General features: G+C 31.3%; 1 protein-coding gene across 1 annotated transcript; it reads right to left on the minus strand.

Moving 5' to 3' along the window:
- Positions 1-2,305: 2,305 nt before the first annotated feature.
- LOC129220279 (spermatogenesis-associated serine-rich protein 2-like) lies at positions 2,306-35,033 on the minus strand. Its single transcript, XM_054854667.1, has 15 exons — positions 34,859-35,033; positions 32,161-32,234; positions 22,760-22,868; positions 19,788-19,843; positions 18,220-18,382; positions 15,900-16,221; positions 15,700-15,791; positions 15,441-15,570; positions 13,332-13,390; positions 12,404-12,513; positions 11,317-11,397; positions 11,186-11,207; positions 9,444-9,581; positions 6,152-6,204; positions 2,306-3,390 (listed from the first exon to the last, which is right to left on the minus strand). Exons 1-15 carry the CDS (start codon positions 34,881-34,883, stop codon positions 2,923-2,925), a joined length of 1,902 nt encoding a protein of 633 aa, XP_054710642.1. The 5' UTR covers positions 34,884-35,033; the 3' UTR covers positions 2,306-2,922.
- Positions 35,034-65,067: the final 30,034 nt, after the last annotated feature.

The following is a 65,067-nucleotide window of genomic DNA, read 5'->3' on the forward strand; positions in this document are numbered from 1 at the left end:
TAAGATATATTTGTTACACCAAAAATGACTGCTACTATTGCTGCACAAGTGTAATTCTAAGCAAGAAACACACACTGAAATGATACATCAAAATTCTACTAAAATGTGACCATACATTTTGACCAGGATGAAAAGCACTTTTGCATGTTTTGTAATTCACTCGAAAGAGTTAATGCATCTACAAATGCATAATTATGTTTGTCTTCAAGCAAACAGATTTTGAATGTTCAATATATTTGAATACATCTTGGTGGTACAGATGTATTCAAATATATTGAACAGATTTTGAGTGTTCAATATATTTGAATACATTTTGGAAAAATACATCTCACAGCAATTTAATTTGTTTAAAAAAAGACATTCAAATGAACTGCATAATTCCGAAACAGGATGCAGTTTTTTTTTTTTTTTTTTTTGAATTTTAGCTGTCTACTTAAGAAATTTCAAATATTTTATTGATAACAGTTAAGATTCATCTAAAAATTCTGGTCACCATTACTAGCAGTTCTAAAAAAAAAGTACGAAATTTCATCAAAACACAAAGCTCTATAGTGTTGTTTTGAACTACATTAATAACAGTAGTGAGGATGATAAAAAAAAAGGAATCAAAAATTGTGCACTAGTAGAAGTCATGCATAGTTAATAAGGCACATATTGAAACTGCTTATTACACAAGTTCCAAATCAAAGCCATCTTTTGGCCTTTGGCACTTTAACATGAAGGAACATTTAAAACCCATAATGTAAGATTTCCAAAACAATACTCAATTTTGTAGCAAATGAAATACATAGCGTTCCTTCGCTTTAAATTTTGTGCCTTGTTTACTTAAATGTTCATAGTTAGTAAATAGCTCAGAGAATAAAATTAAGAAAAATGAATTCCAGAAAACATTTTGAACAATGAATGCACAAAATAATTGAAAGAACAATGTGTGAAAAGACCCAACAGTATCCATAATGTCAACTGTGCAACTAAACACAATTTTACACATCACTGAAAAGGTAAATGCAATGAAATACAGGTTTTCAACCTATAGAGCTCCCAACATACTTTTAGTTTGAAAAGAGACTGAAATTTTGAAAAAAGGGGACCATATACAGGACCTCTTTCTAAATGTTTAAATTAAGGATGTACTGTTAATTGGCAGTAATTAGCCATTTCCCTAATTATTTAAAACTGCTAATTCAGTATTTATCTACTGATAAACTATTTCTTAACTAAGATTACTTTTGCTTAAAACAAGAAACTATGCAGAATGGGTTTACTGTCTAACAATAATCGCAATAGTCTCTAGCTGAGGTGCCCCCATTTGTCTAAAACTTACAAATGATCAGTGTCTACAAGCCATTCATGCTTTTTAGGAAAAAAAGGAGGGGAGGGGAATCAAATGGATAAAAGAAGCTATAAGGAAATACAATATGAAACAAATTTTTAAGGAAAAAACCATATTTTGAAAAAATAAGACAGTTAGGGGGGAAAGGGATCAGTAGTTGGGAGCCCTGAATTTAATCTTAATTTTGTGAATGTATTTGCACTTCAGCAAGGCCCACAGTAGAAATTAATTTTTCTTGATTAACATAAGCCAAGCAAACATACTTATGTTTATTAGTGACCCTTTATGACTTTCATTGGTATAGAAAGGATTACTTACTACATAATTTGATTTGTACAACGATTTCAAGTTAACCATTGAATTTGCTTGAATCACTTGAATATTCATGATGGCACTTATCCCTATGTTTTATGAATTAATTTGTATTTGAAAAAACTTAAAAACATCTGTAGATTTCAACTTTCTGATTAAAAAATAAGAAAAATTAAATAAATAACATAAAACAAGATTTAGTGTTCTATTTTTAGTTTTTAAACATGTTCAGTAACATATTGATTAAAAAAAAATACGAAAATGCTAAATTCAAACTTATTTTAAAATAATTTTAGTAACAATAATTATATTTTTACAGTATTTTATTTTGATTTGTAAAAAATATTTACAGCTAAAGGGAAACAACATGAAAATAGAGAATACTTGTAAATGTCTAGTCACTGTTGAGGTGCAAAGGATCTCAATACTTTCAACTGGGGGGGGGGGAGGAATCACATTTTCATTGGTTATTTTCAGAAAGTATAGAAATGCTTATTTTGTGCTGCCACATGAAAATAATTTTTATCTTTTTACACTTATGTTGATCTTTTTTTTCTCAATATTTAATAGGGATCACAAAACAAATTCAAAGAAAAGTTACCTAGCTAACTGCAGCTAATGAGTTCAATTTAATGAGCAGTAATTTGACTTCCCTCCCTAGTTTTTAAGAAAAAAATTTGTCTTGTCTCAACTAAGTACAATTTCAAACCACGACTTATTTTATTATTAAATTAATATTGGTACACATATTACTGTTTTCAAAATTTCTAAAGCAAGGGTTAGTGAATCATTACTCAAAAGGTGAAAGTATATTTCAATTCTAACAAATAAATATCAACAACATTTTTTTAAAAAAAATTAACGAATATAATAATATAGACTCAATGAAAAATAATGCAACCAAATCAAATAACTACTTAGGAAATTTTTGACAGAAGTTTACCAAAATATTGGAAATATATCACAAATACTATCAACTTATTATTTTAAACATAAGTTTAAGTCTTATAGTAGACATTAAAAGTACAATAAAATTTGAGAGAAAGAAAGAACAACAAACTGTTATAACAACATACATTTCAGCAAAATTAACTTTTAGCCACACGTGTTTCCCTCTTTTTATAGAGTTGGTCATCAGTTAACAAATCAGAAGTGTGAAATCTTGATTTACACATACACCAATCCAAAATGTGGCAATAGTTTTTAAATAAAATTCAGAAAACGGCACAAAAAAGATACCTACAAAATGTCATTTAGAGTGTGCAAACACTTTTCATTTAATTATTGACAAAACCATTAACAGCATTCGGCCTGTCGGCTTCAGCAGGGGTAGTTTCATTAGATGGAGCATCCACTTTGGGCAAGGAATCTGGATTGTGCCGATGTTGGCCAGAGTTAACACGATAGCCACGACCCCTGTAACTCATGTTTTGTGCTCTGCCTTGGTTCCTTTCATTTCTGTGATCTCTGTTCATGTTTCTGTGATTAGAATAATTAGAACTTTCATTGTTGCGTCCATCACGATCTACGTGCCTGTAATCATTTGAGTTATCATAATTATTGAAATTTCTATTGTAATTGTAGTTCCTATTGTAGTTTGGTCTTGGATACCCATTGCCTTGATAACCTCTATTGCCTTGATAGCCTCTGCCACGGTTTTGATTCGGAAACCTCCCAAAAAAATTTTTATTGCAGAAAATACGAGGTCTACTTGTACTTTGATTCTTGGAGACGGGCACTGTTTCCTGTAACAAAAGAGTAAGTGAAGTGTAAAATACTACTGTATGAATGATAAAAATTGCACAAGAGATACAGCACTGAAGTAAGAAAAAGTTTGATAACATAAATTATCACTCGCTGAGTGAACGTTTAATGGTAGATCTTTTTGGAAAGAACATAGAGCTAGCTTACCACATCCCCCGCTGGTAAACAAACGTTGCCGATCCTCAGAATCAGCAGGGGTATGTTTTGCCCAAATGTCAGCCTTTATATTTTTTGGATTATATCATTCACAATAGCTTCACAAGAGCCCACTCTAATCATTAACCGATGCATCAAATGAGATAAGATCCTAAATTTGGTATGGCAAGCTCTTATTTGGCCGATGAAGATATTTTACCAACCATAAAGGAAAACAGCGAAAACTATTCTGATGATGAAGAGATGAAAGGATTGGAGCCAGTGGTAAAATCGGTCTAATAAAAATGCAAGATGCAGCAGATGTATATTGCCCGTTTTTATAGAATCTCCTCTAAATGTTCTCGGCTCTTCCTTTATGACATATAAAAATATTTGAAGACTAATGAAAGGACAAATTTCTTCTTGGAAGCAATGTTTGATTACAGGATTTTTTAAAAAAGCATTTTTTTTTATTTTGGTCAGTTAAAATTGATAGTATAAAAATTGAATTTATTTTCAAACTTATACAAACTCTGAAAGTCACATCAATTAAATGATATGTAAATTATGCAAAGTATATATACAATTTCCTTGATTTATTTATTACTATTATTATTTTTTTGAGCAACATTAGTTGTGATCAGGGCTGGATTTAGTCTTAATGGGGTTCTAAACTATTTCACTTATAGGGTCTCTTTTGTTGTCTGAAAACCTTTTCTGTTGGTGGTGAAAAAGACCATTTTAAAATGCTCCCCCCTACTATGTTTTTTCGTTCTCCTGTGAAACATTAGGCAATGCTTTACTTTTTACTGTTGTTTTATTAATATGTTGCCTGCTGTTCTTTTCACCTTGATCTTAAGAGAGAGAATGGTATCAAAAGAAAGATGCAGGACTCCCTTTGAAGTACATTATAGAATACCCTCAATTTTAGGGGGATCAAGGGAAATTTTGTAAAATAGTTTCCTTATTGAAGCCTCATAAGGGACAATTAGATTGATAAAAATATCGGGAAAAAAATAAACACACAGTTAAAAAAAAAATTCCTCAGGTAGTAAAGTGATCTCACGAGAAACGCAAAAAATTTTTGTGCTGGAAATCTAACATCCTCACCTTTTCTTTTATTCAGATGTTTTCACTACAATGTATGATTTTGGAAAGTCGGAAATTAATTTTTGTACTGCTATTTTCTTCCCTAAAAAATCAACACGTCTTCTACAGTGCTTTTACTTTCTGTTTGTGCAATGGTTAAACTATTTTTCCGTTTTTTTGTTCAATTGTTACATAAATTTGTTGAGTATGGTGCAAACTATTAGATTTTACAATATGCTGCTATACAAAAACCTTTTAGCCCTGTACTTTGTTTGCAATAGCATTCATTTCAAATCAAACAGTTTTGTTTGAACAAATAAAACTGGCAGATACTTCAAGATCTTTGTCTATAACAAAACAAAATACAGTCAAACCTCCCAATAGCGGACACCGTCAGGACCAAAGTTTTTGTCTGTTAACGGGGAGTGTTCGCTATTGGGGAGTCGAATTTACGATGGCACTTTAATTTTGTACTTTAAACCTACACATACAGTGTATAGTTCTAAGTTAAATTAATGAGTATTGCTTATATAAGTGAACTTGACTAATAAGTAAATAATCCGCTGAACTTTTCGGGAAAATAAAATAGGAAGGCGTTTGTGTAAATTGTTTCCTCTAGCTGAACAAAACAAGTCAAGCACAATGGAATCAATGTCATTGATTTTCAGCACCTTTTTTGTTTTAGATTGTAGCAAAATGTAGCGCAATCGGCTACTTTTAACTTAATCTGTTAATATGGTGCCGATTCCTCATCAGCCTCTGGTGGGAAAGGACGGGGAGCTGGAGCTGACGCTCGTCTCCCAAAATCTAGTAGGAAGGAGGTTAGGGGGGTGCCGTTAAGTTGCACGAGAGTATTTTTTCTCTCACATGCAAACTGATAAAGCAAGGTACTGTGTAAAAAGATAAGCTTTTTTTCTTTTGCTTTTTGCTGGAATTTCATGTATGAAATGAAAACAAAACTTTCATAAGCTTCGACGAAAAAATTCAACTTGAATGGTTCCTGTTTTCGGAGAAAAAGAGGTGTTAACCCTTTTATAGGTACTGGTTAACCCCAGAACATAGTAAAGGAATAGAAAAAATGCGTGCCACAAAAGAAGTGCTGAGCAAAAGCTTACCAGATACAGAAAAATAAAACGAAACTCTGCTGATTTACTGTCCGCTAACGAGGAGTGAAATACATTATACGCCCATCTCGAGGGTCTGGGGATTCAGAAACTCTGCTAAAGGGGAGTTTCCGCTATCTGGGAATGTCCTTTAATGGAGGTTTGACTGTATCTCGCTTTTGAAATCACGCAAATTGAAAATAAACATTCTGAAAAGAAAGAAAACAAAACCACGACGAGAAGATCGTTCTGTTGACATAATCTGCAAACTTAAATTTTCTGTGAATGGCGTTTGCTTGTTTGTCTATCATCTGTTTCTGGGCATAAACAAACTAAAAATTGGGAACTGTTGTTCTCACACATTAAATATAATTATGCAAATTTTAAAAGATACATAGATTTTGAATATATTTACCTTTTCTATAGTTGGCGTTTCATCTTCCACAGTATCTGAAATGTTTCCCACATCTGAAAATAGAAATTTATATGTTAAAAAATAAATCACAATTAAAAAAATTATTCACATCTTTCAAGCAATGTTTAATAAATATTTCTAAGTAATCTAAATTTTTTTCGTTTGCACATCATTTACAAAATTATCAAGTTGAACAAAACATAACTTTTCCAATGCTTGCTTCTCTGTTCTATTATGCCATGAAACTAAACTTAATCTTGAAAGAACTTCAATGAAACATACAATAAGAAACTAGCATAACTCAATAAGTACAAAAGGTTTTCTAAAAAGAAGAGAAATCCTGTCTTAATATTAAAGAACTGAAATTACTATAGGAAAGAGATCAGACTAGGACAAATAAAGAAATGCAGGGAATCTATTAAAATAAAAATACATGAAATTTTTTACAATGTAATCGTTAACTGATAACTTGCTTACAATATTAGTCGGACATATTCAATCACTAGTATCCTTCCACGCTGAAAGGATTTCAGATATAGGTGGAAGTTGATCAACATAATGGGAAATTAAAATCTTTCGGTTTGCCGGATAATTGCAACAAAAAGAAAAGTAAATTTTCCTGCTCAATCACAAGCAAACCAAGAAGTTTAGAGAATCAATTGGTTAATAAAAGGAGAATGTGTATTCAGTATACCTGGCATTTTGTTGATCTGCAACATATTCTACAATTGGACAGTAGATAAATCTTGTCTTGTTGTGCATTGTGATCTTTTATGTGAAAGAAAAGATAGTTTGCATAGAGAATTACAGGGACTTGTAATGAATAATACTATCGATGCTGATTACATTTGTTGTGAAAATGTTTCAGGTTGACAGTATTTCCTCAAAAAGTAAATCATAGAAATAATTTAAAAATTATTCTCTTTAAGACTGAAAAAAAAGTTTTAGTCCAGTGACATAAAATTAATACGTGTTTGCTGTTAATATAGATTAATTGTTATAAATTTAGTTATATGCCAATGAAATGATAGACTCAGAAGCAATCGAAGTATTTGTGATTCATTTATGATTTTATTTTTGGTAAGTGATTTTAAATTCCCTTTAGAGAGACAAAATAATTTCTTTTTATTCATTGAAAAAACTACATTAAATTCTTTATGTTACTGTAAAATATTTTAATTATTTCAATCAATTAGGTTTATTCATGTGAGACTAAAGGTAGTATTGTCAATTAATATTTTAACAAATTGGAATTTTTTTATTAACACAGCCTTAGAAAAAAATTATAAGGACAAGGAAAAAAATCTGTCTAGGAAGATTGGGCGCCGCAGATTGTACACCAGGAACATTAGACGACGGGAACTTTGGCTGGAAAGCACATTGTGTCCAATGTTCCTGGGGCCCAAAATGCTCGGCGCCTAATTTTCTCACTTCGGGAAAAAATACGCCATTTCTAGGAGCTACTTGGCTGAAAAAGTATGACAATATTTAAAAAAAAAAAAAATACATGTGAAACAAAACATTTCCAAACAAACTAAAGTTTAAAATTTTGAAAATTGTTAAAATGCATGAATTTTTAAGGTTTTAATAGTTTGCCTGTATAAAACTATAATAAGAGTACACATTTCGTTTGAAATTGCAGACAAATTCAAATATTTAGTCATATAATTTGATATTTTACTTTATCTTGTTTTTCATCTACAAGAACAGCACACAACTATCTGAATATGAATAGTGACAAGTTGTTGCTTATAGAAAATGTGAAGTGCATAGCCAGGAAATTTCAAGGAAGAAATTCAGATCTAAAACAGTAATTTATAATTTTTTTTGGAGAATCCAAAAGAATACCGCAAGAAAAAAACATACTGGCAAGCTTCTCACTCTTACTAAGCGCCAGAAACAGACAATTGTCCATTGAGCTTGCTTAAAAAAGCAGAGTCCTACTCAAATTAAAAGAGACATGAATGTACCATGAATTGGCCAAACAGCACATAATGTTCTGCAAAAGAATTCCAATGTTACATATGCAAAACTACAGTCACATTCACCATTTACGAAACTGCAAAAAAATTTTAGATTGGAATTTGCTAAGAAACACTTTTCTTTTGGGTCTCGATGGAAAGATGTCCTATTTTCTGATGAAAAAAAATTATTTTGGTCAAACCAAATAGTTTTCACCATTACTGGTATGATTTGTGAAAAGAAACCCTCTTTTTTCAAACTACAATTCTGAAGCGGTTTAGCAGGAGCAACACCAATAGTGTCCATTTGAGATCCCTTGAACTCAGAATCCAACGTTGAAATAATAGCTAAAAATTTATCATCAGAACCCTTTGTAACAGGTGGTGATTATTTGTTTCAACGAAACAATGCAAGTTGCTAAGTGTTTTGTGGATCATGTCCATGGTTTGATGTCAATTCTAAAACTTTTGGACTGACTGGCAAGAATACATAAATTAACATTTTCCATTGAATTGGCATGTAAGAACATTTCGAAATAAACTTTTAACTGGACTTTCTGAGTCAATAACTGTGCAATTAATAAGGAATATTAGAAAAGAGGGGATTATGCTGAACGTTAATTTTTTTCGAGACATATTTGTTAATTTCCTTTTAACTTTTTCCATATTGTACATAATGTTAATATGTGGTTTAATAATTTTGTTGCAATTTCATACAAACAGGTTTCTAATGTTTCCTAATTACAAACAGTAAGTTGTGTTTGGTTTTGTTTGCAGTTGATGCCTACATTTATACATGACATTCATTTTTCAACATGTTCTTATAACTCTTTATATTGCTGCATTAATAAAATTTCATTAACATTATTTTTTTTTAGTTAACCATGTATTTTTAAATTAAATTGAATGATTTTTTTTAAATCTTTTTTTTACGCATACTGTATAGGATCAGGTAAGGGCCTACGGGAAAAAAGGTGAATCTCAAACTTTGCTGCAATCTTGCTGTGATGCAGGGTAACACTGCATTACCCTGCAGTGTCAAATACGATTCAGGGGCGAATAATATAAATTTTTAGGATGAAATATCAAGTGAAATTGTGAGTGAACACAAGATGTTCTTTATTTTGTAAAAGGAAGACAACAATAAACATTTAAAGGAACTGTGTGATCAAGAAAAAAAACTAGGCATTATAAAGAATGCACTCTGCTGTTTTGAGTTTATAAAATACAAAACTTTTAGAATAACTTTACTTTATAAGAAAACAAAGTGAAATGAAGCTTTGAATTGATTTCAAATTGTATTAGTAGCAATCAAAAAATTACAATCTTACCATTTTTGTCAGCTGTTGAATTGGTATCTTCGTTAGCTACAGATGATGATGGACTAGGCTCAGCATTTACATGTGAAGCAACTGCATGGTCAAGGGCTGAATGAGAGCGTTGACTGTACACATTCTTCACAGGTTGGACTAAAATTGAAACATTGGTTTGAAATGATGCCAATATGCAGTACATCATAATAACCCTACAACAACTCTTACATGTTTATAGTCAACAATTCATGTCTTCTTAGGCAAGTTTAATTGAAACAAAATAGCTATAGTACTGGCAGCTAATGAGTTTGTATGATCAAGTTGAACCATTAGCATAAGCATCTCCTTAGTAGCTTTGAGGAGGGGACGGCACATAAAATTTTAATCTGAAGTTCACTAGAGCACAAAATAATATGACCATTTTGTTCAACAACTGTCTATTAGTATTTAATTCGCCCAATGACTGTCTGTAATAAAATTCAATCAGTGCAAATTGGTGAACACAGCCAAGAATTACCAACTTTGGTCAATACTAAGTTAATAATTACTTTAAAAATTGTATTACAATTCTAGTCATTTCCAAGAAGAAGAACTAACCTTAAAGCACTCCACGAGTCCTTGAATTAAAAATAAATTTAAGGCATTTTCACTAATGACCAGAATTGATGACATATCATTTTTATAAAATAAACTAGTCGTCCCTCACCACTTCCTGCTTCGACTTTCGCAGCTTCATCCTTTCGAGTTTTTGTTTTTCAAACACAGTAATTAACCTCATTCTTTAATTCAAAAGAGAGAGAAAAAAAACCTGAAAAACATGGTTCTAAAACAAAGCAAGTTCTTTCAGGGGACTCTAGGGAGACTTATAAAAGTGCTGAAGCGAGTGTAGCGAATTATTATCTGTGCCCAACTGTTAAACATTGAAACTGAGTAGTGTGTATAATGTATTATTGCAAGGGGATAAATGCAGTTTTAAATTATATTCAGCTAGTACTTGCTTCTATAACAGAAAGCATTATCTTCAATGGTGAAAGAATGTAAAGGCAAAGTGGGGAGATATGGTTACTTACTAGTTTTTATTTCATCATCGAACAAGTTGCATTATTTTCATAGGTTGGTAGTGCATAAGAATTGTGTATAGTAGTTGAATGCACAATAACAATGTGGTATTTTATCATAACTAATTTGGCTTATTTTCTTCTTGAGGATCTAATAATAATTTTAAAAAAGCATTCAAACGGTTTTAAACAAGTGTTCTACCCTCTAACTAGGAAAACCTACAATTTATAAAAGAATCTTAAATTGTGGAAATTCATTAATAGCAGTCAAGTCTAGTACAGATTTAGTGCCATTAACGAGGGTTGCCAGTAAGGAATAAGCATTTTTGTTGTGTATTTATTCACAATATATCTATCATCATTTTTCAACTCAAGACTGCACAGTCCTATTGATAGAAAATAAATTGATAAAACTATAATGTTGCATTTTGCCTAAACCAAGAGCTCTTTACAGTTCAATAAAAATGCAACACGTTAATTTCAACTTCTTTGCTTTGATGAGTAAAAATACTGAAATGAATTTCATTTAAGGAGGAGACATTTACTTCTCAATATTCAAACAGGAAAGTTAAAAAAATTCATATTTTAAATTTAATCAAGAAAATTAATAACAATTTTAAAATCAAAAGTTTTCAATACTTAGTATTTGTGGATTAAGCAAGAAAGAAATAGTTAACAGGAAAGAAGAAAGTACAATCTTACCTTCTCCAAAAGAATTGACAAGCTGTAAAAGAAAGAGTATGCTTTACTAACAATATTGATTATGACACTACTTTTAAGCACCAAGCACATTTTTAAATTCGAAGCCAAGACTCGAAAAAGTAAATACTTACATCAGTAATACTATCCATTGACCACTGATACCATATTGTTTTTCCTAGCTCGTCGTCATATTTTCTTTCAGTTACAAATTGCTGCAAAATAAAAATGAGACACAATTAAGTTAACTGTGAAGGGAAGGAAATTATGAGACATGGTTCTCTAAAGATCTTGTACAGGTTTTATGAATAATTTTATACCTTTGCAAATTTTATCACGGTTCAAGACAAGTTTGGTTACTTTTGAACACCACAAATTTTGATTAATCAGCATTTTGTTATGAGTTAAGATTTTTACATTTGAGAAATCTGCTATCCTAAGCGAGAAAGGGCTATGGATTTTTTTTTTTAATTTTGGCATATTTCTAACTACAATCAAACTTCATGAAAAGGTTATAAACAGGAGTTATACATAAATGACGTTATAAGTGATAACATACTAGTCAATTCCTTAAATTTATTTTGAGATATGCTGTCTTATGTTTTTATTATTATAGCTATGGTTACTTAAATTAACTGATATGATCGCCAGAATTTTATGGCTCAAATAATGAAAAGAATAAAGAATTTAATTAATTCGTAACATTTCTAGACTTATGCAAAATTTTATCACAAAATTTACTCAATTTTCATATTCTATCACTCCCCTATATGTCATTTATCCACTTTTAAAACCAAGTTTATTATCTAAAATCTTAATAAAACTAAAATAAATACTGGTGAAAAATAAATGATCAACTTCAAGAGTGGTGCTGGAAAGACTCATCTCGGATGCAACTGAATTCAAATTTTTGAGTAGGCGTGGCAAAACAATAAGCGTGATGGTTGCTACTATATCATGTAAAATTTAAGGTTTAAAATAATTGTAAAAACAAAATTCCTAATTTTCAAATGTCAGAATCATAGAAAACAAAACTAAATTAATTTTTAAAAAGTGGATTTCCAAATATACAAAAAATTGAGGCAGGCACCATAAAAAAAAGAAAAAGAAAATGTTACAACCTATTCGTAAAAGCTGGCAATTATGTTTATTTAATTTAGATTTCACTTTTGTTGCCTTCACAGAAAGTGAAAGCAATGCAAGGGAACAAAAAACTTTTACCTTAATATCTGAACGTAGCTCTGACCATTCAGTTTCAGTAAGTGAAGGAGTTCGATCTACTCTCCTTTTTAATTCAACAGCAAGATCTTGCCTGCTCTTCAAGAGATTTACTAGATGAAAGATTAACAGCTATTCAGTTTTTCAAACAATTTCTAGTTAATTAAATACATAAAAAGAGTTTCTAGTACCAAAAATTAAATATTAACAATCATTAATTGTATGGTTATTTGATTTTTAAAGGTAAATCTTACTAAGATTTAAAGTTACAGGAGTTTTTTCAAAATCCTCAGGCTTTGGAGTTTAAAATTTAACAATAGTATCCTGTTGGTGCTTTTCTTTCAGAAGGAAGCGATGCTGCTACACTTAATAGGAAAACACTTCAATACAAATATTGAACAGAATTATTCGACTCAAATCTTCCAACTTTTCAAACTTGAAAGCAAGGTCGAAGCTCTAATAAACAAAAGATAGTGAAACAGATGTATTTCCCAGTGCAATGAGTCTATAAATTCAGCAAAATGAGCCTGTCAATGTTAGGGATTTAAATGCAACAATCTCGCAAGTTTGGGTTGAATGCAGTGAATTTTGAGTCAAATTATGTACACACATTAAATGTATGCACCTATTAAATTTCAACAGAAAACATAGCTGATAAGGTTTGACAACACCAAAAATATTGGAGAGTTTATTTTGAGCCATTGTTTAATTTAAAGAAATTCCGTCTTTTTTATCATGTATTGTCAAAAAATTTTCACTTTGTAATAAACTCAATCCATGAATAAGTGAAACATCAACAGAACATTTCAAGCTCATGATAGCTTAAAATAATTAAGCTGTCTCAAATAATTTTGCTACATAAAAAAATCTCCCAAAAAAAATAAGAATGTAATTAGTTTAAATTAATGTTAAAACATTTTGAAGAACTTACAAGCTTCTTCTTTTGTTTTTTCTAGCTCTTTTTCAACCAACTCCTGTCGTTTATCTAATCTATAAATAAAATATTTTGATATTTAATATAAAAATAAGCGTAACATAAGAGTGGTGCATTATAAACATTCACTCATTACATCAGTAAAGAGATACTTAACATTGGCTTGCTTAAAATGGATCATATTATGCAATATACATTTTAAGAATCTTTTCATAATAAATTATATCCAGATTTGTTGAATCTGCATTTTTAAAAACCAAAAGGTTTAAAAATTTGTTCTTTTATTTCACTAGATTAAAACAAATATAGCAAAACCTAATACAGTGAAGCACATTTTTAGGTTTACCTTTTGTACCTCTTTTTAAAAATTGAGTTCAGCCATCGTCCATAACATATTAGCATATTCAGTAGACCCTCGTTTTACGCGGGGATTACGCTCCACGGAAATGCCGCATAAATTGAGGCCTAATAGTAGTGTTTAAATAGGGGTTAGGTTCCGTAGATAAAAGAATACTTTATTCTAGTGATGACTAATTGTATAAGTTTAACTATATCGTTGCTTACTTATATCGATTTTTATGTACAACATGCATAAAGAAAACATTAATTAATTTTGTGTTCTGTTTATAATGAGGAGCTGGCTATGATAGTCTTTTGGCAGTCATTAAGAAATTTTCTCTGTAATTCTTTACAGATCATTAACTCATCCATGATCACTTGCGTCATTTCCATGATAGAATTTTCCTTCACTAACAAATCAGAAAGATTATTTCTAACGTCTAGGAATGGCTCAAAATTTTCAATGTGAACGTTTTTGGTTGTGCGTCACCGACGTTGGTATCCTCGTAGGTTTTGTCCTCCTTTGTCACTCCTAAAAGCTCTTCTTTCCAGTGAGTTTTGAACTGTCTGAGTTTAATAACTTTACTTCTGGAAAGAGCTTTGAAACCAATGGCATAAAAGTGGCTCATGCCCGATAATTAGCAAGCCAAAATGCAGTTTATTACGTATAATCTGCAATATTTAGGAGTTTGGATTTTGAAAGAGGGAAAATGTTATCTGTTTGCATTGCCACATCCGCATAAAATAAAATAAAGGTGTCAAATACAATCCTCAGCTGAAATTGACTGAGCTAGCAGTGTATTTCATGTACTTTTGCCTTAGCCCTGGCTATAGGGCGATCTTAAACTGTGTATAACTGAAACCGCGTAAAATAAACCCGCTTAAAACAAGGGTCTACATATATTTTAGCCAATACAGTCCCTTCAAAAATGTGTAAATGATGCTTCACTGTAGCTGTTTTTAATGCTAATGAAGTATAACGGAAACAGTCATAAAAGCTTCGTATTTGAGGTTGATGAAATTTCAGAAGAAAAAAAAAGATCCTTAGAAAAATTAACATGATGGAATTGGAAGATGGATGAAGAAAGTTATAAGACAAAAAAACTGTTTTTGTAACGTTTTTGCCAATTACTTTCTATGAACAAAAGCACCTAAAATATTTGTTAAAATGTTGAAAAACATTAATCCACACTTAATTCCTAATTAAAACTGGAAGAGCAAAGTCTAAGTTCTGTAAAGGATATAAAAAGATTGCACAGTTCATAAGTGCTTGTAAACAGAAAAAGAGTTAAAGGGAGAAAAAAAAAATCATGAAAATATTTCCATTTGAGGATATATATAATTAATTAATGATAACAATATCTACTCAACTACATACCAGAAAAATACTTTTATGGAAATCAATCCTTAATACAGAATACCGTTATGCAGTCAACTTATAATACACATTATTGCTCAAAGGTGTTTTTCTGTGACGATGCAATAACTTGTTCTATACTTTATTAAACTTCATAAGCAAGGTATCATTTTAAAGATTTTTTTTTTTTTGCTTTCATCAGAAAAAAGAGAGAGAGAAAGAGAGAATTCACCATTTTGGTTGTTTTATGTGTCTATTACTAGGGAAGGAATCTGAGAATTTCTTAACATCCCATCCAAACTCAAGTCCCTGATAAATTTAGTGTGCATTTAAATTGTTCAGTTTTTGCAGCTCTTTTAAATTCACACATCTATATTTTTTCCCCAGATAATCAATAAAAATGGACTTACAATTTTCTCACATCATTGAAGGAATTTTTTAACTTTTTTCCAGATTCCTCTAAGCCTTTCTCTAACTGTAAATGAATCCTTTGAAGAGATATAGTCTGTCTATTTAGATCTTTTTTGCACTTTTCATAACCTATAAACAGTTTCAAAAATAACATTTACAAAATTGCTACAATTAAGAAAATTGAAGTTAAATCATAAAAGTAACTAAAGGAATAGTACTTCACGAGGAAGATATTCAAAAGATGAAACACATAACTACCTCGTTTTGTGGGAGCAGCAATAGCTTGAGGATTGTGCTGACTAGATTCTTCTGATATTGATGAAGTTTTAGACCTACGAAAACTGCTAGTTCTGAAATGTAACGCAAAAAGTCTTAAGCAAATTCATAATTTCAAGATTTCATATTTAATGCACTCTTTATGTTCACAATATGTTTACTAAGCAAGTTAAGTATTTTACCTTTGCCTAGACTGATATTTTGAGTGACCTTCATCTTTAATGGATCTGTATTTTTCTCTCTTCACTTCATCTAGTTTTTCGGAAGAGTCTGATACAGGTGAGCTGCGAGTGTTTTCACTGTCTTTCGAGGGAATCTTGCTCGGTGTTTGATCGATGGAGCTGTCATCTTCAGGGGTTTGTTCTCTGGAGTTTGGATTCCGGTCTACGGATGCACATTTGATGGAATTATCAAACGGAGGGTCATCTTCTAAACTTTTTAGTCTCTCGTGATTTAAAATAGAAGAGTCCGAATTTTTTTCGTCTTCAGCGTCATGAAAATTGCCTAAAAAATAACAAAGTTACTGTACACTATGTTCCTTCATCAAATGTTTAAAGAGTTATTTATATTTTACTAGCAGTTATCAAGAAAAACACAAAGTGAGAAACACAAATGAAAAAACTGAAAAGAACCATTTTATATACTGTTTTACAAAAACAAAGTATATACAGTCAAATCCAGTTACCCAAGTGCAACAAACATCAATACCAGGGTGGCGACAGGAACTGTGAAAAAAAGTTCCCTGACTTTTCCCTGATTAAGTTCACCAAATTTCCCTGATTTACGTTACCAATGATAATGGTTTTCTTTCTTTGCTCTACTTGAAATCCATTGTATGTTTGTATTAAATGCAGTATTTTAAACGTTTTAAGTTGTGTAAAGTTGTTGAATTAAAGATATATTTTAAAAGGGTGCTACTTTTTTTAATAAAATGGTTTTTAAAAAAAAAGACAATTTTTTTTTTTTTTGGAAGGAAAAAATAACTTACAAAACAGTATATTAAATTTTTATACAATGGAAAAATTATAGAAAAAAAAAATTACTTTACTTCTAGAAACCACTTAGCATAAGAATTTTAAGAAACTATTAAAATTACTCTTGTAACAAACAACTTTGAATGCAAGGGAAAAAAAGCAATTAGTTAATAACAAAATGTATAAAAGAATACAACTTGGTTATAAAACTTCAAAAATACTTAAGTCTGAAGAAAAGAAAACCTTTATAATCAGCGGTGACAATAACGGCAAAAAAAAAAAGTTTTTTTTTTATTGAAAGTTCAATTTTAGCAATTAAACTAAAAACCCAAAGAAGTAATAACTTTTAAGTTTTTATAGTATTAATTCAAAAACCAAAGATTTCTTCTTGAAATCGTGATTACAGAACTTAATTACTTCGAGACAATGGAATAAAGGGAACGGAGCTAAGACATTAATGAAGGCTTCCTCTTTGCCTGTATGGTTGTTTATTTTACGTAGCATAGAAAGCGTAAAAGGAAATTTCAAGCTAAGGTAAAATAAACAACCTAACAGACACAGAAGCAATCTTAGGAAGTTCATCCCGTGGTTAATAAGCAAGATTCAATACTTTGACGTTGAGGAAAAAAGATGCACAAATATGCGGCAGTGTATAATCGCACCTCATTAATTTTACTTTTTTTGAACAGATAATTGGCGGAAAATGCGTAGGGAATTGGAGTACTTAATTTAAAAAAAATTTTTTTCTTCATAAAATCGATTTTCCCTGATTTTTTGTTATTTTTTCAAATTTCCCTGATATTTCCCTGACTTTTCCCTGATCTCCCTGATCTGTCGCCACCCTGAATACAATGGAATACATTTTTGGTCACGATTGTATTTCCATAACATTGCTTGAATTCCACTACAGTAAACAAACTTGCAGTATTTGAATTTTGTTGTAACAGGATTTCACTGTATCCTCAACTAGCAAAAGATTTCTAGGTTCAGTTAAGCAGAATATTTAAGATGCTGTCAATTTTCACTTTTGATAGTCAAGAACAATTGTGAAACATTTTACAGGAGACAAAATCTTACAGCAGGTTTATTTATGAAACTGCACAAATGGTTCAAATCATGAAATAATAAAATTATCCAGGAAAACTAATCCATTCTATTGTGAACATGGGTGACATTTGTTTGAAGGATGACACAGAAATAAAAGGGAAAGTTGCTTAAAAATATGTTTCCTTAATCAGTTAGCTTTGAGTTTATAAAAATGTTTAAACTATAAATTAATACAGTTTCATTACATGAGACTTTTCTCATTTTTAAAAATTATTTAAAAAAAAAAAAATACTTTCATGCCAAATAAATTTTCTTTCATATTCAAATGGCTGGTAAGGGACAATAAAATATTTTTGGAAAAGAAGTTCAACTTGAATTTGCCGTCCAACCAAAGAGCAGTAAACTGCATTTAACCAAAATTTTAATTAGAAGAAATACAGAAGTTATTCTATTTATGAAATAAAAAATATATTATTTTTACCATTGCTATTTTCAGTTCTGGGATATTCCCTTTCTACTTCTGTATCGACATTTCCACTGCTATGTATGCTGGAACTATCATCAGCATCAAACGATGCTGCTGCATTTGAACCAGAAATCAGATCTTTTTTTCCTTTCTTCTTCTTCTTTTTATTCTTATTATTCTAAAAAAATAACAAAACTAGGTTTAATTAAGCATCACAAGTTATTTTTTAAAAATTCTTTTGAAAGCTGAACTCATAAATAATAAAAATTAACTGAAGAAACTTGCTCTTTTTATTTGCAAATGTAAGTTGTAACAGCTTTTCATTGGAGATTTAGATATGAGTAAAATATTACAACATGAATAAAAATACAAGTAACCTCAATAAATAAAGCAAACACAGTTTAAGGGAACCTCAGTTCAATTAAATGTTTGGGCACCCAGAGTTTGGATCTTCATGAAACTATCTTTCAGGCACTGATAAAGATCCATGCTTCAATAGCCTCGAAGCAGCTGTTTGCAGAGTATTCAACTATTTTTACTGTTTTTATTTGCATTTTTACTTTTTTTCATATTGCAAATTTTTTATGTGCTACTTTTTTTAATTTTGCTAAATTTGATAATTATTGCATTAATTACAACTTACACTTATGGGTTTGGCAAGAAATTTAAGAGAGATCCCCAAGTTTGCTTCATTTTTAACACTCAATTTGGTGAGAAATCGTCAGATGTCCCTGTCATTTTGAATCTAAAGTATAACTATAATATTTCCAACTAAACAGATACATACTAGAAACCTCAAGAATTTAGAAGATTTGGGTTTTATCGTATTCGGAATTGATAGGTGCTTAAAGTTGTGTTTACAGTGATTATGTCATTTACATAATTTCTGTGGATATTTTAGCAATAGTTAACGATTTTCTCGCACACATTTGTAAATAAATTTTCTGTGTCCATATCTCAGTACAAAGTTTAGAATCTTTTTACAAACAGGTATAGATGCCTAAAAATTTGAATTATCCAAATCAAGGCTTGAAAAGACAAAATAGTATAAAAGTATGATGCGTTAGGAGTTTATTTTATTTATTTTTATTTTTATTAATTCTTTCTTTAATTAAGGGAAACAAACTTAGATTTCAGCTGATCATGGATGGCACTTCGATGTTCTGGATTCTGGAATTATTATTATTAATTATTACTTTTTAAATTCTATCGAGGTAGTACTTCTCAGATAATAGTAGACCTATATGCTAATACCATACTGAATGGATGTAAAATGCAACATAACGTTAACTTTTCATACAATGTCACAGTCAAAATTTTATGACTTTTCAAATTTTAATTAAGTCTCTCATAATAAATATGACATAGAGGTTCAAATTAGACAATTTTAAAACCTTGTAACAGCAGTTTGGAATACCTATAAGTAATCTCAGCATTCATTCATTTATTAAGTGGGGGGGGGGGGGTGAGACTGTTGAAGACTAACATACTTAGGTCTTGATTAAATAGAAGTGTATGAAAAGTAGAGAAAATCAAAAATTAAAATAAATAAAAAATCTTTTAACTTAGGCTGAAATACTTACTTTACTTTTCAGACTGCCAGAATCCACCCAACTACTCAAAGCTTCTTTACCACCATCTGTAATTTAAAAAACATCTTAACTAAAAAATAATATATTAATTTTAAAAAGCTGCTTGCAAAATAAGAAGTAAGACATACACAAAGGTTGAGTTACTTAATACAGATTTCATACTGTTTCCAATTTACCTCACACAACATTATTAACAGTTAACGTAACATTAACAGTCAACATAAAATATTTTTTAGAGGAACAAAACAATTTTTTTTACAAGCAACAGGTTTCTACTCAGGTACAAGTTTGTATCCTGAAAACTAATGTTTTGATTTATTCATGTTTAATGTACTATAAATTATTTTCCATCAAGTCATAGGCAATGATCTGCAGGTACTGCAAGCTATTATACAGGGTGTTCCGTTTTAACCTGCAAAGACCTTAATTTTCACAACCGTTAGTCTAAGATGCATACTTCCAATTGCAAAAATGTTCAAAATCAGATGCAGAGTTAAGATATTGAAAGCTTGAAGCAAAAATAAAAATGGGTCAAAAAATAACAAAATTTAACTTTTTATACAGGCCCTAGGTCCCCTAACTTATGTTTAGGGAAATAATCTCCATTGAAAAATAATTCCAACACAAAAAGTTTGAAATTAGTACACCAATATTCACCGAGATATGAAACTCAGCGTTTTGCGACTTACACCACTTCTCACTCGCCATCAATAACACCTTTTGGGGGAAAATATAGAGGTTAACAAGTGTTTAAAATTATATGTGTGAATAGAGTGGTTATTCAAATTGTTCAAGGTTTTGTAATGTATTTTTGCGTATCACGGCCAGGGTTGTTTGGTTTAAACCACGTTGGTTTAAACCATGGTTTAAACTAATTGGTTTAAAAAAAAAAAAAAAAGCAGTTTTTTTTTAAATGGTTTCTTTTTAAAAAAAAGCTAAAAAAAATCCATTTTACAGGCTTACATTGATTTCCCCACAAATATTCAAAAATGTAAAATTCCATTTATGCTAAGTTCCTTCTTCAAAATGTATTACAGGCTTTAATCGAAAAAAATATTAATATATTTTTTATTTCATATATGTGCCATAAAGCATATTTCAGTCAACTTCCATCATTATGCTTAATTTGCATGATTAGTTAAGATTTACTAAGGATTGAATCTTTTATTGTAGATGCAATCCATTATATTGCTCACTCCTGTTGCAGGGGTGTGACATTTTTGCCCATTTATTTGCACTTTCCTGGAATTTTAACTTTGACTTGTAAGGTAATCAACAGTCTAACTTAATTGTTTGCACCTAAAAATTAATATTTGTTCTGCAGGTGAACACAAATAATATTTTTTGAATCAAATTTTAAAAAAAAGTTTATACTTCATATTATGATACATAACAGTTCCTTATATTATAATGTAGGAAGATTAAAAGACAAATTTTTAAATTCCCAGAACAAAATGCAAATGTATGTGTAAAAATTGATTGAGAAATATATAAATCTTCACATATAAACTACACTCTCCATTGGTGTTTTTTTTTTTTGGATTCTGTGTACTCAAAAGATTTTGATTGGCTATACACCTATGCTGCTTTATGACTATTGGGTGCAGATAATTCTTCGTTTTTTCCCCCCTTTTGTTCATTGGAATTTTGGTATTTGCTTTGCCTTAGCTAACCTGTGCAGTTTACAAAAGTTACTTACTCATATTGTTTTAAAAAGAATGTCTAATTCTGGTAGAAAAAAAGACCTAATCTGGCTTTCATTTGATGAAATCAAAAATGAAGAAAGTATTTTGTATCATAAAGGGTCTATATATACATGCATACTAATATGTTAATCAAGTCAAACATTTCAATCAATATTTCCCCGCAGAAAGCTATTTTAATTATTTAATTCAATTACAAGATTTTGTTCTAATCTCTTTAATTAATCAAGAAATTAGGTATAATGTGACTATTGAATAACTGTTAATTGCATGGAACCTTAATTACCTTCCGAAAATTGTTTTTCTCGCAAGTAGTATTTAAACCAAAAAAAAAAAAAAAAACACACCCGGTTTAAACCAAAAAAACCTGGTTTAAACCAAAAAACCCAGTTTTTTTTACCAACCCTGATCACGGCATAGCATTTGCAATTATTTTTGAATAGCAATGAAAAATATAAATACTTTGTTTTTCTTACTTTGACGACCTGTCATTCTTCTGAAAGAACGATAAGTTCCAATCTCATCTTCTGTATGGTCCCTTAAAAATTTAAACTAGAATATCTCTTTAGGTTTAGGAGCACAAATGTCTTTTTTTGCGTCAGTAATAGGTTTTAATGGAAATTTTTTCTCTAAATATTAGTTACAGGACCTAGATCCTGTACAAAAAATTAAATTTTGTATTTTTTGACGCATTTTTGCAATTGGAAATATATATTTAAGACTAACAGTTGCGAAAATAAAAGTCTTGCAGGTTAAAACAGAACACCCTGTATATGAGAGATAAACAAATTGGTGAATGGCAATTCAAATATTATTAAATTGAATACGATATTATGAAATTCAAAACCACTCCTAATTATTTATACAACATATACCCAAGGGGTACTGGTTAAAACTTTCTAGTTATTGGTCATCAAGTTATGAGAAGTTCTCACAGCATTCATAAGAGTTTAAGAGTTTGAGACCCAATAAAAACTTTGAGACCAAGGAATATTCAAGTTATAAGGCTTTGAGTTATCGTGAGATGACTAGTAGTTGCTCTAGATGCATAGAGCAAAAATCCCACAAACTAGTAAGTCATTAAATACAACATACAGTACGTGTTAAGAATTTTGTAATAGAAGGCTAGGTTTTCTGCATTAAAAACAACTTTCAGCTTTTTTGGCAGTATATAACCATTTTATTTAAAGTAAAACAGAATAAACATAAAAATTTAATTATGAATAAACCTAACCTCATAATAGAAAAAAAAATACAAACCTCGAGTAAGAGCATCTATTGCTTTATTTTCATCATCCTCATAATACAGTAAAATCTTTGATAGATGATCCTTAGTTGCACCAGGAAACATATCATGGATTTTAGCAACCTAAAAATTAGTTAAAGAATAAATATAACAATTAATGAAAGTAACGGTTAAGGCCGAATGAATCAAATGGAACATTGCTGGAAAGAAGGGCTTTGTTTTCTTCATCAACTATCCAAGTTGATTTTCTAAAGAGGGGGGGGGGGGGGGGGCTAGGGAGAATTGAAAATTAAGATTATTTGGAAAGGTACAGTGTAGAACCCTGTAAAGGATTGTTGCACCCAGTGAGGTTCCAACTGGCCCAAACTGTCAAACACATCAAGATAAGCTTGTCAATCGAAACCATGTGGCCAGCACCTCCTTTTTAACAAAGAGATCTGAAAGTCTGAGCAACTACATCGCCATATTTGTCCAATGTATAAAATAACCTGTTTTGGCGATCCCTAAATATCGATAAATGCCAATACATGGTAGAAGGATTGATTGACACGGAGGTAGGAATACAGGTGGGAACATGGCGTTATCTACTCCTTTGTCGCATCAGAAGTACACTGTGAGTGAGTGGCGGCCATGTTGGGTGCTGAGAAAGGTCGAAAAGACTCTTATTACTGTGGCGAAAATTTCGCGTATTTTACTTTTCTTGCACAAATTGATAATGAAAGTATTTATTACCAACCTAGGAAATAAAAAAAATTCACAACACAATTATATTTTAAGTTTTAAATTTCCAAATAATAATAAACTAATTGCATAATTAATGTCTTAAGTGAATTAAAATTATTTTAGTGAAAAATGAATGATCAACTGGTTATAAATACTATTTTATTTTTAATAAAACACAATGATTTTTCCATAGAGAAAGTTACAAAATTATCGAAATTATCAAAACTTTGCAGCCTGTGTACAGATTATAAAATTAGAGTACAGCACAATGAAAAAAAGCAGCTAGAAATCAACAAGGATAAATAAAGGAAAATCATAAATGAAAAACTTATTTTGATAATGTTGCCAGAATGAGGATAAAAATAAAATACAAATGTAACAAACTTTACATAAGTTTTTAAAAAAGCAATCCCGTATTCTTTCTTTATTATTTTTTTTAGAGATGGCACGGAATACTTGGTATTCATGTACTGTATATCGGCAGACAAACCAATTATTTGTTTTGGCAGAGTAGGGGAATGTGGGGCAAAGTGAAATAGTTAAGCTGACTGAGCTTTTTCAAAATGAACGAATTGGAAATTTGTTTTGAAAATTACAGTACATGAAAGAACATTGTATTTCATAATAAAACTTGCATTGTAATGGTATTTTTCATTTTCGGCGGCGAATTTTCGCTTTCAAGAACAAAATGGAAAATTCGCTTTATTTTTTCATGAGCAAAGTGAAAAATGAAATACTTTTGAAATGAAATGTTTTCTATTCGATAATAAAAAAATATTTTTGATCAAAGGAATCAGTAAATAAAAGATTGAATGGAATAAATGAAAAGGTGCTAAAGGAAATAAACGAATAATTAATGTATGAGGACAAATAAACCAGTGATGAATAAACAGTAGATGAATAAGAAAATAATTATGAATGAAAAATAAGTGAATTACTAAATTAAGGTATGTTAATAACGTAATTAATAAAAAATACGTAAAAGATTCAATGAATGATTCAATAATTAAACGAAATTAACTTTTCACTTTCCCCGCAAGTACTTGTCTAACTGTACAAAATAATTAAACTACTAATAGCCTTAATATTAACTAAATGAATGTTGCACTGAATATTAGTTCTCAATTAATATTTCAAATGTTAATTACAAGAAATTTATCCATTAATAATGCCAAAAATAATTTTCGATTTACAATAAAATATTACAATATGAGAATCATTTTTTGAAAATTGCTTGTGTTATCATATTCTATGATTTTCAGAGTTAATTTTTTTCTTAGCTGGAATAGGCTACATTTTTTTAACTACATAGTTAAAATATTACTAGGAAGGTGGTGTTAAAAGCAGAGTCAATATTTCATCATTTCACTTAGCCCACTTATTCACTTTTTGTCCCACATTCCCCTACTTCAACATTCGACAACCGCATTAGTAAACAAATTTAAAATTTCGAAAATTCCCAAAGAAACATTTTTTATGCAATGAATGAAAGTATCAGTATAATACCATGTCACAATATTAATTAAAATTCTTACTTATTATTTTTTCTCATTTACATTAGTTTAAATATTTTTATAAATGCATAGACCATAAATTTAAATCTTGTTGCTTTTAAATGTTTATTAAATCTTCTGACACATTACATTAGTTTTACTATTATAAACAAATATGACACTATAACCAGAAAAAAATCCATAATTTAAATTAGTAATAAATGTAAAACCTTAATTTATTGCGAGTTTACATTAACTGCTAATTTTTTACTTAAAATCACTGATGTAGTAACATACCTCCATGAATAAAATGTCCAGCTAAAGTTTTTTTGTTTTTTTTTTAAAGAAAAGCAATTGCATTTTAAATTTTGTAGCACTTTAATTTCTAATTTTTTCCCCTATTGAAATATTAAATATTGATTATAAAAACAACCTATTAAAAATTAGTCTTTGAAATCAAAGTTTAATTTACACTTATAACAAAACATGAAAGCATCTGACAATGTTTCAAATTTCATTTCACAATTTTATAGAATTGTTTATAAGTTACCAATGAGTAGCAGCAAATCACATCAATAAATTTTAATTCGTAATGCTATTTTAAGCAACTAGGGTTTGTATTTGTGAGTAAGATAAATGCAGGATTATTTATGATACAATATGTTACCTTTACGTTTTGCGTACGACTTGCTCCAGACGTTCATGTACCATGTACCCTGCCTCTCCCCACAATATAGTGCCCTATTTTTGTTAAAATTTTATAGATGAAGTATAATTTAAGGTTTACAGGGGTCTGGCCAGAGGATATTTGGGTCCGTTAACGGACCCTTCACAAAAAACCGATCAAATAAAACGGACCCTTCACAAAAATCCGATCAACCAAAACGGACCTTTCACAAAATCCCGATCAAACAAAACGGACCCTTCACAAAATTCTGATAAACAAGATCGGATCTTTCACAAATTGTTTATTGAAAGAGCAAATCTGAAAGTAAAATAACGCATATTTCTGTGTATAAACTGATAATTTTTTGAACCTTTTTTCAAGTCAAATTAGAGGATTATACAAAATCGGCTAATTTTGAAAAAAAAAAAAAAAAATCCGCACTCTTGCGATGCTCCTTCAAGCGATAAATAATTGCTACTGCCAAATAAATATAATGGTTGTTTGTTTTATCACAGCTAATTAGCAGCGGTCCTGTTGTAAGCTTTTCTGAAAAGGCATTGGTAAGCACTTTTCTCCCCTCTCATGATTTAATAAACAATAATAATATATATCTGCGAAATGAACTTAGAACTGCAAAGGGATAATAAGGGTGGGGGAAAAAATATGATCGCTTCAGATAGGGTTACCAACTTCAAAATTATGACCACTTAGCGTCTGGCGTTGAACCTTTATAATGACTTGATTAGAAAATATTCTCATCATTTTACCAGTTTGTCAATATTTGCGTTTTTACGGTGATTGCGGTGCGATGTTTAATTGTTATTTTGGGAGAAAATTATATGAGTTTTGATTTTTCGATGCTAACAAGGATGATTAACTTTAAATAAACTCTTAATTACCGTTTCTTTTTTTTTAGAAGTCTACATTTTGAAAAATGCAATCTTTTAACATCCGATATGAGAATCATATTTTGTTCTTTTTTCAAGCTGACTTCGCTTTATTAGGATGCAAATAAATGAAAAGTCTTTTTATTTCTGTTAGAACTTTCATTTCAAGTTTTTAAAGCAAAATTCCATTTGCTGTTATTAAGTCAAAATTAAAATGCTGAATAGATGGTTTATTTTATTTATTTATTTATTTATTTATTTATTATTATTATTATTTTTTTTTTTTTGCTTCAACTGTTTCCACAGATATTAATGAAATGTTTATCATAGGACTCTAAAATGCAATTTTAAAATAATTTTATCAAAAATATTTCTTCCACAAGCCGTTTTTATACTTTTGATGCCTTCACTTTGAAAATTGCGATCTCTTTGTATCTGCTACGGGAATCCGATTTTTAGAATTTTTGATGATTGTTACGCTTTGTTAAGAGGTAAACAATTAAAATATCTTTTTATTTTTGTTAAAATCACGGAATTTATAAGTTTTAAACGAAATTCTGTGCTTTTTAAGAGTGTCTTGGGTTAAAAAGTTAAATGCTGAACCCTATTCTGAATTTTATTTTTTAAATTTATTTTTACAATTATTTTAAATACTGTACCAAAATATTCCTAGTATAATTTAACATAATGTAGAATGGTAGATAAATATTGATACTTGAGAGAGCGATGCCCCCCCCCCCCCCCGCCGAATATCAGACCACTCCAGAATGATTTTCTCGACATAGAAGAGGGAAACACTCAACTTTAAGTTTAATTGATGCAGTTTGTGCCATCATTCTAAAATTTCGTTTTAACAAAAAAAAAAATTTTTTTTTTTGCGAAATTATTTGATTTTTCACAAAATTAATTCATTTTTCACAAAATTATTTGATTTTTCACAAAAAACGGACCCTGTGAAAAATCCTGGACAGACCCCTGGTTTATGGGGGAAATTTTTCAGAAAAAAAGTATTTATTGTTTTTATGAACTCTGAAATGAATGAACTAATTAAAATGAATGAAAAAAAATTTTCAATCACTGAAAAACCTGTTGAAAAGTTTTATTGCAAAATGATTTTTCAAAATAAAAGAAGCTCCAGACATGCAGCAATCATGACTGGTGAACAGCGGAGCATTTAAGCTTGATTTTTATTTATTCTTTCTTTTTTTTAAATAAATATTTTATTTTTGAACAAGTAATAAATAAAAAACTTATTATTTTTTATGAAGCTAGTAATTCACTAAAAAAATTGACCAGCAGTTTAGCGATTGCCAAAATTAAGCTTACAATAAATAAAATAAATAATTCATTACAAAAAAAAAAAAAATATTAAATTAAAGTATTTAATAATTAACTTAGCAGACATTACCGCAAAAGTTTTAGGATAGGTTACAAATATTGAAAAAAAAAAAAAAAATTTTTAAATATTTTATCTGTCAAAACCTCCTGATTTTTATATTTTATCGCTTTCCTAAATGTCTTTATTTAATTCTTTAGACCAATTTTACTTTCTAAAATCTTTATTAACTTAAGACACTGCTGAATGTTAATGATAATTTTATGAGTCTCATGAATCAAAAAGATCCAAATGACTAACAATTTTCAAGTGAAATAAGAGCAGCAATATTATAAGTCAATAAGCCCTCAACTACACAATTAGACATGTAAGGAGAGTTAAATATAATATGGTCAGAGAGCAAAAAAGAGGAAATCCAAAAAAATTTCGTAAAAGGGATGATAACTAAAACTGCATCAAAATGGAACTTGGAAGCCATAACATTCAAAAATTCAACACAAAATGGCTAATTTACCAGTTTTAAAGGTAATACATATCTTATTACCTATAAGTAACAATTTTGTACAATTTGCTGCCTTGCATCATTTCTTGCAAGAGTGTTGATTCCTAAATAAATCTAAATTTTTAAAAAGAGGCAATTTTTTCTAACCCCCGAGTCCTTGAACAAAGAAAGGGTTGATGGAGTAAGAAGTTAATCTTGGCTGCATCACACAATAGTGTTTGTAACGTGAAAATTTACAACAGAGAGTAAAATCTAAATTTTCTTTATCAACATACTTTTCATTGTAATAATTAAAAATAAATAAATAATGTATATAAATGATTGGTTAACTTTTTCCTTGCATTGGAACCCAAAATTTGTTTTTAAAAACTTCCTAATATGATTTCGGGATCAAAAGAAAACCTTGCAGCTGCCTCATTTTATCATTATCTCAAAACTTTTAACAGGCTGTAAAGTAGGGTGGAGTGAAAAAAAAAATAAATTTTCGAATTTCGAAACGTCTGGGGTCTCAAAAATTACTTTTTAGCATCAATACGGTACCCTTAAAATATTAGGCCTCCTAGGATAATATCTTAAAATTCCAAAATCGCCCAAAAAAGTCCAAAATTGCAAAAAATTGATCTTTTTTGAATTTTTAAAAGAAATTTAAAATATATAATTTTGAAAATGCTTAGAGGTGAAAATTTTAACTTAACGTAAGGTTAATTTCTCCTAAAAGTTTTAGTTCGATAGAGTAATTTCTTCAAATTTTCTAAAAACCACAAAATAAACCAAAAACTTTTTTTCTTCCATTTTCGCCTGACCTTGAAAACAAAAATGAGTCAAGTGCACACAATATAAGTATTTTTTAACACAGATTCTAAACTCATTTATCAGTTAAAAAATTTATTTTATTATTCAGATAATTTATTGCATTACATTTAAGGGTAATTTTACAGTAAAAACTTTAAGGAACAATTCATTTAACAATGATTTTTAATTTCATCAAAAATATATCTATTTAAACCTGCCAACAATTTTTTAATAACAATTTTTATTTTAGCATATTTTTGGTTCATAACATGCGAGTTCTCACCTCTGTGGCATGTCACACTCCTTGTGTGACTGTTTATGTTGCTTAATAACTGTTTAATTAAAAGTATATACTTATTTATTGGTTATTCCTTTCACAAGTGTCTCAAATACTAATTGTTTAAGCATATTTAATTTTTTAGTATTGTGTTTTAGTTTGTTTTAGTAGGACAAGAAGTCATGTCATACAATAACTGCTCACCTCCGTTACCCAAACACAAAATGCCATTTCTGATTAACATATGGCAGTAATGACATCAAATTTTATTTTCCATGATACTAGGGAGCCCCCTTGTTTATTTTTGGCCATATTTGAAGTTGTGAGATTTTTGTCGAAAAAGAAAAAGATAGATTTTGCTTCAAAAACTTAGTATGGTTATTCCGACTTCTCACCTCCGTGAACTTAAATTTCAAGGATGTAAATTAATGTAAAAAAAGAAGTGAACATGTTTTCATATGCTTAACATGTGCAGATTGTAACAACGAAGAAAAAAGAAATTCCCTGAAAAATGTATCTATTAGGCCTATATTAATGGAAAATTCCTCACCTCCATGAATCTCACTTCTGTGACAGATCTTTTTTAACATACATTCGAAACTACTAACAACGCTGTACTTTAATTAAGAGAGCTTATTATATTCCTACTAGTCATTAAAATAGCTGATTGTTTGCACAATTAACAAAATTACTACTTTGATATTAAATTGGCCTTGATTTTTAAAATATTAAAAGTTTTTTATAAATGTTCAAATGGTAGAATCACATAGCAAAGAAAAACGAGTTAGAAGCAGATGCAATCGAATTTCAAAATGTGTGAAAAATTGAGACTGAGGCATAAAAGCATAAGAAAAGGCTAAGATGCGTAAATTTGTCACCTAATATGCAAAATTCAATAAATATGCATATTCTTAAACTCAAAATCCATGGACAGTTGTCAGTTTCTATGATTTTTGATCATTGTTTGCTGTAAATCATGACTTTCCATGACCATTCTCGATCACAATTGAAATCCATGACTTCCCAGGTGCGCAAACACCCTGCATTGTTCAAGGAAAGATAACTTGTTAAACAACTACAGAGTTAAATAGCACTTCAAATGAAAATAATTACGTAGAAATACAGTCGAACCTCCATATATCGAACTTCCACATATCAAAATTTTCTATATATCGAAATCCCAGCAAATTTCTATGTTCATTACATAGAAAAACTTTCTATATATCGAAAAAATCTCTATATATCGAATTTTTTTCGAGACATTCGTAGACTTTTTTTCCTCTTTAGACTTTGTCTCATGAAAAATAAAGGTTAGGGGAGAAAATTATAATCACTAATGCTCCCTACGAAACTCAAAAGGAATCTGGGGTTGAGGGGTGTGTAGATAGGTCGTTGTTTCGTTCTGGAATTCTTAAATTTCCTCATGTTTCATTCAAATATCTTAGTTGTAACCAGTAACATTGTAAAATCAGTTTCAAGTCATCCCTTTTGTCTGTTGATGATTGTCCCTAGTTGTTTTAACTGTTAAGTAGATAAATTTTTTACTTTTCTCTCCATTTGTCAAAACGAAAATCTCCTAATGTTGCGGATTAAGTTGAATTGGCAAAAAATTAAGATGTATGGATACATAAAAATGTAATTTCTGTTATTTTGTTAACTATTAACTTTCATTTAATCCGATGCTTGTATAAATTAGAAATTAGGTTTCATACACAAAAATCAGCTTAAATTTTAATGTTTTAGGCGATTTTTAGGATAAAATAAAATAGTTTCTATATATCGAATTTTTTTCCTGGCAGTTTGCTACTTCGATATATGGAGGTCTGACTGTATTTTCAAGTATTTCAATTCTATTTGTGAAGAAATTCATTAGCAAAATATTCAGTTTTAAAAAACAAATTTACAGCATAAATATGTAACAGAAGTTTAAAATTTGACACAACATTTAGTGAAGTATTAGCTTTTGTTTCTTACTTGCAGGTGTTCCTACCGGGAGGGGGGGGGGGTCAGGGCACAAACTCGTACCTTGAAATTTTCAGGGTGGTGCAGTGTCTTCAAGGGAAGGAAGGGGGGGGGGGGGAGCTCGATCTATGGGAATTCTTCATGGCATTGAGGGGGGTCTCTGCCTACTTTAATGCAATTGAATATTGATATCTGGAGCAGTGAGGAAACAATCGGTATCACATCTCAGATTCAAAATGTATGAAACGTGTTACAATATCATAAGTCAAATTGAAAATTTTGCGATGCTAACTTTTGTGATGCGACTGAATATTTCTTAAAATGTGAATGGCAAAACTGGATGTCCATGCAGTATACTTGCTGAAAATTAAATTTAGCAAATGTTGTAAAACTGCTCCTCAATTTTAAGAAACAACTTGTTACTATTAGAATTTGAGGAACAGTACGACTCCTCCCACCCCTTACCCAGAAAAAAAATAATAACTTCCCACACTAATCTGGAATACATTAACAACCAATGATAGTTTGGCACACACATATTTTTCAAACACCCAGATTATTTTATATGCAACTACTTCAAAATTGATTTCAAAATGGCACTACATATTTAAATCTAAATAAATTAAAATGAATCTACTTTTTACAAAGGATGCACAAGAAACTAATGGAGGACACACCTTCCTCATCTCTGCTGTAGTTTATAAATTTCTTTTCAAAAAAAAACTAAGATATTTATCTATTCAATGAACAATATCAAAAAGAAAATTAAAACTTACTTTTTGCTTACTGGATTCACTTATTGGCTTTTGTTCGGAAGGCATACTCATTGAAGAATCGCGAACAAATCCCTCTGTAAGAAGACAAATCAAATCAGCATTTATTGCAGCAAAACATATTTGTTTAGATACTTTAAAATCATCCAACGAAACATTTTCCCACACTGCAAGGAATCTTGAGAAAAAGATGCAATGGAATTACTGCAATGTCACAAGGCTTAAGTAATCTCAGCCCTGTGACCCTGTTGAGACAGCTGTGCTGTTAGTACACACAGGTGACAGCTAACTAAAGATAAATAAGGATATGTTCCTAGTCAATTGACTTGATATTTTTATGAGTAGGAAGTTCAGAATCTTTTGAGATTATTTTTAAAAAAATAAAAAATACATAAAGAATTTTCTGCAATGAATGCATAAATGAAAAATAAATTACATTCTTACACAATACAGATTTAAAAAAAAAAATCTTTCGGATGACTTATTTATATAATAAAACTGAACCAAAGTGAATGAAAATAAAAAATTCTTAAAAAACATAAATAATAATATGACATGATGTTGCTACAAGGAGAAAAGAAAATTAAAAAAAAAAAAAAAATACCAGCATGGAAACAAACAAAGGATTAAATGTTATTATTTAAAAAATAGTTTGCATTGTTAATTGAAGCAACTATGTCTAAATCATAAAAAAGTTTAGCCCAGGTGTCGTTTGATATCTAGCTTCCGGATTTAGATTTCCTTTACTTAGTATTTATTTTGATTCTCCAGAATAACCAGGAAAGGTAGTACATTTGATTCTTTATTTAAACTTTCCAACAGAAATGAAATACCCATTTTTCTCACCTTTTTCAAGAACAAGACTATTTATCATCATGTAGAGTAGTGTAGTTTTCTTATTAATATGATTGTATAAAATTAAATTGCATAAGCAACAAATAAAAAACAAGTTTTCCTAGAATTTTCTCAGATTTCACTCATTTACTGATTGGTAATTTTTAAGTGTTATTTTGCTCAGTCTTATTTTTATTAAACATAAACCTGTCAAAAGATACTTTTAAAAATAAATTCCCTTTTATTTTCAAACTATGGAAAATTTATTTTAAGATTTCATTTTATAAGTATCTGTTAGAACGATTGGATTTTTCATATAAATGCAATATAATGCATAACTAACGGTTGAAATAAAATCTATTCAGACAAAAGTCTTATCCATCAGAAACAAAGCTAGAGTGGAGAAAAGGGAAATCCCCTCACTCCTGCAAACACTGTGTAGCCATTATCAAACCTTGATCAAGAAACAACTTTGCAGTAGAAAAGAATTATTTGCAGAACTGCCACTGAAACAGTGATTTCCTCCTTTATAAAATGCCTTTATTTATTTATTAATTTTTATAATCAAAGCAATTTATACATTTTTAGATTAAAATAAAAAAAAAATATTCCTTCAAGCAAAACAAGTTATGAATATTATGCATATGCAAACAAAAAAGGAATGTCGATAACTTAATTAAATAATCATTATAAGAGACTGAAGCAAAAATTTGTTCTTTGAATTAGTATTAAAATTTTTGGAATTCCTGCATTGACAAAAATGATACATGTAATAGAATAAAAATATAATGTTACAAACACATGCAGAAGATATCTATGATGCTTTCATGTAATTTCATTTTTACATTAAATTATTAAGATAAGTTTGTCTAAATGTTTAAAAAAAAAAGATTCTATAGTTTCACAGCCAACATTTGGAAGAGAAAAATAATGATGCAAAGATGAAAAGGCCTTCTATTTAACAAAGGGTGAGCACACATAATTGAATCAAAACTAAGATAAAACTAATCTGAAATGAAACAATCTTTCTACAGCACAATGCACTCCTTGGCTTTTTTTTATTCAGATAAACTTTTAAAATGAGATGCACAAGTTCAAAGGTATTTTGCAGACACCAGTTTCAAATGCACAGAACACCTTTCCTCATTGCAACAGTTTCAAATAGCACTGATACTACTCACAGATCAAGACTTAGAATTGCTAGTGGTAATATAATGCAGAAGCTATCAAATAAATCTACATTAAGGTACATGAAAACTATACGGGGGATGGATAAAATGACTAGATCTGACTAGCTGGGCCCAAAATGTATTGCTGGTTGTTACTTTTGTTTGCATTTAAAAACATACAGATTATGGGAATCCACTGCAGAACAAAGGAAAAACAGAACGTTTGTATTGTAAAAGGCAGAGCAATAATTTAACTTTTTTTGAGAGATTCAAAAAGAAGAGCACAGAGTGAATGCGATAACAATGAACATAATTACCAATAAAAGTTGGAATGTCAGAAGAAAAAAATCCCAATAATAATGCACGTTTTTTTTTGAAAATTTTCTTGGAATCTGAGCACATTTGTAAAAGATTGAATTTATGAGAAAATATTTTATTTTAAGAAGAATTTGATTGCATTCCCGAAAGTAGAAATACTGGAAGCAACAGATAGGGAGTAAGTATAGTCGTAAGACAGGGAGAATGGAGAATAGCCGGCTATCGATTTTAAAATGCAAAAAGAAGAAGAATTTGCAAATATTCTTTCCTACAACATTTTTTAAAAGACTTATAGTTCAATTAAGCCTAAGTTTTTGCAAGTACAATACATTGGCGTAATTGCAAAGAGAAAGATGTTCATGAGCACTATTTACACTTACCCTTACTTCCACCCTTCTTCGCCATGTTTAAATCGCAAGCAGATTCAATGATTATTATTTTGTGAGCTTGCAAAACGTTTTTTGTTAAATATGCTAAACTTTTTTGATACCGTGGATATAACGTTGCAAAAATACAGAAGATTACAGAACAGTCGCGAAACTGCAGCTAAAGAGATTTTGCTCTTTCATCTGTCAGTTGCCATATACTTATATCAATGATAAACGGGGTATTGACCCTGAGTTCTGTTTTGAAATATCCAGATGAAAACCAAAGCAAGCATTTATTGTTAACTTAAAGAACTTAATCAATTAATATTAAAATCTTAGAATCTTTTCATATAGATCAAACGGTCTTAGTTTTCGATTTTGTTCTAAAACGACTTGTTCTTCATATTTGTAGATTATTTATATTTGTCATACAGTTTTATCACTGTTTTTTCTGAATTAAACTACAAAAATCTCTTAAATAACGGTAAAAAAACATTGCAACATAATAAAATAAGTTTGCAAAAGTTTCACGGAATTTGATATAACATGAATGGCAACATAAAGAACACTAAGAACTGCGTGGGCGTGGCCAATGGTTACGTAATTTTACACGTCGGTCAATGCAGGAACGATCCTGGGTCCATGGTTACCATATTGGCGACTTCATCTATTTCAAGGCGAGTTCTTATCAACATGACGAACATGATGCCAAAAAAAAGTGCGATACCATAAGAATACAGTTGCAGTTTATTTTTCCTTTTTGGAAACACTTCCTGAAGGAGTATGTTCTTTCCGATTTTAAGTGTACTTTTTTTCATGTATTTGGTATTTTCAAGAATGGTAAACATCATCAAATGCAAATTAGTTTAAGAAAATAAACTGTTTCGTTCTGTATTTTGAATTTTAATAAAACAAACTAAGTGACGTTACAGTTTTTTCGCATTTTTTATGAAATTCCATTTGCACCAAAAAAATCTTTCCAAAATCAGAGATGCTCCTCTTCTCCCTCAAGAACAATGACGTCCCCTATCCTCAAATGCAAGAGTGGTCCGAAGTTTATAAGGAATCTCAAACTGAACCATATCCTAAAATGCATCCCCAAAATGAGATCCCCTAAACACGACAAAGACAACTTTTAGCAAACCCTCCTCTCCCTAAAAATTTCAATCATGCTGTCTGCTCTGAAGTCCCACTCGTTGCACTTTATTTATCCATTTATTTAGAAGCTAGACAGCTTCACATAGATAGAGGACTGCGTGCCAAGCGCCTTGCCTCCGGACACACACACAGGAAAGATTTGCAACACTAGTAGAAAAGGAAATAACACTCAAGGCACAAGCGGGAATCGAACCCACGATCTTCGGCTTGGAAGCAGAAGCTTCTACCACAGAGCTACGGAGGCCCCCTCGTTGTACTAACTACCTTAATTTTGATAACATATTAATTGACCCCCTTGAGTGCCCACTCAAGGGGGATCGTGGCACGAACCGTATCATAGAAATTTTAAGTGGTATCCTGGGTGCTGCTCCCGATTGGGGGGAGGAGACAACTACAAAACACATAGATGCAGAGGGGTACCCACCTTGGGGAGATCATGGCGCACTGCACCATCGAAATTGCTATGGGGGGGGATTTCGAGTGGTATTTTCCCTGTTATGGGGTCTTATTTTGGAGGGGGTGCACCCTTGCTCTTAAGGGGAGGGGGGAACCCCTAGATGCAGTGATTTTGCAAACTTTTTCTGCAAAATAATAGTTGTAACATTTTTCATTAGAAATGGTTCATTAAAAATTTTAATATTTTCTCTCTTTTCCTTTTTGGAACATAGATACAGCATACGCAACTTTCAAGAGAAACAATATTAACTTTTGTGTCAAAATGAACTGTATATCGCTTTTTCAACCCCATGCCGTTATGCATAAGCTTTGGAAAAAGCAGCAATAAATAGTTGGATACTGTGGCAATAAATATTGAGAGTTCAGCGATTGGTAATAAAATGATATGTATGACTTATTAAGAACGTGAGTAAATAGCAAAAGTAGTATGTACTTCCTTGCAAATGAAAAAATTCACAGGACATCAGTGGACGCCCAAAAACAGAAGCACAACCTTAGATATTGGGCTTTGGGGGGGGGGGAGCACCTTCATTGAGTCTCAAGCAATTCTCACTAATCCTTGAGTGCTTATGAAAACACGAAGATTGCTAATGAGCCACAAGTAAGTCCGTCGTCATTTAGGGGGTTCGGGGCATGGGCGCGCATAAGCAAAATTTTAAGGGGGGAGGGGGGTCAGATTTTTTTCCCATGGTTTAGTAAGATACTTTCCGCATAGATACTGATTTCAGTACAGATTAGAGTTATTAAATTTTGACATTTTCAATAATTTATTCATTAATGGCTGGAGAAATGTTTTTACTTTCTTGCTAGAAAAAAGTACTAAAAGCAAGGAAGTTCTAATTTCTAAGGTGGGCTAGAGTCCCCACTTGCCCCCCCCCCTCCATGTGGACGAAAGGGAGGAAGGTCGAAAGTCCCCCTTACTTTGGAAAAATAATGCTTTTTATTAGTTATAGTGGATAGCGGGCGTGTTTTTCGTTGTTTTCCCTAGAGTCCCTATATGAAAACGTAGTTTTCAGAGTTGCGACAACAGCTACGCTCGGAAAACACAGCCGGTTACAGGGGGAAGATAGGGTTGCCGCCGAGCTGCAAGATTGGCTCCTTGTTCGCTTTCGAGTTTCGTTACAAAAAATAGTCACAAGCGGGAGCGGGAAGAGTGGCTGAAACGGGTTCTGAAGGATGTAAAGGGCCGCCATTCACGGGCGCTCCATTCATCCGAATGGCGCGGCACCACTCCAAAATCCGGTCGTGAATGCCGAACGCCTCATCCATTTGGATGGCGTGGCGCGGCTCGCTGGATATCCAGCCGAGCTGAAATCCATCGCACCGCGCCGATTTTCGACCGTTCCATCGCATCGTGAATGTGAAAACCCGCTTGGAGTGGGAAGTCGAGATCGTATGTACTTGAAGCGACTAATTGATATCAACCAATGAGATTTGAGCTCCCTGGGTTTGAGAGAGGTAGCAGAGGGGTGAAAATCGTGATGCAATATTTGTTTTTGTTGATGAAATCATGTTCTCTCATGTAATGGATATATTTTTTTCAACTTTTAGCTCTGCAATTGGAAAAGAAAGCAAATTCAATATAAAAATGTTGCCGTTTAAGAAATGCGTCATATGTTCTACATGCATATTGTATTTGTTTTGAATGAAACGCATGAGAATGAATCTGACAAGGGTCAAAGATTTTTCAATAATTTTCTCACAACTGAATAATACTTAGGGAATTTTGTATTTAAATTGCAAAATAAAAGCAGTATTATTTAACCCAATTACTGTTTGTGAAAATGCGTTTCGTAAACAGAGGTAGGAGAACAAGAAATTGGAAATGAAAAAGATTAACTCGTATGATCTCACTACTTTCAAAAATTAGAGCCTATAAAAGTAACAATATGAAATAAATAGGTTTTATTAACAGTTGTTAGGTTCAATAGATTGTACTCAAGGTGAGGTTTTTTTTATATGGCTAAGACCAACTGGTGCAGCACATTATTCATACTTGTCAAAAAAAAAAAAAAGCTAAAAATTTTATACGTATCTGTTCATCAACTTTAGTTAGTAACCACTAAAGCTGACTTTTTTTTACAGCATACTTTAAATATCTTTTTCATAACTGTAATGTAAGCATTTTTTAGTGCTACATAATGCTGCACTAAAAACTGCATATTCTGATATGTTTCAATTTCATCAATTGAAAAAAAAAAAAAAAAAGAAAATCCTACATGCCTAAATTCTTGAATTCAAAGAAAAAAAAAGAAAGTCATTCTAATATTTTGCACACAAACAAAACAATATGAATTCTCGTAATAACAAAATAAGTTTATTCATACAGCATTTATATACATTAATCTTTTAAAGTGAACATTTATTGCCAGGTGGTGTAAAGTTGCACACATCAAATAAAAGACTATGTTACTAAAATATAAATAGTCGAAAGAATGTTAAAAATATATATATATATTTAGATTTTATCAATAAGGAATTAAATTTCAATTTCCAAATTTTACTGCAGACAATTCTTTACTTAGAAAAAGCAATGGTGTTATTTACTTATACAACATTTTAAAATCGGAACATTCTCATTTTCGCTCAAATTTTGTAGAATTTTCATGACATTGGCTGCGTAGAAAGCTTCATTTTTTAAAAAAGTTTCATGTACTGTGAACAAAGGCAATCAATGCCAACTTGTATCCAAAAGCGTGAATCAGTATGCCTTGTGTACCAGGCTAACCTAGGGTAAACCTTGTGTACTAGGGAAATCGGAATCCTTTTTTTTTTTGAAAATTCGTAATTCCAAGTGGATAAAAAGACGCCCCTTTTGTCCCCACATGTACCATAAAATCATTAATCTCAGAGGCATCTCGTACAAAGCCAAAATTTATAATTTTTCTTCAAAACCATTGATTATTTCTTCCTTTTTTAAAAAAATCAAACATAAGTCTAAAGAAAATATCAAGCTGAAAAATATATTAGCTAACAAACTTTCGAATCAACATTTGCAAATGAATAATAAAAAAAATAACGTATTCAAAACGAAAAAAAACAACTGAAACTTACAGAAATCAATATTTTTAAGCACTATGCGGGAGATTTTAGTGATGCATGAGAGCAAAAACTATTTCATATTAATTACCTAACTACAAATAATCAAGATAATCAGTTACTACTTACTATTTTTCTATCTAGCGAATGCTTCCACACTTTCAAAAGTAAAGACGCATTGGTCTCCACTTTTCTAAGTTCACAATTATTAACTAATCGTAAAATAAAAGTACAGATCGACTATTGTGTTTACAGAAAAAAACAGACTTAAATATGTTTTACATTTTTCTCATGTAATTTTATACAAACTGAAATGGAAGGAGGGAGTCTCTACTGTGGCCATCCACCTCGATTTTTGAGATTATGTCCCAAATGTATTTGAGAAGGTCATTTAATTAATAATCACGTTAAAATCCAACATAGTCAAATTTTCATTAAAAGTTGATGATGAAGAGTTTACCCTAATCATCTCTTCCTGCATCTTTTTTGGTGCATCAGCCATCTATAAATCTTTAATGAGCCAACTTATGACTACAGGGCATTAAAAATGTATATAATTTAATTAAATCAAGCCGATTTCTTTCAAAGAACTAGCTGTGTCGAGCGTTTTAACTTTTATGGTTCTTTTAAAATAGTCGTATATCTGTTGTTTAATTATGACCACCTTGCCCCATGTACCACTCCTTTTACCTCACCACATGGGGTAAAGCAGTCATAACTACATATGAAAAAGAAAGTGAATAAAATATATTTTTTTTTCTTCTGAAAACTTAATGCAATGTGTTCTCTTAATGTAATGTTTCAAAACATATGTGAAGTTTTTACAGGAAGTCTTAAATATTTATTACGTACATAAGTTGAAAAGCAGGATTTTATGACAATTCCCCACCCTTTCCTGACCGTAATAAATGAAACAATATCATAGAGAAAAATAATAAAGTACATACACCAAATCTAATTTTTCTTTTTAAATTAAAACTAAAAATTGCATTGCATAAAAATAGTTTTCATAAATGTCCTATTTTCAATCACAAGTGATCATAGCCCCTACCACAAACTAAAGGAAACATAAAATTATAAGATAATTTTTTGTGCAGAAATCATTAAACGAAGAAAAACTGTTTTCCTAGAAATTAAAATTGCATAACTTCAACATTTCAAAACAGTAAATATAAAAGTAGTATGAAAGTCAGTGGCGCACACAAGGGGGTCCAGGGGGGTATGGGTGGGGTCCGGACCCCTCCCATAGCTCGTTTTTTTTTTCCTGATTAAATTCCCCGCATGTGAAATAATTTCAAACACAGGTAACAATTGTTTCAGTTCCAATGAGTGAAAAACTAAAATCCTCGTGTTAAAACATTTTTTAAAATATTATGCACTTTTCACATAATGCATTGCTTTTTAGAAGTGCAACGGTGATTATAAATGAATACACTGTAATAACCCTGTTTTTAGTTTTGACATTATAGAAAGAGAATTGAAAAGAGATTCTATGAACTTGAATCTATTTTTTAATTATGAGAAATGTAAAAGTGTAAATTATTTTGCTCTCTGGTTATTTTGTGTATTTCATTCAATGATGCTAATTACTTATTCAAGTTTATTTTTTACTGTTTTCCATTTTCGGGCACTGATAAAATCAAGTCGATATGTTTGACGGCATATTGGTGTATGAGATAGGAATTGCGCTTTCGACCTTGGACCCTCCCCCTTGCAAAATTCCTGTGTGCGCCACTGATGAAAGTGCATGATAAAGCAAAGTCATTATTGCAAAACAAAAATTATACAAACCTTTCTTTTTTTTACTTCCACTACTGAGGGATACATCCTAAAAGCCAACAAAAGCGAAAGCCAAATTTAAATTAACAGGCAATCACCATCGTATGACCATTGGGACGAATTCTCTTTATCCCTTTATGTCACTTACCATAAACATGTTATGCGTCCTTTTCAGTTGCATGCATAGTGAACAAAATTGCCATTAAAATATAATACTGCTGCGGACGAGAAGGTAAAATAATTACTTATTGAAATGAAAAATTTTAATTTAGGGGAGTAACTCAATATTAACAAACTTATATTTTACAGCATTAAAGCAAATGCGACAAGCTGTTTGCTTTTTTTTTGAGTAATTGTAAATATATATGTACACATGTGTCAGGTTTTTCAAATAGATCATAAAAGAAAGAGACGACTTTTTTTATGAAGTTAAGAGTACACGATAAGGACTTAGAAAATGCTTCTCAGTTAATGGCTCTCTCCTTGTTGGTTGCTATAAAACTAAGAAATAAATTATCTTAAAATGGGCAATGTAAGTTTTTTTACCTTCAAATGTCTGTTAAACAAGGTAGTTTTGCATAGCACATTTCGAGAAACGTCAATCGTTGTGGCGAACGATTAGCGAATTTCAGTAAAAATAATCTGATCTATGTTTGCAACGAAAAATCTTGTGAATACAAACATGTGAATACAAATGCTTAACCTCATCTTAGTAAAAAATCAAGACACGTTTACACAAATAAATGAAGAAATTTGGCTGATGAAGCCAGGAGATAAACGTATACAAAGCTATTTGAGGACTAGCTATCATTAAATTGACGTTATTTGACCAAGGACATCCAAATAATTTCAAATAAATGCAGGAATAGCGATTTTCTATTTCAAAACAAACATTGGCGCGGTGCGGTGTGGATGCGGTCGTGAATGCGGTTACAATTTTATCCCATTCCAAATGGAACGACTCCGAATGGCTCGGCTCTATTCGGCTCGCTCGTGAATGGCGGCACTAAAAGCACGCGGATTCGAAAATGCATGCAGTCAATAAATGAAACGCTCGATTTTGATTCAAACATTAAAAAAAGACAAAATGGCCCTATGTTAGCAAAATTAAGAGCAGATTTTTTTTTCTTAAACCTTATTCTCTTAATACGATCAATTTTAAATTAATCAAAAGATTCCGAGACAACGAAAATTATATTATAATTTTAATTGATTCAAAATGAATGAAAGAATAAAGACTGATTAAGAAAATTAAAATAAATAAATAAGCAACAAATAATGAACATAAAAAATTGCTTGTTTTTGCTACATTAAATTAAGCTTTATAAAGATTTTTGAACATAGAAATATTTCTTGTATTGATATCAAAAGCATTACTTATTTTTTTTCTATAAAAGGAAAAATATACACTTTTCTGATTTAAATGGAACAAAGTTTAGCATCAGCTTAAAAATTCCGAAAGGAAATATATGCCTATAGGATGCCCACCTACGGGGGGGGGGGGGGGGCGATGGGTGCTGTTAGGGGTGTGGCACCCATGTATATGCAAGGGAAAGTTTGAAAGAGTAATAAAAGAAATATGTAGAAGCTTAAAACAAGGTATCCTACCCAGGCCAGGATCTATACATTTTAGGCCTCCCTGCAACAAAATCTGTATAGCCCCTCCCCAGAGGCCATCAGTGTATATTTGTAACGTTAAATAAGTCTTAGTGCTAGGTTTTTTAAATTTTTTTCTTTAATTTCAGAGGCCGTTGGACCCCTTAAGACGTGGGGCACCCCACACTGCGGGGATCCTATCTTGCCCCAACCCACTCCAAAAAAAAAAAAAAAAAAGAGATGAAGAACCTCTGAATATTTTAATGGTTTAGTGGGCACACCTAGTTAATAGATTAATTTGTATAAAGTTGAAAACTGAAATTATATTAATCAGAGGTCATTTTTATTTGAAACTAGATGCATATAGAAATATTCAGAAATAAATTGGGAAGTTAAGGAGGGGGGGGGGGGTGTATTTTGACATATTTTTTCAACATTCTTATATGCATAAAAAACAGATGTCTCCATTATTTTATATTTATTTCTTGAAAGTACACTATCTATTATTTAAAATTTTCAACAATATTTTTATACCAAAACAATACTAGAATGAAAGGTAGTTAGATAGTAGACATTTTTTTAATGAAACAAAATTAAAACAATTCAGAGCACCAAAAAAGGACTAGTACTTATTTTGAATTTTACGACAAAGCAAAAACTAAAAATTGAAAACAATTTAGCATGAGGAAAACTCATTTATTTCATGCAAGTTTTCAGATCAATAGCATGATCTTATTGTTGTAATCTTGTTGTTGTTGTAAACAACATAGATCTCTGTGGTTCAATTTAATTTTTGGTGTTATTGTATCTATAAACTTTATTTAAAACACAAAATTTTCAGCATTTTCATTCGAAAAAGAAAACATTAGTTTATTAAAAACTTCAGTCACTAATGGGCTAATCTTCAAAAAGTGCAACTTTGCTGTCACATGCCTTTTACAGTTAAAACAAAGGAATAATTTATTATTTTTTAATTTCAGCAAAAATATATCCATTTAAAACTGCCGACATTTTTTTTTTGTAATAATTTTTATTTATTTATTTATTTATTTATTTATTTTTTTTTTTTGGTTCGCAGCATGTGAATTCTCACCTCCATGTGTTAGAATTTAATTGATTCAAAATAAATAAAGAGATAAAAAAAAGGTAAGAAAATGAAAATAAATAAATGAACGACAGATAATGCACATTAGAAATTGCTTGTTTTTGTTTCGGAAAGGCAAACGTTGTAAAGAGTTTTAAATCTAAAAATATTTCCTGTAACCATCTAAAATGCAATATCACGAATTAAAATGGTTTGCTATTAAAAAAAATGCTAATTAAAATTGCATGTTTAAGTTTACGCTGTACAATTTTCTGATTTAAATGTGATTAAGTTAAACATTAAATTAAAAATTTGAAAGAAAAATATGCAAAGGAAAATTTGAAAGCTCAATACTAGAAATAGGTAGATGGTCAAAACGAGGTAACAGCCCCCCCCCCCAAAAAAAAAGAAAGAATACCAAGAACCTCTAAATATTTTAGTGGTTCAGTAGGCACTCTTGGTTAAAATATTATTTTGAATAAAGTTGAAAATTATTACTTTAATTTGATGTAGATAGAAATATTCAGAAATATATTGAGGAGTTGAGGGGGTGTAATTTGAAACATGACTTATTTTCAACTCATATGAATAAGAAACAAATGTATCTATTGTTATTTATTTATTTCTCTGCATCACATCATGCATCTATTACTTACATTTTGAACAATATTTTCAAATCAAAACAATACTATAAAGAAAAGAAAGTAGACAGTTTCTTAATGAAACAAAGAAAAAAAATCATTCCCAGCACCAGTAGAGGACTTGTACTTATTTTCAATGTTTGTGGAAAAGCAATGTTTACATTTAATTTTGACAGAGATTTTAAATACAACTTAGCATGAAGAAAACTCATTCATTCCATACTAACAGTTCAGGTCATTACCACATTAAGATTACAACAAAAGTCTCTAATGTTCAATTTATTTTTTGATGTGGTTACATCTGTAAACTTTAATACAAACATAGAATTTCTAACATTTTTACACACACACACACACACAAAAAAAAAAAAAAGAGAGAGAGAGAGAAAACCGAGACATTTTTCTCAATGAGGCAATTAAAATCAAATTCAGGGTACCAAAACAGAATTTGTAGTTTTTATAGATTTTGGGGCAAACTGTTATTGTCAATAACTGCTTAAGTAACAAAATAAGCAAAGATTAATCTTTGTGTTTTCTGAAATGCAACGTAACTTTAAAATATTTACGTGTTCAAAATGTGGTTATTATTATCAAATTTTTAAAAATTCTTTACTCCAAAGTATCATTTCCTAAAACTAATAACTATGGACAAAACACAAGTTTAATCAAAAATTTCAGTTGTTTATAAGCATAGAAAAATAAAGAAAATAAATTTTGTTATAGGCTTTACTCCCATCTACTCAATTAGGGAGTTTCGATTAGACAGGGCAAAATATACTGATGCTTGTAATTTATTTTCTTTTATACTATTTGTGAAGTGAATGTTTGTGAAAAAAAAAAAAAAAAAAAAAAAAACCTTGATTGAAATAAATTGAATTTTTGTTCAGATTTTTTCATATAGATTGCAATTCCATTCATTACCCTGTATCATGGATGGATGAACATGACCTACATTCCAACATGCTGAAAAATGCTTACAGAATTTAGTCAGAAACAGAGAAGGTGCATTGACAGTCGGAAGTGGACTAAGATAACAGTTGCAACCTATCCTTTCCAAAATTGGAGTTATTTGCAGTTATTCAAATCCTGTCCTGTAGTTTAAGTGGGGAGAAAAATCTCTTCTTGAGAGGGGGGGGGGGATTTCTGGATAACTACACAAAGAGAATAAGCATCAATGAACTGTTCATTTAATGCTGAAATAAACAAACCTAAATATATCTTTCATAATTTTATGTATACCTGAATTTTTTAGCCTTGCATTGAATACCGAAAAATTTATTAAAAATCTAAATTGAAAACAATATTTTTACATGACAAACAAGCATAAACCTTAATGCATTTGTTTTACAAAACAAATTCAAAACTCTAAATTTAGAGACTCAAAACAGAATTCCAGCTATTTCTCAATTTCTGTTGCAAAATCATTGTTTGTTTTACCTCTTTACATTTCAATATTATTATACAAATGAATGATAATAAATATGATAATAGGCGTGACAAATCAGAAATACAGCACTGTTTGTATGAAGAAGATCAAAATTTCATTTAATTACACTATTCAGCATTTAAACACAGAATTTTTGTTGGTTTGCATGTCATTGCTGAAAGTCCTAAGACCATTTTAGCAACAAATTTCCTGAAGTCATCAGCATAATAAGAAGCATAACAAACATGAATGGCATATTATGTATGGAAGTTCATTATTTTTTTTAAACAACTTCATTAGTTTTGATAAAGCTGTCATGCTAAGAAAACTTGGAAAATGATTTCTGGACATCCTTGTAAACTAAATATTGGAGATCATTCTATTATACAATTCTTTAAGGGAACAGTACAATACTATCATGAGTTTTCTAGAACATCTGCATCAGGGCTATAGTTCAGTTGGCAGGAATGTTTTTTTAAACTAGTTCATAAAATTATAACTGTAAAATAAATAAACACACTATAATTGAAATAGAGCTGTATTTCAACTACTTTGCATTAAGTGTGTTGTAAAATTTAATTTCAAATACCAGGGTGTGTTTTAAAAACACTTGAAAAAGTAAAACACATATTACAGGGGAATATTTTACATAATTCATCAATCTCTTTTGACTAGCATAGATTGTTTTTCATTTAATTATGTATATAAAATTATGTACATATTTGTTACTGTGCATCATCTTTGCCTTTAAGAAGAGAAATCAGTTTATGATGACTAAAATAAGTAATGAACGTTCGTGATTCTAAATTTTTTAGGAAACGTGAGAAAACTTGCTTATTTTTTCTGCACCTCACTTAGGAATATTCACAACAAAATTGTAGAGGGAGGTGGGGCACGTTGGACAAAGGGACATGTTGTACGGGTTCCAATTATTTGAATAATATTAATATTTTTATTTTATTTTTTGATCAACAAATAGCTCCTATGGTCCTACAAATCCTATAATGAAATCACATGGTACAGTTATATTGAACAAATTTTATTCCAGAAAGTGTTATTTTAGCAGTCCTGAGTACTTTTCAGAAAACTATGAATTAATTTTTTTAATGGTTTTAGTCAAGATTGCTGGGAAAAAAATTGAACTCCTGTCTTAAACTTTTACGTGAATGCTACTACCTCATCAAAGCGCTTACTTGTGATTGTGATTGAAAAAATGTGAGTGCATACTAAAGAAATTAATTATAAACTGTTTTTGTTTGTTTTTAATATATAAATTTAAGTGAAGTAAAAATATAGAGAATGCAATATACTGATGCTTGAATTTAAATTCTTTAAAATAAAGCCACATTTTTTAGTAAATTCATTTATCTATACCTGATATTTCAGCTGGCCACATGAATCAGTTTTAAAAGCCACCACTGTTTTAGAGCATTTGAATTCCCCTTTATTTCAATGTTCTATTTCCTGACAAAAGTATTGATTTTCTAAAGACTTCAACAAATTAAGATAAGCTCTGATAAATTGAATATTTATTTATTTATATATTTATTTTTATGAGTGGTTGAAATGAACTCGGATGCAATTGAATTACTTTTTGAGTGGGTGAAGCAAAATAATGAACATGTAATAAATGAATATAAATAATGAAAGAAAAATTACTTTTAAAGTTGATGCATTATAATAATAATATAAGAAAATAAATAACTCTGATTTAAGGAAGCAGTTACTAAACACTTTACTTTCCATTGGTTGAAAACATCAGATGAATATCAAAATATCCAATATACAGTCGACTCCCGCTACAAAGCGATTCGACTTACGCGAAATGGCTATAACGCGATTTTTTCAACAGTAAAGAATTTTTGAGCTAGCGCGAATTCCTCGCCCGCAACATGAAAATTTTCGGAAAGGAACCGTGGTGAGTAAGTTCTTTTCGTGAACGGACCTTCATCCCTTTAGAATCACTGAGAGCAGAAGTACCCACACTGTACTAGTCTTTTATCGCTTATATAAATAACTACTTCTCATTTTCCATTATTTTTTTTTTCATTCTAAATGCGAAATTTAACGAAATATAATGACACCTAGGAGCACTGCTTTATCTAAAGTTGGTGAAAATAGAAAGAAAAGAGAACGTTTCTGACAATTAAAGAAAAGGTAAAGCTTCTTGAAAAGATGAAGCTGAACCAAAAAATGCTTCGAAGGGTAGCACAACAATTAGGTATGACGGTATGAGTGAATCTTCCATACGTACAATTAAAGGTCAAGAAAAGGAAATCCATAAAAGTTCACCGAGTAATAGTATCCAAGCAAAATGCAAAAATTATGAAACTGGAAGCTGTTTTTTATTGTAAATTAAAGAAACCAGGAAGAGGGGTAATGCCATAGATGGAAACTTTATAAAAGAACCAATGAAGCAACTGTATTTAAAAATATATTAGAATAATTGCAGCATAAATCATCATTTTCACTTTTTTTAAGTTACAAATATCATTACTGAATCAACTGTACGGTACAACTATAGGGCATTTGTTCTCCTTACTACATGCCATACGTACAGTACTGGTTTATTTTATGTCTTTCTTTCCCATTGATCATTGTTTTTGTGCATCATAGCAGTATTTCATGTTGAATAAAACGGCTTTTTTTTAAATACAAATAAAAATTTAGTTCTTTATGTAAGAAACAGTAAGGTATGGTTAAGAAAAGGTTTTTAACTGTTTAAGGTTGTGTTTACACGTGTCTAAAATGATTGGTTATGTTTATAAAAGTTTTTACACATACCTTTTTCCACAACGCGAAATTTCGACTTACGCGAGGTGTCTTGGAATGGATCCCTCGCGTAAGTCGGGACTCGACTGTATATCAAAATATCGGATATTTTCGAACCCTGATCTTTACAGATAATCTCAAAACCCCACGATGAGTCTTTATTTTAAAATGCAATTATACACTAATTAAAATTTAACTCGACATTAATTGAGATAGGATTATTTAAAAATCATTTTCCCACCAAATATCGAAATTTTTACGAACTTAATGTGGGGTGAGAGCTTCATGTACTTTATTTTTCTGCTGATCTAGAAGAGTAGAATTCTTCTCAAGTTTGATTCCAAGAAACAGGTTGTGTCATAATGACACACGATAGACGAGAAACATTTTAACTATTCATCAAATACTTTTGAACAGATTGTGTTTCTTATTCATATTTTTACATTAAATTATATACATGTGTCCATTGATAATGATCATCTCTTTCCTTCTTAAGAAGAGAAATGATCTGTTTACGACAAATGTACATATTGATCTCCGTGCTGCCTGAACGCAGTACATGCAACCATACAAAATGAGAAAGGAAGCGAGAAGAGTGTAATGTCTCACTTTTCTCCCATACCTGAAGGCAAGCAAGCCACTGCTTTCCTTCTAACCGACATTGCTTATCCCCACCACTTTTCGTCACACAAAAAGATTGGATCATAACTTCAAAGCCCTTGCATAAAAAGTTTCACTTAAAAAATCTTTGATTCAGCATTTTATCATAAAAGTATTGATATTTCAACATGCAAAACTTTAAATGTACCTAATTTCTGACAAACAAGAGCTGTGGCTGGGAGGACTTTTACAATCTCAAAAGCCCATGATAACGGTCCTGATCTCAAAGGTAATTCAACCTTTGTTAAAACTTAATTATGTATCAATCATGGCCATAATTATTTAAAAATCATTTTCTCAATAAAAATAGAGATTTTTACTAACCTGAAGCGGGGTGATAGCATGCACATTATTCTTCAGGTGATAAAGAAAGAGTAGCATGTAAAGGAAATAACAAGGCAACCTAAAAATTAGTAACCTTAATTAAAGCATAATAAAAAGTACCAACACACTACTTGAAACAAACTTAGAACATCTCAGTTTTCTGTTTATGATGGAACACACAGAGAGTGACATGCTTGTTGAATAAAAAAGAGTAAATTACCAAAATAACCAAAACTGCCTACAATTCATTAAATTTTTAATAAAATAGTACATTTTAAATTGGCTCGCTCAACCTAAAAAATCGATAAAAACTGCTGTGTGTCAAGCAAGTGTTCTACTTCATATCCACCTCAAACGCTTTTGCAAATTCATGTGGTGACATTAATTTCATAATTGAATTGACATTTTTTTTTTACAATTTTTAACTAATAAATATTTGGCAGAAAATGATAACAAATCGTTTTTCCTTAAATCTAAATGTTTTTACAAGATACTGCCAGCAAGCATTGAAAGTTCTATAATTTATAAGCATTTTATTTCCTCTGCATCTCCTTTCAAAAAACAAAAATTTGACACTGTAAATACTTACGTTGCATAAAGAGAAGATTTAATTTGGAGTTTTATAGCTTGAAGGAATATTAAAAACGATACATAAGTCAATTTTTGTCAATGATCGGCAAAAATAAAAGCCCTAACATTAAAACATAAGTTAAAATGGGTTTTAATATCAAGTCACATTTATTTAAAAAAAAAATTCTGCAACATACAGCATTTATAATACAAATCACAAGTTAAGACATCCTCACGTACATCACAAGTGTGTGTTTTGTTTACTTCCACTCGTCGCCAAGCACGAAATTGATCGCGCCAAACCGAAAACAGAGATCTATCGTTAAAAAAATTTAATTTACACAATTTAAACTTTTGTCTTGTCTTAAAGTGTTGTTTTTCAATAACGTTGTGATTGGAATAATCGATTTAACAGGAAAACTAACTATAAAAGACCCAAATAAAGTGTCAGAAGGGAATTTTAGCACACCGGAACACATGTTCTTGATATAATTACGCATTAGGTAAAGAAATAGGAATGGACTCACTCAAGTAAAGCTACATACGTATAATTTGAACATTGTAGAACAGTAATATGAGCATTAAAATCTTGGACTCACCTTTAATTTTCCAGATTCTGGGTTTTTCCACAGCACTGTCATACGCTCCATGTTAATCCTACGGGAGAAGAAGAAACACTGCCTCAGGCGGTCTTCGACCAATAGGAAAATGATACCGCGTTGTCGCAACTAGTCAATTCCCATTGAGTGCACACCCCCCTCCCTCCATGTCAAATTTCGAAATGAAGGACCGCAGAAAAATATTTCTGATTGTGCTGCCCCCTAATAGAGAATATGTTAGAATTTTTCCCCCCTTCCACTTCAAAGAAAACGCAAGCCTACCTGGACTTAAGGCTACCCACCGATTTGTTACGTTAAACTATTATTAATTAATTTATTGCAGCGAAAAGGCAAGGAGCAAGTTACTACTTCATTAAGTTATTTACTTTTAGCCCAATTTATATAATATGTGCATAGAAGTATACAAAGGGCAAATGTATGTTCAAACTGACAAACTAAAAAAAATCCTATCCTCTCCTACTCCATGATTAACAGACATTAAATTAACGTGACTAGGGGTGCACCTACACCCTCCCCGTTTAAAAATTCCCTACTCTTGATTTTCTCCTGCAATAGAAACTGAGTATTTTCCGCATCGTTCCCTTGGTTTTTTTTTTTTTGAAATGACGAGCCTGTCAGGTGCTTGTACACTCAAAACAGCCTTCATTAAAAAAAAAAAAAAAATCAAAACTATGACTTTTTAGTAATTAAAAAAAAAAAAAACGTTTAATACAGAAAAATGTTCATATAGCAAACGGATTAAGGAGAAAAAAAAAAACGATAACACTTGTTTAAAATAGAAAAGAATTTTCCAAGTAATGTGTTTCATATGATACATGATAGAATTCTGAATAGATTAAAATTTGACAAACTCTTAATAAAACTCTATGTGAAACATAAAGTTAAATAACAATTCTTAATAAAACTATTTAATATATAAAGCTGAATAATTTTCTTGTAAATATACAGGCGTCTCTCGGATTCGTTCGTGTAGTATCGAAATCGTGTTATACGAGACTTTTTTAAACTTATTAACATATTTTTTACACTAATTAATCATGTACATAGTAAAAATCATGTCAATATGTATCGTGTTGTATCGAAACCGTGTTATACGAGACTTAGAAATAATGTAAATCAAAGCATGTCTATCGTGTTATATCGAAACCAAGTTTCATGAAAAACAAAGTAAAACCTCATTAGAGTTATCAAACATTAACAGAATGTATTAAACAAAAAAGAAATGTCTTCTTTATTAAAGATAACTTTCGTGTTATATCAAAACCATGAAGTATTAAATTGAAGTTTCGTACTGTGCAATATCGAAACCGTGTTGTGCAAGTACCGTGTTGTACGAGGGACGAATGTACTACAGTAAATTCGTTAAAATCGAACGTCAATTACATTGATTGTATTATAAAATAAAACCTGCTAAGTGTGAAGCATATGCAAAATATAATGCTGTGGTTTTATTTTAATTTAGAAGCAAAATTACCCACTTATAATTGTAATGTGTGTTGTTTAAATGCTAACACTGAAAAACACAATTACAGCATATAACCAAATCCAGAATAAAACATTCTTAAAAATTGGATGGTATGATAAATTGAGGAATGTCGCCACATGCTTTTCAGCACTTATTCAACATGGTGCGAATATTTGTAATGCTCTTGCTCAAATGTTCTTGACATTGAAATATGAATATAGCTTAAAATTACTCCTCTGTTAATTTGAAAGGATGATCTTTTTAAAATCCCCACGGAAAATACATGCCTAATGACTATCATGCTAAACTTGTTACCAAACTACCATATTATTTTTACCATTAACTACTAATATAGTGCTTTTGTAGAAAACAATAAATTAAAGTACAAGAAAAATATATTTGACCCAAAGAAAGACAATCGTTTTCTCTTTCAACTATAGCTTTGAAATTTAATATTTAAATACATAATTGAAAAAAACTATATATGTCATTGCTTTGACAGGATTTTTGAAACATATCAATAACATAAAGCATATATATATATACCTACTATTATACACTTAAGTTTTGCTGATACCTTTTACTTAAAATGCAATGTTGATTTAATGCTCATTTTCTTTTGATTCCCCTCACTAGAATACTTAGCTTAATTTCTACTTTCCTCATACCCTTAATTTCTTACACCATAAAATTACAGATAGTGATCTCCAAGTTTTAATGCCAGCATGCCAAAGAAGTTTTGTAAATGATTTTCTTTTGACATTTATGAAACTTTTACACCAGGAAAAACTTTAGAGTACTGAGCTAACTACAGGAATAACTTAGAGAAGCATATTCATTCTTGGTATGATAACAGCAAGAATTTGTTTTAAAATAGAATAATACACAGATTTTTTTTAAAGAGAGCTGTGTTATAATACAAATTGAACATTCAACTTCGGGCCACATTGAAATAATTATTTTTACACTTATATTCACAGGAAGTTTGTGCATCAGATGAACTTAAAATTGATTTCTGGCTGCAAAGCATAGACCCACCATTTCAAAGATTCTAATGGTTGTTCTTGCTCATTGAAAGGTCCAGTTAAAGCATTATTACCAGCAAAATTAAGACTTTGCAGCAGACTTTAATAAAGTAACTGTCATGCAAAGTCTAAATTCAACTAGTGTTGTGCTTTAAGTTTCCATGAAATCATCCATCTTCTCGCTATTCAGGATCAAACAATTGACATCTTGGTAAACTAACATGGAAGAACCCTTCTGAAAAATATACAATAAGCAAAAAATGTATTCATAATTCACAATACAAATTGAACATTCAACTTTGGGCACACTGAAATAATTATTTTTATACTTATCCCACAGGAAGTTTGTGCATCAGATGAACTTAATATACTGATTTCTGACTGCAAAGCATAGACCCAGCGTTTCAAAGATTCTAATGGTTGTTCTTGCTCATTGAAAGGTCCAGTTAAAGCATTATTACCAGCAAAATTAAGACTTTGCAGCAGACTTTAATAAAGTAACTGTCATGCAAAGTCTAAATTCAACTAGTGTTGTGCTTTAAGTTTCCATGAAATCATTCATCTTCTCGCTATTCAGGATCAAACAATTGACATCTTGGTAAACTAACATGGAGGAACCCTTCTGAAAAATATACAATAAGCGAAAAATGTATTCATAATACAAATAGAACATTAAACTTTGGGCACACTGAAATAAAGCATTTTTATACACATGTCCGCAGGAATTTTGTGCATCAGATGAACTTGGAACTGACGACTGACCAGTGAAAAACCCACAATCTCAAAGATTTCAATCATTGCTCTAACAATGACTGCTCACTGAAAGGTGAACTTGTACTTCAGGTTCTATTGACAAATGTACCAGGTGCCCTACTAATTTAATAGAACAGTGTTTCATGTTTAAATAATTTAGCTCTTAGCAAACTACAAAAATCTTTCATTTGTTGCTAGACAAAGTTAAAGTTCAGTAGAGATTAAAAATCTGGCATATAATTTTAAGTAATGAATTAAACAGCTAAATAGTTTCAATTATGTAAGGATTAGGAAATAAGTATTTTACTCATGATAAACACTTATTTGTTACAAATCTATAATGCTGGATAAGAATACCTAAAATGCATGAATTTTGACAGTAAATTAAACAGCATACTGATTTCTGACACCAAGAATATGAAAATTAATAAATGTTCATTTTTGGCACACTGGGAAGGCTAATAGGGAGAATATTCAACAAGAAGAAAAGATATGATGGTTGAAGGGAAGGGGACTTAACAGGAAGAACCTTTACAGAGTTAATTTTTGAAGGAAATATTTTGCCGGGAAATTGAACAGTTAAAGGGCTATTCCACGGAAAACTAATTTTTTCCCGCACGTGACGCTTCGTATATTTCATAAAAAGTAATAATTTAAAAGGATAATGAACAAAATTTTGTTGCTTAAGACATCACAAACGCATATGTGACTTCTTTAGTCAAAACTCTCTTCAAAAATTATTTCTTTTTTATGAAATACAGAAACCGTCACGTGCGGGACAAAATGACCATTTTCAATGGAATAGGCATAGATATATTTCTTTTTTCAATGGTTTAAATAATTATTTCTAAACTTATGAGATATGTTTCCTTTACATTGGAACCATAGCTTTCAAAATCTGCAATTTGTTTCGTCATTGTTGTATTAATAGAGCAAAAATATTAGCTTATCCACAAGCAAGTTACCAGAGGTTGACTTTAGATGTCCCCCCGCACGTGACGCATGTAAATAAATTTTAATTTAAATAACAAAATTGTTTCAGAAGTATCTTTGTATCAAATTTAAAGATTAAAAAAATTGCTTACGCCAGTTTCATTAAAATATTAAGAGATATGACGAAATGTTAATGAAATTTAAGCGTATTTTTGTCCCACATGTGACGGAGGAATGGCCCTAAATAGTTTCAACTATGCAACAGGAAAAGAAAATAAATGTCAGAATGAAGTCATTTGATGCTCAACTACACAGGAGACAGAAAGAATCCTTACTTAAGACTTGATATCTGAAAGAAAGTTAATTTTGGCAGAAAATTAAATTTGCTGCTAAATATTCCTAATTGTTCAAGGAACAAAAATGCTTTACAGTACAATTTTCAATAGCGTTCATTAGAAACACATCTTTGCACCCTAATGGCCAACAGGAGGAATCTGCCCTTAAGAATAGATGACAGGAATAAATATAATTCTGGCAGCAATTAAATTAATTATACATCAAAATGGTTTTACTAAATGAAGGAAATTAAACAATTTACTCACGATAACAGATTTCTAGTTGACGCAGATCTACGCACGCTAAAGGCTGACAGGAACAATTCTGACAAAAATCAACACGTCTGAGAAAAATGATTGTTAATTTTGGATAATTAAGCAACTCAGTAGCTTTAATTATGCAAGGAAAAGGAAACATCTAAATTTTTCACAAAGGATAAACGTTTAATGATGTGAATACATGCACGCTTGCAGGAAGAATCCTTAAGGACGTCTTAAAGAAATGTACGTTAATTTAGGCGGGAAATTAAAAGAAGCCTAATAGTTTCGATTATTCAAGGGGGGGGGGGAGCAAAAATCTCAAGCACACGAGAAACGTTTATTTAATGCACACCTATGCAAGCTAACGTCTAACAACAATTTCCCATATGATATTAGATATCTGAAAGACGTCTAATTATGGCATAAGTAAATATACATTTTGTCCGGATAGAAAGTACTGATGCACAGAATGATAATCTAGAAAAAAATCTAAGGCCTAGCCATAATAAATCTTAATACATGCTTTTAATTTCATGACCGTTGTACTGTCCAACCACAGATTGCATGGAATTTTCAAACGTCCAGATCAACGAATCTATGTGAATAAGGGGGGGAAAGTAAAAATTTGATGCGCGTATTCCGCTCATTTGAATGAGACACTGCTTCTGCAAAAGCTGACATCGGTAAAAAATAAATTTATCCATTTCCGGCTGTAAAACGGTGTTTGTCATTCCATACAATCCGTGGTCAGACAGTAAGCATAAATAAAGGAACATGCTCTTTTTCAAAATAAAAAAAACAAAAAGATACAACTTAATATAGTCACATCCAAGAAAATGTTTCACTTACTTTCATGCATATTTAATTGTAAAAATCTCATCATAATAAATACATTAACACATTACTCATTACTACATTCTTCAAGCCATTTTTTAAACCACGCACGAGGTACAGGAAGAATCCTTATCGCCAAGTCTGAGAATGATATCATTTAGCGCCAAAATATAGGGTTGCCTCCCGTTTATCTGTCAGGATCGTTCCTGCATTGACCGATTTCCCGTAAACAATTTTTGTTTGTGCTAATGGTTTGAATAAGAGCTGTTCCTTCCTTTTTTTTTTCTTTTTCTGATATGAAAGTTCCGGTATGTTTATGGAATAGATTCACCTGCTTTTCAATATTATCCATTTTTGTTTTTTAGGCAATCCATGTTACTTTCATGTTTTCATCCTTTCAAAATGTTAAAACATCGCTTCAACAATGCCCGATATATTAATTTTGTGATCTTCATTGATCGATACAAATTGTAGTGTAAATCACTCTTCAGTTTTACTTTGAATGAGAGTCTTTTTTTTTCAAAAGAGCGATTGTTTGTTCTAGTTTTGTTTTAGTCTAATTTATAACTATAGATTCGAATATATGTGAAAGGAAAGAACCTTTTCTAATTCTTTCGTTATGAAATTCTGTTTGATGACAAATGAATATATTTACAGGGTTCGTACGCTCCTTCAAAACTCCTCCAATACTCCTTCGTTTAGGAAATTTTTTTGAAGGGCCCTTCAACCTCCTTCATTTTGGTTTTAACTCCTTCAAAACTCCTTCTTTTTTAGTTCAAGACTATATAATCTTCCTCTATGACAGTAACTCATAATACTTTGGATCGACAGCTAACTTTGTCACAAGGGCGATTTTAATGTAGTAATTTCTTGTATTTATTTTGTTCATAATATAAAGATGTGATTTACAAATTGATCTTTGTTAAGTCATAAAAGTTGAAGATGAAAATTTTATTAGAAGACTAAAACATTTCATAAGTGAAGTAAAATATGCTGAAATGGTGCTTGACTATTTTTTCAAGTTTTATGATTATTGTTTTTTCCTCCACCACACTCTCAGCAGCAAAAGCCAGGTTGTCTAATTATTATTTAAATATTTAAAACTGCATAAGTAGATGTACTACATTAAGTGATTGTGTTAAAAAAAAAACAATTGTTTAGTAAATCACAGTTATGATATAGTATAAAGGGTCATCTACAAGCGATGCCATACCTTGAGGAGGAGACCAGTTCATGAAATTGTGACAAGGGGAAGAGAGAGAGTGACAAAAAGTGACATCACACAGTTATTGTATGAAGTATGAAGTGAAAAGAGGGGCGCTTGGAACGAGTGTGAGCACTGAGATCTCAGGTCTATTGTACTATCCCTGCTTAGACTACTAAATTATCCCAGTAACCGAAATAAATTTCAGCAGTTGCCTAACCGAAATTCTTGGCAGTTCCCATGGATCTACATAGTGGTATCCCAAGTGCTCAAATCTTTGCGCAAAGTAGAAGTCACATTCACATAGCACATGAATTGAACTTTCATCAGCTGCATCACATCCTCTACACGAAGGATTGTCGGTAACGCCCATCAGATTAAGATGCCTATTAAGAGAGCAGTGTCCAGTTAGTAACCCAACAGACTTCTTGATCTCATTCCTACTCAAGTTAAGCAGTTCCTTGGATCTAAGCCAGGGAGGCTGCTGGTTCAGAGTCTTAGCCTGACTTTGAGAGTCGGACTGAAGCCACAGGCCATATGATCCATCCATAAAAAGGTTCTTTGCAGTAGTCCTTACTGCATTGTAGGGCAGGCTCGGGTCCCATAAATGGTGCATTGGAGCCCTGCTTAGCTAACTGATCTGCCAATTCGTCGCCCACAATGTCATGATGACCAGCAACCCAGTAAAGAGAAACCCAATTACTGCCAGCTAGTCTTACCAGTGCATTATGGCACTCTCAAACGGTTTGGGTAGAGAAGCAGTCTTGATTGAGAGCTTTCAACACAGCTTGGCTATCAGAGAATATTCTGATAACCTTCCCGCTTATGCCTTGTTCTAGGCAGTTATTTACACAAGCCAATAGGGCTAAAGCTTCTGCCTGGTCGACAGTAACAAGCTTCCCTAATGAGAAGCACAGATTTGTGTTATTGTTGCTGCAGTGTGCACCAGAACCAGTTCCAGATGCAGTCTTGGAAACATCTGTAAACCAGTTTTTGTGCGCTTTGCCAATGATATTCTGTATACCCTTCCATTGCTCTCTGGAGGGAAACACATTGTTATAATTGGCATTAAAGCTGAATTGTTTTAACATCCAGTCTGAAGGCACACAGTTTATCGTACAGAGACGGGTAATGAGGGGATTTCCAGAGACCCATGAGCTTGAGGCGGTACGCACACAGAATCGCCTCCAGTACACTTATTGTAACAATATATTTATAAAAAATATGACATGAGACAAGAGGAGGAGTTAGGTGAAGTGTGACACTTTGTGATAAAGGGAAAACCCCTTTTCAAATAAGTTGAAAAAAAGTGCAACACTATTTTTATAACAGCCCATTAGTACTACTTCAAAACCTCATTTTACTCCTTCAAAACTCCTTCATTTTATTTCAGAAGTTGAGTACGAACCCTGATTTAAAAATGTTGTTTTGTTCAACATTTCTAAATAGATCCCTCACTTGATGGTTTTCAACTGATGTTAGGTACCTCATTTCAGAATTTTCCAGTGGGGTTAAAGACTACTTGCCCAATGTACATTAAATCAAATAGGTTTAACCTAGCTGAAGAGCCCCGCTTTAAAGTATTAATTCAGGTTGCACTAGTATTAGTACATTATAAAGTTTCAAAAAAAGCTCTGATTTGTTTCTGAGACAAGGGGGAAAAAACACTTTTCTCCAAGAGTGCATACTTTTTAAATTATTTAATACAATAACAAAGTGCAGGGCTGTGGAGTTGAAGTCAAACTGATTTTGGGGTAAAGAAGTCGGAGTTGTTCGAAAACATGCCGACTACGACTCTGGATTTCTCTTTTTTCTTTAATTTTCACTGGCTCTAATTTCAATTTTTAAAAAACTGATTACTAATTAGTTTGATACATGTATAAAGACCTACTAATAGGAAAATAACTGTCATTGTGGCAACCAGGTGGCTTGATACTTTATCAAACTTTGTACCTACGATGTAGTCTTCTAGCTTGTTAATTTTTTTAATTTATTAAACTGATAGCAACCATCAGCAAACAATTTTGTTGCCTAACATTTTCTAAGTAATCACTTTCACATAAAAATATTGTATTTTTTAACTCCATCTCAGTTATAAAATAGTAAAAGGAATGTGTCACTTGAGCAAGTTGGGAAACTTCTGACGGTCTTGGTAAATTCAAATAAGTGTTGGTACGAAAGCGCAAATCCAAAAGATCCGATAAAATATAAATATTTTTTCTTAATCTAAAGGCTTATTGAAGAAAGCTTGGTTATCACTAAAAAGTACAGAATAAAATCAGTACATGATTTATTGGTTACAACACTCAATAATTGTAGTTAATCCTAAAATCTTCATATTAAGGTTAATTCTAAAGCTGCCAATAAAATTAAAAATAAAATTTAGCCAAGAAATGTAGGCATGGTGAAAGCTATTCGTGCAAAGATGTATATTGCCGCACTTTGTGTAAAAATTGCTCCAGGCGTATACATGTACCCAACCTCTCCCCGCAATATAGTGCAATTTTTTCGTTGAGATTTTTAAGATGAAATTTAAGATTTATTATTCCAGAAATTTTTCAGAGTTAAGGTATTTCAACTTTTATATACATTGAAATTAAGTTGAGGTGTCACCCACCAGATAGGTGTCGCACGGGAGAGGGGGGACCACCCCCTCTCAAGAAAAGTGTTTTGGTTAAGCAAAGAAGTTTTTTTTTTCTCTCAAGGTACAGCTTTTAAAAATTGAAAGCACAGGATTTGATCAACATCTATTTGTTAAACATTAAAAAGGAGCAAATTAATCCTTCTCTTTTTTTTTTTTTTTTTTGATATGGGATTTTTAAGTAATCACATATTAGAAATCACAACTATTGGATAATTTGGTTTTCAAATTGAACTTCTAACGTTGTATGCACCTTAAGTTTACAATAAAATACAACACAATAATTTCATAAAAAGGAATTAATATTTTAATCTCTGTTTAGTAGTTTCCCCCCCTTCCTTGAGGGGGTATTTGAAAAATAAATAAATAAAAAGCTGGAGTCGGTGGGACGTTTAAAAATCCAGGAGTCGAACATTTTTCTTCCGACTCTGCAGCCCTGCAAAAGTGGCATCTGACTCTAAGCCTGGCAAGGCTGGTCCTAGTAAATTTATCAGATTGTGAGCCCATTATACACCAATTGCAAGTACCAGATACCATTCGATGAACTATTCCAAATCATAGACATGCACAAAGCTTCAAATTGGGGGGGGGGGGGGGTACTACTGTACCAGGAGGTTTAATCCTCCCCCTGAGGATGGCTCACATACTTGCTTACAAAAATTGTGAGTTAAAAAGCATTTTGAGCAATCATGATTGCTTATTGCTTTCATTTCACCATCCTTGATGTTGTGGTTCCTTTTTCAGCTTCGACCAGGGACACCAGCACCACCGGCCTCTGCCGGCGCGACTCCGAGCACTGCCTCCTGGAATCCGTTTTTCCTGGTTGGTGGCGTCCATGTCCTACACACACGCACACACACACTCATACACACAAGCCTTAACACACATACACACACGCCTATGTGCATACACACAGGTCTACCCACACACACAAGCCTACACATACACACACGCAGGGCCGGATTTGGAAGTGTAGAGGCCCCGGGGCAACAAAGGAGTGGAGTCCCGTAATCAGGGTTCGAAAAGATCATCATATTTTCAAAAATATCCGATACTTTGATAGATATTCGAATACTTTGATATATTTGTATATATATCCTATATTTTTGACCCGTGAAAGTTAGGAAATTTTGTTACAATTTTTTGAGGGGGCCCCTTTGTTGTGGAAGCCCCAGGGCAGTAGCCCTGCCTGCCCTCTCCTAAATCCGGCCCTGCACACACGTTTCTAGTAACAATAGCCCCCAATGAGTAGGGTCCTATCGCAACTCATGATTACAAAACATATAATTTGAATTCAAAATTACAGAATTCAAATTATCTTTTTTTTTTTTCAAAGCTTATAAGTTTTGACATTAATGAACCTTTGATTGTAAATTATTAGCCATTCTTTTCACATTGTAATAATGGTGGTACCTCTGCACCCCTGGTGCCACTGTGCACAGGGTCAGACTAGCCATGTGGGCTTTCAAACAAATGCCCGGTATGCCAATCTATACCATTGTCTTCTATCTTATGGCAGTTTTTTTTTTGTATGAATTTTTCTTGATTGAAAAATGTAAGTCTTTTTTCACTTGCAAAAGAAAATATCGGAATGGAAAGAAAGCTAATTAGACCTCCCGTAACTCTTATTTTCTTCTCACACACAATGTGGGGTTTTTGCCACTTTTATCTTGATTACCATCATTGTTGGGAAAAATGGAATAGAGGGTCACTTTTTTTTTTTTTTTGAAGTTGACTGATGTGAAAATAAAACTTTAGAAAAGAAAAACTGGGAGAGGGTTTTTTGCAGTATTTTTATTAATACAGCAAATAATAGAAGATCAGAAACTAGGAAGGAAAGGGAGAGGATGTGAGGTCCCCAAATCTTTTCCATTAATTTTACTACAACAAATGTATAGTATGTAGCCTAGATGTACGGACTTTGTCTTTGAGACTTTGATTTTGAAAAAATTCCGTGGAGTGCTCCCGAATCTCATTCTTTCTCCTATCGTCATCAAAGATAGCCTGCAATTAAGTATTTCAAATTCTAAAAGCTTCCAGCTCTTTACACATGCATCCGAGAAACTCCCCTTCTGATCATTGCAGAGCGACTAAAATTTCATTTTTAGCACTTTAATTTAGAAAACTTCCAGGGTACCAAGCTCATCAAAGATTGTCTAAAATTTCTTTTTTTGGGAATTTAATTTAAAAAAAACTAGTATGTCGTGGCCATCACAAAACTTTCTTCTATATCTTTCTTATAATTCTGATCCCTCCCCATGCTTGACAAGGAAGCAATAATCCCAACAAAAACAAAATTACACACGCCAAAACTTGACGACCATCCCAATTCCCAATTTATCTCAAAAGCAAAGCAAAGAATAAAAATTGAAAATTATTTTAAAAGCCTTGTTTAAAATAATTGCAAACATTTAGTTGTTAACAAACACAAGATAGCAGCAGTTAAAAAATTTAAATCATCGCGATTTTCTGGTCATTCTCCAGCAATTAAAATCATGCAAAATACGCAGATGACAGTCTTTTACGATTTATCTTTGCTATTGTTGCATTTATAAAGCTATTTTTATTCACAAAAAAAAAAAAAAATCAACCCCCCCATGGAGCGATTGGCACCAAAATTGAACCAAAGAATGTTTACATATGGATTCACATTTATTCCAAATTTCATCCAGAACGTAGCATTTCTTCGTGAGATATGGCACTCACAATGAAAAAAAAACGAACGTTCGATTGCGCCAGGCCCTTTTCAGCTATTGACGCCAGAATAGAATCAGCTCGTTTACCCTCTAAGGGCTACTTGTCGATAAATTTTTGATTCCGTTCATTATTTCTTGAGATATAGTAATCACAATTGATGTCAGATAAAAAACATTCTATAGCTCAACCCACGTTTGAGCTATTGACACAAAAATTGAATCAGGACCTGTACCTGTTTGGGAGAACATACGGAGCAAATTTTGTTTGATTCCGCCAGTTACTTCTTGGGTAACAGCAGGCACGCATAACTCAAGAAACGTCCCATTGCTCCACCCCCCTTGGAGGAATTTGCGCCAAAAACCAATGGACGCAAGTTTACATAAGGGCACATATGTGTACCAAATTTCGTTCAATTTCATGCGGTAGTTTTTGCTGCAGAGCGTCCACAAAAACTGGTCACACACAGACAGACATTTTCCAAAAATGGCCAAAATGGACTCAGCACATCTCAAAATGTTTGAATCCGTCAAAATTCGAAAATTTGCACGAATCCAATATGTTCTTCTACATATTAGATACAGAAGAAAGTAAAAAAAAAAAAAAAATCAGGAGAGAGTCTCCGAGCCACCTGATAATGTCATCGAAGAGCATCTACAAAATACTAAGAATTTCTCCTCCCCTCATCATAACTGTCTAAAACTGCATTTTTAGAGTTAAAATGTAAAAAAAAATTCTAGGGAGACAGCTACTTTAACCTTCTCTCTTCCCCCCGTTCCCGCTCAAACATAATCAGGGATAATAATAGCGTTTAAAATTTCAACTTTAATGAACAATTGGGGGACCCCAAACCTAACCTCCACCTAATATTAGTAAAGATCGCCTAAAATGCGGTTTAAAGACTACAAATTCCAACCATATCCAAAAGTGGGATCCAAATTTTTCCTTTTCTAACATCACCAAAGATGGTCTAAATCTGAGTTTTTAGAGCTGTAATTTAGTAATTTAGAGCTGTAAATTAGATTTTTTATTTAATATTTATTAATATTAAGCCTCATTTTAGGGTATTAAATCAACTTAAAATGAAGAATTATTGTGTGTTCTAATTAGAGGTGGGCAATGTCGTTCTTTTAAATGATCCGTTCATCAGAGGATCGTTCATTCTTTTGATCCGTTCATTTAGCTCGTTCATTTAAAAAAACTGCAGGTGATCTCTGCATGACATACTCACGTACGTTCGGTATGTTTCGTTAGAGTAATATTCTTTATACTAAGGAATTAAGGAAAGATAACTATAATTATCTAAATATGCTATGAAAAATGAATCAAAATACTTTATTTAGGTGTAGATGTATAAAGGGATTATAGTTCCATTTTGTAAGATATTTCTCAGTTGCAGAATGGTAAGATATGTTTTCCATTCCAAAAATCGCAGGCAAGTTATTAAAAAAAGTTATTCAAAAAATTAAGTTATTAAATTTTTTCAATACAGCACTGTATGTATACATATGGTATTACCAACAGACCATGTATAACAAAAAAAGTAACAACAAATACATCGTTATCTCAGCCGGAGGTCCGGATAATTTAATTTAAAAAAAGTATCCCCTAAACATTAGGTAGCTTCAAAATCATTCCACAGTACCAATGAGAACAGAAAAAAAACCCACAACACTTTTTTAAATGGGGGAAAAAATAGACAGCAATATAATCCTTTTTTAAATTTCTGGATATTGAACGTTAAATAAGCAACTTCAAGTAAGTTAAAAATAAAGCCAAATTAATACAGATGGTAGTTAATAGGGATGTTATAGATAACAAAAGGATGGTCAGAAATGTGATGAGAGGTATTTTTAGAAAAAAATTTGATGACAGAAAGCATGAGAATGATTTCAGCAGTTGCGTGGAACAGGAAGTGGGGCATTTTGTTAGTAGTCCAAACAAGTTACAC

The sequence above is a fragment of the Uloborus diversus genome, chromosome 4 (genome assembly GCF_026930045.1).
Source record: "Uloborus diversus isolate 005 chromosome 4, Udiv.v.3.1, whole genome shotgun sequence".
Lineage (NCBI taxonomy): Eukaryota > Metazoa > Arthropoda > Arachnida > Araneae > Uloboridae > Uloborus > Uloborus diversus.

Coding starts and splice junctions, on each gene's coding strand:
- LOC129220279 (XM_054854667.1), bottom strand. CDS start 34,883: ATGGCGAAGAAGGGTGGAAGTAAGG. Junction 13,391..15,440: donor TTCAATGATGTGAGAAAATT/GTAAGTCCATTT, acceptor TTTTATTTATAG/ATTAGATAAACGACAGGAGT. Junction 3,391..6,151: donor AAACGCCAACTATAGAAAAG/GTAAATATATTC, acceptor CTTTTGTTACAG/GAAACAGTGCCCGTCTCCAA.